The following is a 56,055-nucleotide window of genomic DNA, read 5'->3' on the forward strand; positions in this document are numbered from 1 at the left end:
TTGCAGACATGTTCCCAGGGCTTCTTTGAATTCTCTTCTTTTAATCCTTTAATAGTCAAAGTATTATTTTCTGATGCACTTATCATGGCATTACCACAAAGATTCTCCTCAAATGTCACTTGGTCTCACTCTCAGGCTGTGACATGGATATTATTCAATGGCCAGTTGGCCTGCACATGATTCTCCAATATTCTCATTACTTGAATTCCTGCAAGATTTAGAATTACTCTCCGGGATGTATTTGTCTTCTGTTTATATTGTACTGTCAGATGTTTAAAACATCCAATGAGCAAAAAGAACCTGGTCATCAGGAACAATGACAAGACTAATGGAAAGAGCAGAGAAGGAGGAAAATTGGCTCGTTGACTTTGGCTTCTCTTGCAACTTAATAGCAGAGACCTAAAATAATAAATACCAAGAGACTAAGGACTACCTCATTCCCCAAACAAAAACAAGTAAGGTGTGTGTGGGCAAGAGGGTGGCATCTCTCTGCAGAATCAGATTTTCTTTGCACACTGCTTTCTTGGCCACTTTACAAAGCCTATCCACAAATGTTTTTTCACACTGTGAGGTGGCTCCCATTTGCTCTTCCAAACTGCAAAGCTATCTCCTCAAGAAGCCACAGACAAAGGCCATTTGGTCAAGTGACACTTTTATTGGCTAGTGTTTTTGGAGACTATTAAGAGCCACATGTGAACAAAGCAGAAAGCAGAAGCCCAGTACTCAGGGCAGGATCTTGGGAGAAGCAACTGGCTGAGTAGGAGGTCAGCGATGGCTGAAGAATCCCTGAGGATGGTTATATTTAAATGGCTTCATCCTACTTGGACCCCTAGAGAAAAAGGAAAAGGGAGAGCAGTTAATATCATGTCCTCTGAACGGATAAAATAAATTACAGTTCATTCACACAAGGAATGCCATGCAGCTGTTGGAATAAAAAAAAAAAAGGCAAAGTTAGATGACACAGGACATTGTGAGGAAAGTAGACTAAGGTGTGACACTATCTTAGTAAAAATGTCACTCTGTGCTTGCAGATGTGTGAACACAAACCTGGAAGGGGCCTGACAGTGGATACTTTGGGGACAGGGTTCAGGCACCCTAGATTTTAGATTATTGCTGTTTATATGTTTAACAACAAACACACTTTATTTCTGTAATTTAAAAAAAAGTAAAGGAAGAACTGGGGATTTAGCTCAGTGGTGGCACTGCCTGCTCTGCAAGCGGAAGGTCCCGAGTTCGAGACCCAGTACGAGAAAAAAAAAAAAAGGAAAAGAAGAAATTTTAAAATCCCTCTTCCAGGCAGGAGTCTGAGACTGAAAAGAATCTGCACTGTCTACCAAGAGCGGTGGGTTTATACTTACTACCTGGTAGGTGCCATTTCTATCATTTTATAGATGCAGACACAGGCTCAGGGAAGTGCAATGTCTGCCCAACACCACAGGGCCAGGAAAGAGAAGAGCCAAAATCCAGAAACAGGTCTGATGCCAAAGCCTGTTTGCCACAGGAAGGCTGAGAGGCATAGCTGGAAAGGGTCCGATCTGTGTCTAGACTCTTGACACAGTGAAGCTTAGGTGCTGCAGCTGTAATTCTGGGTTCTCAAGCAAATTTCATAAAAGGCCTCTTCTGCACCACTCCATAGGAAAGGGATGCCACCCATGACTGTCTAATTGACATCCAATGGTAACCAGAAAGTGACTCCCTGGGTCTTGGTTTTAAGGGACAGTATGTGTATGTGTGCATGCATGTGTCTCTGTGCATGTGTGTGAGCGTGTGTGCATGTATGAGTATGTGCAAATGAGATAGGGACTGTGAAGTGGGGAGACAGGTTTTTATTCTACCATCTGTGACCAAGGGCTTACTCGGCCTACACTATGCTGCTTGGCACTTTACACACTCTGGCTCACTGAATGTCATCTTCTCAATGATGTGATATAGGTGTTGTTTTACAGATGAGGAAACTGAAGCTCAGAGGGGCTAGACTCTTGTCACATAGACAGGAGCTGGAACTGAAACCTCTTGGGTCCTCTTTCTGGCCCCAAAGGCCTTGCTCATATCCATGATGTCATATGCCACCTAACACTAGAAGGACACTGTCACCAAGGGCAACATCTAGGCATAGTACTGATGGAAAAGCCTCAGTCTGGGGTCCCCAGCCAGGGGTCTCTGGCTGCTCACATCAGCACTCTACATCCCGGCCCTTTGGCCCAATACCAATCCCAATTCCTGTGGTGGGCTGGACTCCAGGCCAAAAGCTTCACAACTCCAGTCCAGCAGTTATGGAGTTAACTGGATCTGAATCATCAAAGGAGCACCTTCTGATCAGAGGAGCTTAGCACCTCAGGAAACAGGGTTTTTGCGAAGCATTTGAGAAGAGGAAATAAGCACAGGCCATGGGGGAGCTCCCACCCTGGAAATGTGCTATAGTGGACTGGGAGGGCGGGAAGAGGTGAGGTCTCACACAGACGCAATAGGGAAAACAAGTCCTAGAAGGCGCCAGTGTCCAGCCACCAACTCTGTTTCCCTGCAGCCTCAGGGACTGGAGTTGTTTATTATCAGACAACACAATGAACCAGATAAGTGGAGGTGCCAAATTAGGTGGAAGAATGCTGGGACTGGCTGAGAACAAAGAGAGTGGAAAAGAAGGCACATTCAGATGATAGGGACAAGGGGAATGTCCCAACTTAGAAAGAGACTACGGTCAGACCAGGATTTAGCTCAGTGGTTCCGCCGCTTGCCTTGCAAGCGCAAGGACCCAAGTTCGAACCCCAGTACCAAAAAAAAAAAAAAAAAAGAAAGAGATCATGGTCCAAACACCACTCCTCCCCAACCCCTTCCTCCAAAAGGAAAGAGAGGTGTGAGTAGAGAACTCTACAGTTTTGAAAGACCAGAACATGAGTTAGGGGATAAAAGAGAAAGAAATGACCCAGTACCAAAGAGAAAGAAAAAGGAGCCAAAAGTGCCGTGAGACCAGACGCCCTAAACACCAAGTTGTCATGTCCTGGTGGCATACTCTTGTGTCCAAATCAACTGGAAACTTTATATGTATGTCTGATTCATCATGAACCAGGAGGTTCTTTTTCCACCACCTAGCCTAAGTGACTCTTCTGTGGTCACTGCACTCACTGTCTTCCTTGGGAGCTCTTCCTTCTGTATGTCTGACTGCCCATAGCCAAGGGTCTCACTGACTACAGTTGACTCCTGGGGACTGTGGGGAGGTACTAGTTTAAAACCCTTATTTGATAATTAAGACCAAACAAACTCTATTGTTGAAAGAGTACTGAGAAAGTACTAAGAGTTCAGCCAGATCTTCTCCGTTTATGGCCTGACACTGCTGACTTGGTTGGGCGGCCCTTTCCAGACAGTGTTTGTGAAGACCAGAACAAAACTGCAGAGGAAGCTTCAGAAGGAGGGACCAAGGTCCCCAGGAAATCCAGTAGCAGGATTTAAATTTCTGTTGTGAATAGAGACAAATGTACCTGCAAAAGCACATGCTCTCTTCACTTGGCCCTGCACACTGAGACCTAATATCCTGCAGGGCTCTGATCTCTGCCCCAGTCCCCGTAAGAAGTCACCAGAGCCCCAGCCTCCTCTTACCTGAAAAGCCGCAAACACATCTTCTCCTGGGGAAATTCCTTGGGCCCCTCCACACTGTCATCATGGCTCTCAGTCTCCAGGTAGACATCTAGGAGCACGCACAGCCGCTGCAGCTGGTTGGTCAAGAGCTGGTGGCTAGGCCGGGGGCCGCACAGCTCCTTGTAACACACATTGACCTCGCTCTCCATGGCCTGCACAGGTGGGAAAGCCAGTGCCTCAGCTCTCTTCTGACCATATCGGGCAGGCTTTTGTCCCCAGATGTGCCCGAGGGCACCATAAGAGGCGGACTGTCTTGATGGGGGGCTCCCATCCCTCAACACAATGGAGTCTTCCTGATTCTGACACGTAACTTTCCCTGCTTCAAACACCCACAACCAGAGATGGGTGTGTAGAGAAAGACTCTCAAGTCCCAAGCCAGAAGGTGCTAGGGTTAAAAATGCTCTATGCCAAGCTCAGTGGTGCATATCTGTAGTCCCAGCACTCAGGAGGCTGAGGCAGGAGGATTGCCATGAGTTCGAGGCCAGTCTGAACTGCATAGTGAAACTCTGTCTTCAAAACAAAACTCTACAGCCAGAAGGCTGCTACCAAACCACATCAACAGGCATGAACATAAGTAATAGATGCAGCTATCTCATTGTCATCTCATTCTAGTCTCTAGAATGCTTCTGAGTTTATTCATGTCTTCACAGAAGCCCAAGACTTTTCAAGGCAACTATTTTATAAATGGAGAAACCTGTGGGAGCCAAGGTAGGTGAGCAGGTGAGATGGGTCTAGACCAGTGGTGGCGAACCTATGGAATGCATGTCACAAAGCCCTCTCTGTCAGCATGCGAGCCAAGTCGTGCCCAGCATGGGCATGTTGTTTTTTTCTAAGCTAAAACCTCAGTATTCTGGTTGAATTGCACTGTTGGCACTTTGTGATAAATAAGTGGGTTTTTGGGTTGCAGTTTGGGCACCTGTCTCTACTATACCATGTAGGCCCCAGATTCTCTGAATCTGGCTAGCCCCTCTGTCCCAGGAATGCCCATGTCTTCAGCAGTAGCAGGTTCTGCCTCTACTCACCTTTCCAGGGGGCTATCCCTGTTCCTCCTGTCACCCCACTGTGGGCCTTACCCGAATGTTGTCATCGTTGCTGTTGGTCTTCTCTCCTTTCCAATTTAGGCAGAGCTGGAAAATGGGTGGTATGGAGGAGTAGCCAGGGTTCACCACCACAGCAGCCTGGAGTTTTGCTGGGAAGATAGGGGGAGGAAAAAAATCAGCCTGTCACCCAGCTTGCCAGCCTCCCCACTGGATCTGAGGCCAGCTCAGATATTTACTAATCCCTGTGCTGCAGAGTACACATGGTATGAATGATTCTACAATCTCCTAAATAGAACAGCCAGGTTGTAGAATGTGAGGTCTGGTAACTCTGGTCTCTCCAAGGACCTTCTATCTCTTGTGCCACAAAGGCATGCGCTTTTTGGTATCTGGTCCACCTTGGGCTGTACACAAGTTTAATTTGCTGGTTTAAGTTTGCCATTTCCTTATTTGCCAGGGTTTAAGAAATTTTCCATGTAAAAGCTTACTGTTTTTCTTTTGAAATATTGATGCTATAATTATCTGCAGTTACATCAAATACATATTCTCCAGTCCCTTTATATTTATACATTTTATTATGTGAAATTCTGGTTTTTTGGGGGAGAGTTATTTTTGTGGTGATGGGGATTGAATGTAAGGGTGCTCTTCCACTGAGCACCTTTCCCTCAGTCCTTTTTTATTTTTTATTTTTTATTTATTTATTTATTTTTGCCTCAGTCCTTTTTGAGACATGGTCTTGCTAAACTGCCCAGGAGGGCCTTGAACTTGCAATCCTCCGGCCTTAAGACTTCTTTTTGAGACAGGGTCTTGCTATGTAGTTCAAGATGGACTTAAACTCACTTTGTAACCCAGGCTGGCCTTGAACTTGTGCCAATCCTTCTGCCTCAGCCTTCTGTGTGCCAGGACTACTGGCATGTGCCACCATGCCTGGCCCTGCCTCAGCCTTTTGAGTAGCTGGTATGACAGGTGTGTGCCTCCCTGCCCAGCGTGAAATTCTTTTTTTTTTTTTTTTTTTTGGTTTTGGGGATCAAACTCAGGACCTTGCGTTTGCATGGCGGGGGCGCTGCCACTGAGCTAAATCCCCAGCCCTTGAAATTCTTAATAGCCAATATTTACTGATTCCTTACTATACTTCAGGTTCTATGCTAAATCCCCTAAGCACATTGTATCTCACCCTAACAATGATTCTATGAGATGGGTATAATTCTCCTTATATCCATTCACAGACGTGCAAACAGGTTCTGACAAAAACTTCCACATCATTAAACAGATGCAGGGCCGGGGATTTAGCGCAAGGTCCTGAGTTTGATCCCCGGTACCCACCCCCCCCAAAAAATCAAGCCTGGATCCTGAATCTCTCTGGCTTCCTGTCTCACCATGTGATCTCTTTCATACATGATCCTACGATTTTGATACCATTCACTATGAAGCCCTCATCAGACACCAAACAGATGGGGACACCTGATAATGGACTTTCAGCTTCTAACATGACTTTCACCCAAAGCTAAATAAATATCTTTTCTTTACTTTATATAGAGTACCCAGCCTTAGGAATGTTGTTATAGCATCTGAAAATGAAATAATACAGTACTACAGACAACCTCCTCTACTTGGCCATCTACAGCAATGAGCCTGGGGGTGATATCCTGGGGGCAGTGCCAGGCCTAATGAGCCTGGGGTGAGACAACAGCACAACAGCCCAAGCATAGCATCTGAGTAGCTCCAGTAGGAAGCCCTGGCAGAGTGAGATGCCAGAAGTATGAGGAATCACAGCTTTCAATGTCTCAATGTCTCTGAAGAGAGTACAGGGACTGCAGAAGAGGGAGAGAGGTCCTGTGACCCTGTCGTTTACAGCCCAAGAGTGACACCTCTGCCCTTCAGTGATGGTGGCAAGAAGGGAGATCTGATGCTACAGAGCAATAAGGCAAAAGGTGGAGAGCTCAGACTCACAGGTCAGCCTGGGTTTGTAACCTCAACCATAAAATAGGAATGATATTACTACCCCAGAGATTGTTGTGACAGTGAAATGAGAAAAAACAGGAATGTGTTTTTTGTGTAGCTCTCACAATCACTATTTGCTAAGTCCCTGTGGCAGGATTCCAAGATTTTTTGGTACTTTTGGGCAACTGCCAGGTATGTTTGATTCTCAGCAGCTCCCCTTGACTAGAACCACTGTCATCAGGAGAGCAATTACCTACCTGTGCCCCTTTCAATAAGTGCCATGTAGTAGAGATTGGTGTCCCCAGCCAGTCCTGCCTCCACAATGTCCTTGGTGAAATGCAGTTCCTAGAACAGGCACCACAGACACAGAGTAAGCTTCTCAAGTCAATCCTCTGTCCTTCTGGTGGGGGTGAAGGACTGAAAGGTGATATGATCACATAGTCCTCAGGACAGCAAGAGTGACCTGTCAGTCATTTCCACCTACCATATAATCTTCATGGGCAATTGTCACCCACTTCACTAGGCGAGAGACAACCTTGGCAGGGAAGAGGTATTGGCAGTCACTGGTAATTGGCACAATGCCGTGTTCTAAAATGAAGCGAGACAGGTGGTGTCACAGGTAGTAATCAGGTACCACAGCTGGGTAACTAGGATCTGCCTGAGGCTCTCTGGAGGGCAAAGGTGGCCCTGCCATCTGTCCAGGTACACCTGGCACTCAAGAGATACTGAGGTCAACACATGCCAGGAATATAGGCATGTCAACCTGACCTTCACCCAGAACTATGGGCTTATAACCAGAACCCAGCATCAGCATTCATGGTGCTTTATTTTTAATGTAAATGATGGCCAGCAAAACAAAAAGGCCTGCAGCCAGAATCAGTGTCAGTGCCTCTGCAACAGTGACTATGATCAGATCAAATAGCCAAGAGGGCTGTGCTTTCACAGGCAAGAAACTGAACTGGTTTTTGTTTTTGTTTTTTATCGAACTCAGGACCTTGCACTTGTGAGGCAGACAGCATAACCACTGAGCTAAATCCCCAGCCCAGGGTTGTGTTTTCATAGCTGACCTTGATAGAGGAAATGACCGATATGTTCTATGTCATTTCCTCAAAAGGAGAGAGCTGGAGAACTGCTCTAGGGTAAATTCTTGCTGGTGTTACACAAATATGCCAACAATAATGGCTGTCCCATTAGATGACAATTATCCAACCTTGAGACAACACAAACTCAGCAATGCTGATGCAAGGCCCAAGGACCAGCAATGCTGCCCTGGAGAGATCAACATCCATGTGGAAACTGAAAACTTGTTCGGGGATTGAGGGGTTGGGGAGCCTCCTGGAAACCTAATGCCTTTCCTCACAGTGACTCATTTAGAGTAGAAAGATCTGACCTCTCCCACTTCCACCCCAACCTACAAATGCCTTGTACATGGTAAACACTTGTCAAGTATCTGCTGAATGAATAAACTAAAAGAAGCCTCATGTAGCTACCATCAAGGTCAGCAACTGGTCAGAATGAGCTGGGAGCTTCGGAGAAAACATAGGGGGTTCAGCCCCACCGTGGGAGAATCAGCTCAGCAGGTCTGAGAGAGGGATGAGGGAGTGGTCTCCTGTACAGCTGTATTCAGATGAGCTGAATGCAGCGTTCTGAAGGCAGGTACTCCACTGTTCTTTCCCCTGTGCTATACTGGGAGCCTGGCATGAATTAGGCTCTCATTAAACACCTGTCTGTAATGCACAGATGCACACCAATGTTTACCAATATCTGTGACTTACACACCTAGAATGAGCCACCCTGGTCAGTCTGTGAACTTGTACCACTAAAGGCTTTGGGCCTCCTGTGAGAGGGCTAGGACAGCAATGGTGGCTCTTGGGGGAGCTCAGACATCTACCTGAATGGCCCTGCCTATGCCCCTACTCAGTAAAGGCAAGAATCCAGGTCTCCTTGGTTTGTCCTTGGAATTGAGAATTCTGAGTGAAAGGCTGTTGTTTTCGTCCCTGTTACTGAGTGGCTGTTAGGGCCAAACCCCCACATTAGCTTACCCAGGGACGCAAACTGTTTGTGGAGGGCTAGACGGGACTGCACCCTGGTCTTCAGCAGCTTCATGGTCGTCTCCATGTGGCTGGCACTCAGTGAGTGGTCAGCAATCACCGTATGCTGTGAATGACAGTGAGAGGCACACATCTGAGAACTCCCCCTCCTTTCCTCCAGGTGCCGCCTCTCTCCTGGGATGTGCCAGCCTGCCTGGCCCGGACCACCCACACAACATGGTGGGTGCCTTTAACAATGGCAGGGTCTACCCACTAAGACAGGCCAGACACTGAGTCCTGGCAGGAACACCACCAGTTGCTGGGCTCTCAAAAAGCTTTGGCTAGCTCCTGATGGCAGGCAGGCTTCTGCTAAGGTGCCTGGCCCCTTGGAATATACTCATGCCTCTTTTTTAGCATCCCTGTATATCTGATGATCAAGAGCAGCCAGTCTGCAACCATGCTACACCTAGAGCAAGGACCGAAGTTAGTCTAGAAGGCTGGTTCCTAGGGAGTTAGGGAGAAGACAAACGGCACTCAGTACTTATAACCCCAGACATTTTAGTGTCTTGAGTGGATGGAGGATAGATTATAATCCCAAAGGAAGGTATCAAGATCAAAGCCCCAAAAGGCTACCACAGGTCTTTCTGGAATCTATATAGGAGAGAAGGTAGAACCCCTCAGCCGAGGAGACAGGGTCAGGGTACCTACTTGGGGTTGCTCTTTAGGGAAGTGGAGGCCTCCCAGCTTCTGTACCCACAAATAGGGATGACCTAGGTCAATTACATAGTCTCTCAAAGTCAAAATGCTGCAGAAAAAGACAATAAAATAATTTTACAAATCATTTCTGCTGTGGTCCCCAGATACAGCCCTCCTATCCTCCAATACCTCGCAGACAGGCCAGACCCTCAGGCCTAACTGTGCTCACAGCCAAGCTGTCTGCAAAGGGCCCTTAATTTTATCAGCTCCCTTGAGCTGATACTTTCTTCTCTTTCCCTTTGCAGTCTTTAACTCAAAAAAATCTCAAATAAAAAGGCAGTAAACTGATCTCATTTGTCAATCAATTTATAAAATATTTTTTACAAATTTTAACCCTCAAGAGAATTAAAATGTTACACACTTTTATTATATTACTTTTTTTGCTTTTTTTTTTTCTTCTGATGCTGGGGATAAAACCCAGGACCTGATGCATGCCAAGGAAGTATTCACTAAGTTACACCTCTCAGACCTGATCACTTGTACTTATGTTCCCCAACCCTTCTTCAACCTTTTTCCACCTTTCTATGGGATCCCTTTACCTTGTAACCAAACAAATGTACCCCCCAGCCCTATGTCCTGCCTGTCCTCTGGTCCTAAGAGATCTCCAGCTTGGACTTGAGCCACAGACAAGAGACATTCAGAAGCAGAGAGGCTGGGAGAGGAGCAAATACTGCTGACTCACCCAACTTTATCAAACTGATACTGATTGGCTGGATTTGGAGTTTTTTTTCCATGATCGCCAGGATACAAACAGCTCAGCACCGAGTCAGGAGAGAGCAAGTCCCTGCAAAAGCGAAAAGAGACTGCAGTGAGAATCCTGGCCAATATCTTGCCTGAAGATAGGCCTGGGCATTTGATGGTGGTAGCGCCTCTGTTTACTGATGAGCAAGGCCATGGGCCAGAGATTTAGCTCAGTGGTTCCGGTGCCTGCCTCGCAAGCACAAGGTCCCAAGTTTGATCCCACGTACCAAAAAAAAAAAAGAGAGAAACCACCAACTGATGAGCAAGGCCATACTTTATTGAATGCTTCCTGTGGGGTGAGCACTTTATGGGTTTGAGGTCACTGGACTCACAAGCACACAAGATAGGGAGGATTATCATTCTCATTTTGTAGGAGACAAACTCAAGGCTTTGAAAGATGTAGCTTGTCCAAATTCATGCTACCAATAAGTGCTGCAGCCAGGGTTTTCACTGTCTGATCAAAAGAGAGTAGAACTGGGCCGGGGATTTAGCTCAGTGGTTCCGCCGCCTGCCTCACAAGTGCAAGGACCCGAGTTTGATCCCCAGTACCCCCAACCCCCCAAAAAAACCAAAAGAGAGAATTACTTTTAACCATAATTCTTGGGGGGTTAGGGTTAGCATTAGCTTGGCTTCAGTACTGGGGACTGAGCCCAGAGTCTTTGCACTGAGCCATACCCTTAGCCTTTTAAAATTTTCTGTTTTGAGACAGGGTTTTGCTAAGGTGCTAAATTGCCCAGGCTGGGCTTGAACTTGCAATCTTCTTGCCTCAGCCTCTCACAGTGTTAGATAGGCGTATGGCACCATGTCCAGCATTTTCTAGTTCTTTATAAAATATAATTAGCTGTCATCCTACTATGCTGTAGAATATTAGAACTTACTCCTTTGTATTTTGGTTCCTGTTATCCAATTTCTCTTTATCTTCTCTCCCTCGAACAAAAATTTATAGTAAAATGTAATGATTTCTATTATAATTTTAGAAATAATTATGATTTTCATAGAAGCAAGAACAAACTCCTTTCCATCCCAGAAAGAACAAGCACACAGCTTTGGTGCTCTACCTCTCTTTGATCAAATCTCATGATAATCACAGAAAAAGGCCTCCTCCCTTGTACGCCCAGAAAAAGGTACTATCACATGCACTGGAGAAAAGGTGACCCAGTGCTATAAGCAGAGAAAGTGATGCCATCACCACCCACCTGGGATGACTAGGGCACAGTCTGTAATTAAATGTGACAAACAGAAAAGAGATGGTGTGGAAGATAATATAGTAATTTTATCACGAAGGACAACATGGCCCTTTTCCTGAACCAACATGGGGTTCTCCTTCATCTTTCTAAGAATAGCATCAGAAGCAACTCAGGCAAGACACATTGGCCCTGCTGCTCCGAGTCACAGGGACACTTTACCCCAGCATGCCATCAGGAATGTAACACCTAACAGTGGCAGTTTCTAGCTCTTCCTGTTCTCTGTCTCAGTCTCCCTGTCCCTGATGGATTACTGCTGCCCCCTTTGCTATCTCACATGATGAGTGGCTAGAAAATAAAGTTTTTCAGTCTTTTAGCCAGTGTTTATTAACTATTAGTAATACACTGAATCAACTAAAATAAAACAGAACAGCAAAAACTGCACATGACAAAGGTTTTTAATCAACAGACTTGATGGAAGACTCAAACCTTCTTGATGAAAATTTAAATCTGAGGCTGAAGTATGGCTCATTGGTAAGCAAGGCCCTAAGTTCTGTCTCCAGCACTGAAAAAAAAAAAAAAACGAAGCTGGGTGTAGTGGAACATGCTTATAACCCCAGCAGCTCAAGAGGCTGAGGCAGGAGGATTGCAAGTATGACTTTGTGAAACCCTGTATCAAATTAAAATTTAAAAAGGTCTGGGGATGTAGCTAGCTGTAGAACACCTGCTTAACATGAGCAAGGCCCAGGGTTCAAACCCCAGTACTTAAAAAAAAAAAAAAAGGAAAAAAAGCACACAAAGCAGGCAACTATAGTCATAAAAATGTACACCAAAACAAAAAACAATTGGATTAGTCAAATATGTTATAAAATTTTGATGGCAAGAAAGAGATTAAACTTTAGAAAAACCTTAGAAAAGAAAAATAGAAAATGATTAAAAATAGAGTTGGAGTTGAGGATGTAGCTCAGTGGTAGAGCTTATGCCTAGCATATGTGAGGCCCTCCATTCAGTCCTCAGCAACAACAACAAGAGTAAATGACAATAAGCCAACTATCATTTACCAAGTGTCTCCTCTATGCTAAGCATATGATCTGCCTGGGAAGGATATTATAATCAATGACCACAAAGCAAGAAGACAGACTTTGAGGCTTACAGCAGCATACAGCTTAGTAAGAAGCTGGAGTACAGCATGTAATAAAGTTATCCTGCAGCCCTGTTATGAACATGTTGAGCATCTTAGATATGAGCAAGCAAATGCTCATGACAAGAAACTTCATCCTGCTGGGCATGGTGACACATACCTGTAATCTCAGCACTCAGGAGGCTGAGGCAGGAGGATCACCATGAGTTCCAGGCTAGCCTGGGCTACCTAGTGAGTTTAAGGCCAGCCTGAGAGAAATCTTGTCTCAAAAAAACAGCTTCATCCTGTTCCAGGGGGTCCCTAAGTACCTCAGTATCACTCTGCTCTGCTCAGAAGCAAGCCCTGGGCTCCCTCTGCTGGAAACTGGATCAGTTTCATCCAGAGTGACCTTTGGGAGTCCAACAACCCTCTCATGCAGAGCTGCTAAGGCCAAAGGTGGTGTGGACTTCAGGTATAGGATATAAAACTCAGGAGACACTCTCCCATCAGGCAGAATGGGAAGAGGGAAGAGCCCTGCTCCAGCAGGCACCAGACCTGAGCCTCAGTGGTCTTTCTCCAGGTGACAGTGTGACTAGTCCGGGCCAGACCGAAAGTGCTGAGCCCAGGAGGCAGTCTCAGAAGTGAAGGTTTCTCCACCTCCAGGCCCTCTTGGTACTCTCTTCTTCCCAACCCTGGCTGTAGCACAAGATTGCCAAGGTCAAGAGCTTCACAGGGATGCTGAGGCTATTGTGACTGCCTGTTCACCCTTCTCAAAACCTCCTCCACAGGACACCTCACAGTACTCCTCCCACTATGCAGATAAGGACAAACCTGAGGACTGAGCTGAGCTGGGGAGAAAGAAACCCCAGGGCCTAGGACAGAAAGCAAAAAGGCAAAGAGTAATCTAAATCTGTCAAGCTAGTCAGGTCTGCCAAACCTCATCTTTAAATTTACAAAATCCACTGGTTGCAAAAAGCTAGTGACTCTGCCCCACCTACTCAATTTGCAAATACACCGTCATCACTTTATCATCAGCAGTGTGATAAAAGGACTTTGCAATTGAAGTCAGAGAGTGCTTTCTAAATTCCAATGAGCTGGGGATTTAGCTCAGTGGTTCTGCCTCCTGCCTCGTGAGTACAAGGTCCTGAGTTTGATCTCTGGTACAAAAAAAAAAAAACGCACTGTGCAAATTCTAGTGATATGCCAGGACTCCTACGCCATGAGGACACAACAGAAGTCAATAAGGCAGTGGACCTCCTCAGGAGAGCAGCCCCCCAGGCTCTCATCACACCCCCATGCATATGCCATCCCCACAGCACCTCTCCCCTACCCTGCACTGATGGGGGTGATCAGCTCCATGGCGGTTGTTACTTTGGCTTTCACGGTTAGAATGTTGAGGTTCATGAGGTAGTAGAAAGTCAGGTGAAGCATGCTATCATCTAAAGGGGGAGGAAGAAAAAGAGGACGTGTTTATGAGTCAAATATGTAGTGCAGAGTCGGCAGTACTATAGAAAGGAAATTCAGAGAGCCCTTTGCAATCTTTTAATATAAAAACAAACACGTAGAGGCAATATAATATTGGGCGGGGAGGATTCTACAAATTCTTTAGTCCTCTTTCTCTCTGACAAGGTGGAGTGTCATTTCCATGCCCTTGCACAGCCTAGACATGTTGACTGTGCTTCTAACAAGTACAATTTAGAAAAGGAATCAAGGTTAACACTACCAAAAACAAGGAGATACCATATGCTCCTGATACAATGTGATAGTATGTGCTACTCTTCCCCCAAATCCCCAAACTTTGTCTAATCAAGGTTATGAATGCAAAGGCAGGATTGGGGAACTGTCACTCCCTGGAAAATGATATGGAGCATGATAACTGAATGCAATGTGAGATCCTGCATTGCATCCTGAAACAGAAAAATGACATTAAAAAAAATGAGGAAACTCTGAATAATCTTGTAGATTAGTTAATAGTATTGTTCCAATAAAATTAATATGGCTTTTGGGCCAGAGATTTAGCTCAGTGGTGCCAGTGCCTCCCTTGCAAGTGCAAGGTCCTGAGTTTGATCCCCAGTACCAAAAAAAACCCAAAAATTAATATGGCTTTTGATCATTGTACTGTGGTTAAGGTATTAACACCAGGAGGAGTAGGGTAAGCACTACCTGGAAAGGCCAGAGTGTGGCTCGGCGGTTGAGTGATGCCTAGCATACATAACTGAGTTCAGTCTTCAGCATCACATAAACACACACACGAAATGAAGACCAGTGTGTATAGCACGTTTCCCTTTGTGTAAAAAACCAAGGGGAAGGAGATAAATATAATAAATATAAACTGTGTAAAAGCTTCTGTAAGCACAAAATATTCTGTAACAAAGGCTGTCCTTGGAGATAAGACCAAAGATTATCATCTGAGAGCTTGGGTGAGAAGAAAACTTAAATTTTGGGCCAGGGATTTAGCTTAGTGGTTCCAACGCCTGCCTCGAAAGCGCAAGGTCCCAAGTTCAATCCCTGGTACCCCCCCCCCCAAAAAAAGAAAACTTAAATTGCAAATACTAACTCTGATATTGCCAGGGCACTTTATTATGTGCTACTTTTTCTACAAAAAAACAGTTTCAAAACATTCTCTGCTAGTCCCAGTGCCTGGGAGGAGGCTCCTCTGCCACCATTCTACACTCCTAGGGGCAGAGAAGGTGAGCTGCAGAGAAGGTGAGCTGCACGGGGGCCAGAAGCACCCCCCCACCCCCCCACCCTGGAAATAAGAAGACACATAAACAAGCCTCAAAAACAAGACTTCCAGATCACCTACAGCAACCCCAAAGGGAAACGAGATGGAATAATCTGATACTCAACCACCCGGACTCCCTCAACTGGCAACAAAAGAGGATCTGGGAAAAATGAAATCAGAAATAATTTCTCAGATAACAGCAAAGATTGTGCTCATAGTGCAAGACATGATTAAAAATCTAGAGAGGACACAGATTAAAAAAAATAGAGGATCTGAGGAACATGATGGAATCCCAACATAGGAAACAAATGGAATCCATAAAACAGATGCAAACAGATTTCCAGGAGATTAAAAACTCCATCGAAAGTCTACACAGCAGAATGAACCAATGTGAGGACAGAATTTCAGATATAGAAGATAAGATTGCAATTAGTGAGGAGGAAAAGAAAAATTGCTTTAAAATTATAAGGGAACATGAGAAATCAATCCAGCAGCTGCTAGACGATGCAAAGAAGAATAACATAAGACTGACTGGAGTCAATGAAGAAAGAGGAAAGAGTGCAGATGACATAAAAACACTTCACAGAAGTGATGGCATAAAACTTCCCAAGCAGGGGAAAAGAACTTGACATACAGATAAGTGAGGCATATAGGACTCCAAATAGCCTTGATCAAAAAAAATCCACACACAGGCATATAATAGTTAGGATTCCAGAAACCCAACAGAAGAAGAAAATTCTACAAGCAGTGAGAGAAAAGAAACAAATCATATACAAAGGAAAGCCCATCAGAATCACAGCAGACTTCTCAATGCAAACCCTCAATGCAAGAGCTTGGAGTGACATATTTCAAGCCCTAAAGGAAAACAGCCTCCAACCCAGATTGATGTACCCTGCAAAACTCTCTTTCAAAATTGATGGAGAAATAAGATACTTTCATGATAAAGAGCACCTTAGGAACTTCATGAATACCAAACCGGCACTCCAAAAAATTTTAGACAATATCCTAGGAAAAGACAATGAGGATCACAACCCCGGGAAGCCCAGCAGAACGAATAAATTGGGTGTGAGAAATTAAATGCAAAGGGGGAGAATCCAACAAAAAGACAAAGTCATGACAAGGCTTTTAAAACTTTTAACTTCATCTCCCTAATGAGTGTATAATTCAATCTTGTTATTGTATTGATTAGTATTTTTCTGATTCTAGAGTTGCACACCTTTCCTTGTGCTGTACTGGCTATTTATCTTCTTGTGTCTACTTTTTAACTGGGTTGTCTATTAATGGGCTGTAAGAGTTCTTTATATATTCTGGTCATAGGTTATATGCACTATAAGTATGGTCTGTTTAAGGACTACTTTTCATTTGCTTAACGATGTCATTTAAAGTTCCAAATTTTGATGGAATCTCATTTATCAAATTTTTTCTTTTATACATCATGTTTTTTGTATCCTAGGTAGTTCTTGCCTACCCTAAATTCATAAACATTTTCCCTTATAATTTCTTCTTAAAGTTTTATACTTTCAGGCTTTCATATTTAGGTTCATAGGTCCTTTCAAGTTATTTTTATGTATGGAAATAAAGGGTTGAGGTTAATTTTTTATATACGGATACCACGTGTTCTAGTGCTGTTTGCTGAAAACACTTTCTTTTCCTTGGCTCTTGAGTTTATATTCTATAAAATGTTAATGTTAAATAATCTTTCAAAACTCGGTGGAGCATATATGTGTGGTTCCATTTCTAGATTCTGTTTTATTCCAATGATCTAGATGTCTTTCCTTACACCAACACTGCCTTGATTACTGTAGTTTTAGAAGAAGTCTTACAATTAGGTACTAAACGTCTTCCAACATTGTTTTTTTCTTTTTCTTTTTTCTTTTCTAGGTCCTTTGTACTCCTACATAACTTTTAAATTTCAATATCCAATTCTTCATTTATAGCAAGTATACACAGACCTGAATTTTTATATATACCTTGTGTTTTCTAATCCTGCTAAATTCAAATACAAGTTCTAGGGACTCCTAGAGATTTCTTAGTATTTTTTCTGTAGATGATCATTTCATCTACATATAAAGATTTTGCTTCTACCTTGCCAATCCTATTCTAATTGTGTCATTTTATTGCCAGACTATTTTGGTGGGGAATAGGTTTCAAAGTTTAACGGACAGATGAAGAGTAAGCATATCTGCCCTTGTTCCCCACCTTAAGGAGAAAGCATTGTATCTTCTCCATTCATATAAGGAGTTCTCGCTGGAAGTATGGAGTACATGTCTTTAATCTGTTGAGAAGGTTATGTTCTACTTCTAGTCTCCTGATAGCTTTTACCATGAACAGCTGGGGAATTCAGTCCAATACTTTTTCTCCAACTAGTGACAGGATCATATGGCTTTTTCCTTTCCTCTGTTAAAATGATGACTTTTGGGGTGGATCTCCCAATGCTGAACACTGCCATCCCTATAATAAAACCACTTTTCTACTGCCACCCCCCCCCAAAAAAAAACATTCTCTGCTAAGCTATATCTTCAGCCCTTTTTAAAATTTTTTATTTTAAAGTTTGTAAGTTGCCCAGATAATGCTCAAACATGAGGTCATCCTGCCTCAGTATCCCACAGTGTTGGGATTACAGGCATGCACCACCATGCCTGTCTAGTTCCTACTTGTATTTATTAAACATGTTCGTTGTATTACTCAAAACCTACATATACTCTTGCAACTTGTTCTGTGTATTCAATGTAGCAAACTCAAAAAAGGTGTAGTTTTATTAAGCTTTCCTTATGTGTCTGGAGTTTTATTGATATGTTGCTAAGGTTACAGCTTTAAAAAAAAAATCAAATACCCCATGCAAAAAAGAGAAAATCAGAAATAGAAAATAAAACAATTTTAGGGGTAAAGAGGTCTCTGACTTCCAGGAACCTTCTGGACCTACAGCTGGCCAAATTAGGTACTACTGGATTCCCCAGAATGAGCCAAGTGCAACCAGACCTTTGCATTTCAGGTCAACCATGACGGACAGAGGGTGTCTCTTCAGCATCTCCTTGCGCTTGTCATCCAACTGAACTCCCAGTGTGGGTCGCCGCCGTTTCTGGACAAAGCAAAGAGTGAAGCCAATAAGCACTGGTTATGAGTAACCCCCTTCCCTCTTCCTCTCAGCCAGGGCCTCAAAGTTGTTAGGTCCTGTTGTCTGAGCTACTCAGGCTACCAGGCTCCCCTCCCACCAGCCCTTTCTTCAGCAGCCCTCCCAGCAGTCCTCTTTCTGCTTCTAGGAAGGGTGGCACCTGCAAATGAGCCACCCTCCCATGCAGCAGTATGATGGCTTCCCTCCCGTGCCAGGGGAAACAATACTCACCGTGGTCTGCTCCTCCTCAGCATCTGAGTCACTCTCGTCATCTGCAGCCGCACAGAAAAGGCAACAAGAGGTGAGAGGGCTCTTGATGCTCCCTGAAGTACCTCACACACAGGAACTGAGGGGCCCAGGCTGTCCTTTATACATGAGTTTCTTTAGAATAAATAAGTTAATTTGCTGCTTATTTATGAAAACATGGTAATGAAAAAAAGGATGAACTATAATCCCCACCACCCTTATTTTCTAAAGGGGTTTTTAATGTCATTTTTATAAAGCACTCATCACTATGTTGGCAGCAAGGTGGTAATAAAATGTGATTTATTATCATCTAATTTAATTCTGAAGAGCTTCCCCAGGGTCAGTGAGCTAGTGAGTGACAGTACTGAAATCCAAAGGCAGCAGCCTGTGATTGCAGGAACTGAGTGCTTCTCTGTCCCAAAAATTGACATTAGGGTTCTGCTACACAGAACCAGTCTAGTAAAATCCCAAGAACTGCCTTTAGGTAGTGTTTTCGTATTTCTGGTGATCCCAATCTCCACTTTACCTTGGGAGTCATCGGGAGGCTTGAACAGAGCCTTGGCTTCATCTACACTGCCTTCGATGGCCACAGACAGGGTCTTATCTGGGGGCAAGAGAAAGTTCCATGGGAAAGCTGCTGGGAAAGAGTGCTAAGAGATGCAGGCAAGCCAGCATGGACTGCATTTCTCTTGCTTCTGCCCAGGTCCCTACCGACACAAGGTGGGGAGACAAAAGCCCTTTCTCCACATGGAGGGGGACAAGGTAGGAAACTTATTTTTCCAGCATTTATTGAGTACAAAGAGCCCATAGTACAGATTCCACACAAGGTACCCCCAGATTACGGGTGGATCCCTCTATTTAGGTGCATACCAAAGCACAGAAATTTAACCTCAGTGCATAGTCAGGTCCATAAAACCCTTTTGCCAACTGTCCTAAAAGTTCTCACCAAAAAGCCCACACTGTCCACATCCCAGGAACAGCCCTCACCTAAGTGCTTATTCTTTTTTCTGCAGGACACCAAGCACCTGGATAGCATCATCTATTCAACTAGGAGGCAGGAGTGGGCAGGAACTTGCAGTCCAATCCCAAACCTGAGTCCCTGCCCTTCTGATTCCTGATCACATGATGTGGGTAGGTATCACTGCTCTGAGCCTCAGTTTTCACATCTACGAAATTTGGACTGAAATAGTAGCTGCCTTGTTGAGTGGTGAGGACTGAATGCTGTTTATCATTTTTATTGAAATATTTTTTAAAAATTAGGGCCGGGGATTTAGCTCAGTGGTTTCGCCGCCTGCTGCACAAGTGCAAGGACCCCAGTTAGATCCCCAGTACCAAAAATAAATAAATAAATAAATAAATAAATAAATAAAAATTAGCTTTGGGGATAGAGACATAGCTCAGTGGTCCAGTAATTGCCTAGCATGTCTGAGGCCCCTGGTTCAATCCTCAACACTAAAAAAAAAAATATTAGTTTTTATCTTCACAACAACCCTATAGGAATATATAGGAAACTATTATTACGCCATTTAGACATGAGAAACTTAAGGCTCAGAGAAGTTAGAAACCATAGCTAAGAAGCAGACAGGCACAGATTGAAGATCAGGTCAGTTCCTCCTGAGCTTGGCCTCTCAAGCACTGAGAAAATAGCCTATACAACATACCCGGCTTGATGTCTCCTTGAGCCACTCTTTGTGGTACTCTGCAGACCTAGTATTCTGAGATCAGGTTCCCTTCTTCCTCCTTTTTTGTGGTGCTATATCCCAACCCCTCTTCCTCCATTCTGTACAGAGTCACAGAAAACTGCAACAGTTTAGCCAGCTATACTAAGAAGGAATGGCAGATTTCCCCAAGTAGCCAACGACCTTATCTCTGGCAACCATACACAAACCATCACATCCTACCCCAAACAAGCTAGTTACCCCTTTCAAATATTGGCAAATGCCAGGCTATTCTTTTGTACGATGGTGCCAGTGATTGATCCCACGACCTCATGCATGCTCAGCAAGATCTACAACTGGGCCACATCCCAGCCCCAGATTATTTTTTAAAGTTATTTAATCTTGGCTTCTGTAAGAAAATGGGAGTGGAAACCATCTGAATTTTATTTAATTTTTATTTTTTTACCATCTGAATTTTAAACACAAAAGAAAAGAAAATTACTCACCCTGTCTAGGGGGCTGGGAGGAGGATTTCATATGAGCTGATGATGAACACAGGAGGGAGAACAATGGGGAGGGAGAAGACAAAAAGGACGAGGAAGACATAAGAAGAGAGGCAGTAATGTGTTGGTGTCTGTGGCTGGGAGAGGAGGTATGCACTGGTGCAATACATGTCTATCTGAGGCAATGGGGTGGGATGCCGTGAGGGAAAAAGGTTAGGTGCTGGGTGAAAGCTGCATGAGAGCAAAAGCAAAAACTTCTCAACTTTAGCAGAGTCAAAGGCTGCCCTTAGGTATATTGAGGACAAAGCCTCTCACCTGGTAATTTAGTATAATGACATGCAGCCTGTTTCAAGGTGCAGAGAAAGCCCGGAAGAGCTGGCTGGGCCCTGTGCTCAATAAGTGCCCCTCTACCCCCACGCAAAGCAGAACAACAGGCTCCAAACCACCTATGAAGTGTGCCTTGATGGCATGAGCACCTGGAACCTCAGATGAGCTACCTGGGCACTGCACACAAGGGCCATCCAGCCAGACTCATGAAAGCATTTAAGCCATCCATTCTGAAATGCCCATCAGTTAGTCTAGCCTCAGGCCAGCTAGTCAAAGCAGCCATGCTGGGCAAAGCAGAGAGGAGGCAGTGTCTATCACCTGAGAACTTCTGGATGGGCCAGGGTGGGCGGGGCTTCCATATGACTCTGCAGGACACTGCTGGTGCTCCCACAGCCCTCCTTCTCCCCTGGCCCCAATACTCACCACAGGCCTGCCCATAGGCGGTGGCCTGTACAAAGAGCACGTAGAGGGGAGGCGGCAGGTGTCTGGCTGTCTCATATTGCTTGTGAGCTTGGTCAAATGGCATGAACAGGTACTCCTGCACTGGGAGGGAAGCCTATACGCAACAAAAAAGAGGGTTTTCATTTTTCTTTTGGTGCCAGAGATTGAACCTAGGACCTCAGGAATGCTAAGCACTCACTCTACCACTGAGCTTCACCAAAGCCTTGCTTTTCCCTTTAGCCCATCTACAAAGGTACATGTGGCTACTTTGTGACTATAGTTTTTTATTTGCAAAAGAGTTACATGTATCAGTGGTTCCACTGTCTGCCTCACAAGCACAAGGACCAGAGTTTGATCCCCAGTACAAAAAAATCAAACCACAAAACAAAAAAAGTGGTACATGTAAATGAATAGAATGTATAGATGGATAAAAGGTCAACACACACGAAAATTGTAGATTTTTTTTCCCCCATATTGGAGATTGAATCTAAAGGAGTGCTGCATTATATTCTCTCTTTTTTTTTTTTTTGGTACTGGGGATGGAACTTGGGTCCTTGCCCTTGTGGAGTAGGTGGCAGAACCACTGAGCTAAATCCCCAGCCCTGCTGCGTTATATTCTTATCCTTCCCCCTCTTTTTAAAAATTTCATTTTGAGCCAGGAGATTTAGCTCAATGGCACCACACCTGCCTTGAAAGCACAAAGTCCTGAGTTCGATCCCCGGTACTGCCCCCCTGCAAAAAAAAGACTCATAGAAAGTTGTATACAGTTTATATATAGCAAAACCTTCCAGTTTGAAGCCCCCAAAGGTTTGGTGTGAATACAAACTTTTTTAAGAAAGCACAAAACTCACGCATATATCTACACAGATACTTTGTAAACCAAGACATACAAAAAGAAATCTGCATTTTGCACTTTTAAATACTGTACTATAATAAATCTCTCTGTCCAGTTATTCTATCAGTGGTATGTTAGTCCACACTTCCTTCATAGTTGTAAGGCTGTGTTACATAAACATGTATTTAACCTGTATTCTATTTAAGGACAGTCGTAGTTTCCATTTAACAGGATAAAATTTAGGGATGCAGAGGATATGCAGTGTTGAATATAACCAAAACTTTTAGTTTCCATTTTATCTTCTGTTATGAAGTTCTATGCTTCATAATAGAATATTTTTTATAATAATTCTAATTCTATGATTAGAGTCCTAGAAAAGTGCCAAGTTCTAGAAAAGTGAATTTATAATTTCTCTAGGGTCCTTTTACAAAGTTCCTCCAAATTAGTCATTGATCCTGCTTCATAAAATTGTAAGCATTTAGAACAAATCTGGCCTCACAAAGCAAACAAAAATCAGGTCACCTATATAGAAAGACATTCTATTTTATAAATAAACTGGAAACTTTCTCTCCTAAGGTACTTACTGGCTTTCATATATGACTGAAGCTCATTTTAGGAGCCAATCTGCCAAGCAGTCTGGCCCTGAGATATCTTCAAGGGACCCTAACATTCATAAGATTTGGGCTGGGGATGTAATCTAGTGGTAGAGCACTTGTCCATCATGCATTAGACCCTCAGTTTGATCCCCAGCACTGCAAAAGAAAAAAAAAAAAAAGTGCCTGGAAACTGCAGGCCTGGTGGCAGGGACCATGCAGAGGGTACAATGAATGTACAGTCTGAGAAAGTATGTTACCCAGATGAAGCTCTGGATAAAAGGAAAATGTTCAGGTACATCTGTGTATGTTTCTGAGCCCATCTGGTCAATACTTTACCCCAGGACATAAGCTTTCTTATTAGTTGGGTAGGATGCCATCAAAACCATCCTCATAATGTACCCTGATTAAAGTACAGGACCTGGCAAAGCCCAAAGGCAGTGGCTTCTAGCTACTTCTAGTCAGTGGTGAAGGCGAGGCAAAACCCTGGTAGGCCTCACCTGCATGATGCTATTAAGCCGAGGCTGAAGGCTGCTCAGGTATTCCTTCTTCACCTCGATCTCTTTAAGGATCTTCTCCTTGTTGGACAGGCACTCTCGGTACTTCTCTGCCAGTCTGAGGGAGAGGACAGAGCACTATCATGCCGAACTTACAAAGATACCTCAACATACCTGTGGACTGTCAGACTCCACCTATAATGGCAGCTGATTAAATGCTAATGTCTGCCAGCATTTACCTAGAGTAAGGCCCTTAGCGACAGGTTACAGACATTATCATTTAAATCCTTATAAAAACATTAGATCTTATCCCCAAAGCCTGCCCTTCCTCTTGTTCCTCCCTCCCTTCCCTCTTCCCTCCTTCATTCCTTCCTTACTTTGAAGATTGAGCCCACAGTTTTACATATGCTAAGCAACATAATGAAATATAAAGGAAAAGTTACTCCAACTTTGTTAATAGCACTAAGCAATTACAACCCCACCCAGGATGAGACTGGAAAATTTAAACTATTCATTGTGAATTAATCATAAGGTAGGATTTGTCTTAGAGACTGTTCTGCTGGTTCCATAGTGCTTTGCTGTCTGATCCCATGTCATCACACAGCACCATTACTCTGTGGTTAACAAGTTCAGGAAGGAAGAAGCACTACCTTTTCCGCTGCTCCAGCTCCCAGTCCAGACGTGCCAGGGTCTGCTGGTGAGGGTCTCCCATGGTGACTTCAGCCTTGCTGATATCTGGTGGAGCCTCTTTGTAAAACTCCTCTAAACTGACCAGATCGATTTCTTCATGCTTTGACCTACAGGCAAAAACTAGATGTCAAGCTGCTGTTGCTGTTCGCAGGACTCCAAAATGTGGTTTAGGTGGGTACAAAGTTCCCCCATCTATGCTCACTCAGCCCTGGTCTACAACTACTCAAGATCCTGGAATCCAATCTCCCCAGATGCTCACTAGCAAATGTTTCAGCGTAATGAGAGGTTGCTGACAACATGCCAATGGATCCTCATCCATTCTGTCTAATCTTTTTATCCATGAATTTAAAAAGACCTAAATAAAAACCAAGATAGATTATGTAAAGGTACAAATTTCCAGTGATGAATGTCACTATATTGTATATCTAAAATGTACCAATAAAATTAATTTTTAAAAAAGACCTAAAAAGAATGCTTATCAATATACAAATGTTTCCCAGCTAAGAAGGAGAACTAATAACTAAGAGACTCAAATAAAACCATAATGGCCCAGGCCCACATCCAGAACATGTCATTTAATAAGAATAAACATTAAGTTCAAAACACTAATTGCATAAACATAAGAATGAGGGAAGAGATCCAGCTTGGTAGAATTAGACATGAAAAAATAAAATCTAGAGGGGCCGGGGATTTAGCTCAGTGGTTCCGTCGCCTGCCTTGCAAGCGAAAGGTCCTCAGTTCAATCCCTGGTACCAAAAAAAAAAAATCTAGAGGCTTTTCATTGTTGCATGTATAATGGAGACACATATAGAAGAAATGTAATACACTTTATGTTAACATAGCTGAATGTTTAGGTCATAGTGAAAGGTAATTTCTAGGCAGATATATATATTTCTAACAAAAGTAACTAAATTGGACAACTATGAGTTAACTGTGATATTAAGCAACAATGGGTTAACTAGGTAACTATGCTCTTTGTAGAATGCACCTGAGTAGCCACAATAACTTCTGTAATGTGTCACCAAAGGACAGTAATGGACTTATAAAGTTCTGCCAGAACTCCCGGCTCTGCCTTCCCTTCCGCTGCTCTGCTTTGTGTAAACTCTGCTTGCTATATTCCCAGGGAAACCGCAATGGAATTAAGCCTTATAGATGTGAAAAGTGACAAATAACTAATCAACCAAAGACTGTCAAATACTCTGCTTCTGCTTCTGTACCTCTTGCTTGCAACCCTATAAAACTGCCAGCCCGCCAATATTCTGGACCTGACCTCTTTGGGGAGAGATCCCAGTCAGGTCCACCGGTGTAAATAAAGCTGTCTACTGCCCCCAAATCTCTGGGTCCCATCTGTTTCCTGGTTCTGGTATTCTTCAATAACAGTCAGGAGCTTCTGTGTACTAATAAGCATCTATTGTATGGTGCCTTACTTCATTAATTCTTACAAACAACTCTAGGACCGGGGATTTAGCTCAGTGGTTCCAGTGCCTGCCTTGAAAGCGCCAAGGTACCGAGTTCGATCCCCAGTACCAAAAAAAAAAAACAAACTCTAGGAGGTGGGGATTTTTTACTTCCATTTTTCAAATAAGAAGGTAGTTTCCACTGGAAAGCAACTTGCCAAAGTTACATGGCTTGAGTGGCAGAACTGGGACGGGAACTTAAGTTGTGTGACTACAATCCCCATGCTTTTTCCACCCACAACCCGACAGGTCCCAAGTTCTACAGTATTCTGGGTCTGTCAGTTTCCTCCTGAGCAATGATTACAGACTGGGGCATGGTGTTCTTTATGCCTTTTTAATTTCAATACCACCAAATCTCATTAGAAGTTTCAAAAATAGTACTAAGTAGTGGAGAGGGAAGGACTGATTAATGAGTATATTATTGTTTGACAGGAGGAATACATTCTGGCATTCCATGGCACAGTAGAGTGAACATAGTTAACAATAATGGGGGCTGGGGATTTAGTTCAGTGGTTCGGGCGCCTGCCTCGAAAGCCCAAGGACCTGAGTTCGATCCCTGGTACCAAAAAAAAAACCCAAAAAACCCAAAAAAACCCAATAATGTTCTATGTATCTCAAAAAAATTAGAAGGGAGAAATTTTTTTTTTTCGTACTGGGGATTGAACTCAGGACCGACCTTGTGCTTGTGAGGCAGGCGACGACACCAATGAGCTAAATCCCTGGCCCAAAAAGAGGAATTTTAATGGACTCACGATAAAGAAATGATAAAAGTTTAAGGTGATGGATATACTAATTAGCCCAAGTTGATTACTACCCAATGTATACACAAATCAAAACATCACATTGTCACACTGTATCTCATAAACATGTACAAATATTATACAACAAAAGATTGATAAGCCAGGGATTTAGCTCAGTGGCACTGTGCCTGCCTCACAAGCACAAGGTCCCGAGTTTGATTCCCAGCACCAAAACAAACAAAAAAAAGATTAATAATAAATTTTTAAAAATAGTACCGAGTGTTTATTTCCTCCATGTACTTTTTACCCGGGTTCCCCAATGATAACATCTAAACATACTATGTTGTTAAAACCAAGAAACTGACGATACAGTATTTTAATATTATTAATTCAGGTATAAACATGATGCAAATTTCACCTTTACTAGTATTTATATATTTATAGATGACATCACTTCTTGGCCTTTGGCTAAGATCAAGAGTAAAAATTTATACGTGACAGAGGCGGGCGTGGTGGTGCACATCTATAATCCCAGCACTTGAAAGGCTGAGGCAGGAGGACTGCCGTGAGTTTGGGGCCAGCCTGGATTACACAGCGAGACCCCATCTCAAAAAACAAAAAAATAGGGCTGGGGATTTAGCTCAGTGGTTCTGCCACCTGCCCCACAAGCGGAAGGACCCGAGTTCGATCCCCAGTACCAAAAAAATCCCCCCAAAATAATTAATAATATGTGACAAATTTGTGGAGCAGATAAAGATGCCTCTCAAAAATCAGCAACATAATTACTAAAAATATCTTGGACCTGATGTCTAACATAACTCTGTTCGGTCAAGTTTGTTACAATCAAAGCCTCTCTTCTTTCAGTTTTCACAAACAGGTCTGACCAGGCAAGAATTCCTGCTCTTCTCTTCTAGTTTACTCTTCCATCTCTCATCTCTAAAGTTGGTGTTTTCAAGAAGCCTCACCTTTTAAGAATACTAATGAACTATAGACTGTTCATCCAAAGGAAGCTAAGGAACAAGAAGTTCCAGTTCCAATGAATAAGATCCATTTACAAAAATGAACTACTAGGATTTTACAGAGAAAAACTAAACCAAAAGATAGAAAGGATGTGATTGGAAGTGAGCTCCTGTTGTACAATATGCCTAGGAATCAAATTATAATGTAAAGGTCCCTGCTGGGGACAGAAAATTGCTTCTTAACCAAATGCAGAGCTCAAAACTCAAAAGGGTCAGAGAAGCTTCTGGCTCTTTGTGCAGCCAAAAATTACTGTTTGTGACTTTCCCACTCAAAGTGATCTATTCACCCTTCTCCCAGATTCTGCAGTCCTCCAAGCTCACTAATTTTTTAGAGACTGACTCTCACTGAAACATGTAGGAAAAAGCAGTTGCCACAGACCAGTGTACCAAAGCCCTGTCCTCCCAAACTCACTTAAACTCCAGACATTTGGTAATCTCCTTCTGCAGGTGCATCACCTCATACAGCAAGTTCTGTAGCTGCAGGTGATAGGCATCAACTTTTTGCTTAGCCTGAAAGAAAGACAAGGTCAAGTAAGCAAGGGACAAGTCAGAAAGGGGCAGAGCATCAGCAAAATCAGGGAATGGGCAAAGAGGACACAGGGGTTAGTTAAACCCCTCTTCTCATACCTCATGGGTCTGATCTCTTCCTTTCTTCAACCTGATGTGGGCTAATCGGTTAAGCTTCTTTAGAGTCATGAAATGCACACAACTCTGGATCCTCCTTTCTTCAATTTCAATTGCCTGCAGGCAAAGAACATGGAAAAGTTGACTCACAACAGGTGCTGGTTCAGCTTCCTTCAGTCCCTTGCTGCTGACCCACCCTCAAAGAAGCTCTGAGCTGTGGGAAAAGTCATGAGACAAATAGGATGGATGGATGATAAAGGAAGTGCTTAAGCTTCCCAGGCAAAAAAAACAAATCTACTTAGGCTGCAGTGATAGAAAATGGAGCAAGTGCAGACGACACACAGTATCTGTCCCTACAGATCCTGCATAGAGACCCTCATAACAGCAACATCAAGCCATAAAATTTGCTCTTTATAATTACAAACTGGGCCTGGTGGTGCCTCAGGACTCAAGAGGCTGAAGCAGGAAGATCACTGTGAGTTCGAGGCTAGCCTGGGTACACAGTGAGTTCAAGGCCAGCCTGAACTACATAGCGAGACCCTGTCTCAAACAAACACACACAAAAAAACCCAAACAAATACATAGCATTAAAAAATAATTTAAATGACAAAAAAATTACAAAGTTTGGCTACAATAAAAGATACACTGTAGGCCAGGGATATAGCTCAGTGGTTCCACTGCCTGACTTGCAATCACAAGGTCCTAAGTTTGATCCCCAGTACCAAAAAAAAAAGATACACTGTAATAATCTTAATGATATTGGCTAGCATAAGCACAAAAAAGATTACTGGAGAAAAATACAACATTTTTTTTAAATGCTCTAATTTTTAGATAGAGTACACTGCTTAGTTTTTCTGTCCCTAAAGCCTGCCTTATCCCTTTAATATTAATGATAATTTCGCCTTTGGTCTCCATGACTTACTTCCATGTAACACACATTTCTACCACCAAGGGAATTTATGTTATGCCTCAAAACCTAGAGAAATCCCTGGCACTTATTTATTAACTCAAAGAATGATCAAATTACAGTTACAGAAAAAGTTAATAACCCGTATTTTCAGAATTACTGTAATCGGTGATTGGTTGGTGATAACAAGTTCCAATAGGACTTCTAGTAGGACTCCGGAGCCTCCAGGCTCCAACCACATGATCATGGCTAGGACAAGATCAGGAAGGGCCCTGGCAGGTATAAAAGAAGCCCTGTCTGTGCAGACCCACCAGGTTCATAATTGCCCGGCCTCACTCCTTACCACATCCTTGCCACCTCTGCTCTTCAGGTCCTGGATCTCAGCCATTAGCCTCTGTAGCTCCTGGCATGTATACTTGTACAGCTCATAGTCTCTACCAGGATCCCGCAGGTCCACCTCAGCCTCCTCACTGTAGTATTTACCCTCCTGTGGAGGCAAGGCAAGAGGTCCTGGATAAGGGGTGAAGTCTCCCTTTTGGGGCCAGTGACTTCTGGCTGAGACTTCTCATTATATTAGAACAAATCAAACGCCTAAAGGAACTGGTCCTCAAATCAACTGTTTCGCTTATTTCCAAAATAGAAACCTCTTGTTTTCTATCTGATTACAAAATAATGCATCCTTGATATCAAAGATTCAGAACAGGGCTGGGGATTTATCTCAGTGGAGCCACAACTGCCCTGCAAGCACAAGGTCCTGAGTTCAATCCCCAGTACTGAAAAAAAAAAAAAATTCAGAACACAAAAATAGCAAAAAGTAAATTAAAAATTGCCTATAATTCCACAACTCTATTGTGGCTATTGTGGATGAATATGCATTTTACTTTTAAGCAACGTGGGATTATATTATCTATACTGTTCAGTACAACTTTTCATTCAAATAAATATAGATCTCTATTAAAATGACTGTAATGACAGCCCTCGGTAGAGATAAGACAGAACTTACTTAACCAAATTCCTACTCATGGATGTTTAGATGGTTATCTCTAACTTTAGTAGAAATTAAAATAACTTAATTGGTCTCCCAGCTTTTGCAGTAAATAAAACACAGGATTTAAGAGTGCCATAATCAATGCTCAAAAAAGGTAAGGCTCTTCATTAATCTTAATTTCCTAAATGTAAGGAAATTGTTTTTTTTTTCTCTTTTCCTTTTTTTCTTCTTTACATAATATTTCTTATGTGTATCAAAACTGATGAGGGCTGGGGATTTAGCTCAGTGGTTATGCCTCGAAAGAGCAAGGACCCGAGTTCAATCCCCGGTATCAAAAAAAAAACCCAAAAAACTGATGGGCTGGGGATTTAGCTCAGTTGTACCCGCGCCTAACTCACAAGCACAAGGTCCTGAGTTTGATTCCCAGTACCAAAAAAAAAAAACTGATAATGAACAATGATTGATACATTCTAGGTATACAATACAATAACATTCATCATTGGAAATTTGTACCTTTACATAATATATCTTGGTTCTTATTTTTTCCCCATTCCCCTGATCTCCCTTGCAAGGGAAGTTTTTACATATTTTGCATTTGTTTATAAGTCTTTCTTTGTCCACAAGTTAAAAATACAAGTGCTGGGGCCTGGGATTTAGCTCAGTGGCACCCTCCTACCTCACAAGCGCAAGGTCCTGAGTTCGATCCCTGTACCCCCAAAAAAGTGCTAAGAGTCTTGTTTTGTTTTGTTTTATTTTTGAAGCTGGGCATTGAAGCCAGGCCCTCTTACATGCTAAACCTGCACTCTACTACTACCAGTGTACCTAGCCTATTGTTCTTTAATTCAAATTAAAGTTGGTATGTTTCCCTATTCTACTTTTTTTGGTTCTGGGGATTGAACCCCTATTCTACTTTTAAGAAACCGAACAAGCAGGGCATGATGATGCATACCAATAATCCCAGCTACTTAGGAAGCTGAGGCAGGAGGATCACAAGTTGGAGGCCAGACTGGGCAACTCAGACCCTGTTTCAAAATAAAAAATAAAGGGCTAGGGATGTGGTTCAGCAGTAGAGTGCTTGCCTAGCATGCACAATGCCCTGGATTGAATCCCTAGGACTGCAGAAATAAGTATAAATAAGCTGGGCATAGTGGCACACACCTGTAATCCCAGCACTTGGGAGGCTGAGGTAGGAGGATCACCATGAGTTTAAGGCCAGGCTAGGCTACATAGCAATACCCTGTCTCAAAAAACCAAAAAAAAAAAAATAATAAAACAGTACAAATAGGTAAATAAGTAGGTAGGGCTGGGGATGCAGCACCCCTGGGTTCAATCCCCAGAACCAGAAAACAAGAAAACCCAAAAGAACAATAATAAAAATACAACTAGCCAATCAATCAAAACAGCTAAGTCATGAGTTAGCTTGACATACTCAAGGTCTGAGAAATAGACAAGAGAAGAACTTGCTGACCATGAGAGCTCTCTGACCAAAGCAGAAGTCATATGGGCACATGGTTAGGTACCCTCTTAGCTGCAGGCCCCAGGATGCAAAATCTCTGAAGCTTCAGTGCTGTGCTGCAGACACAACCTCTGCCTTGTGTGTATCAGGAAAAATGGAGACACAGCACAACAAACACATTCTCTATGCAGGTCCTAATCATGTATAATGCAGGGTTGTTGGTTCTTGGGATACTGTAGTTAAACCTGATATAGACACTTAGGTTGTATGGAATCATAGAAATTCTAGTTTGTGGGTCAAATGGAGGCCATTGGGAGATTCTCTGTTAGATGCAACTCTGAGCTGCTGCAAACCCACTGGCAGGTATCTGTGAGCTGCAATCTCTCAGCAGCATGGGAGTTGTGGCTGACTCACCTGTTCCATGTCAGATCGATTCCGCTTTCCTTCAGCTGGAGCCCCATCACTTCGGATCACTTTGGGCTTCCGTTTTTTGCTTGATTCTGATGACATGGTCGTTCCTTGAGGTAGGGAAGAAACAACAGAAAGAGGAGAAAGCTGTTAAGAGGAGAAAGCTTTGAGATTTTCTAGGGTCAGAAGTAAGGATTTCTTTTTTTTCTTTTTTTTTAATCTTAGTAACTCAAGAAAGTTACTTAACCCTACAAAGCCCTAGTTTAAGCCTCTGTAAAATCGAGAATCATCTTTTATTCTGTCCAAAATGAATTTGTCCTGCGCCACCTCTTTTTTTCTCTCCAATGCTAAGGAATGAACCCTGGGCCTTGTAAAGGCTAGGCAAGTGCTCTACCCCTAAGCTTCATCACCAGCCCTTTACCTCTTTTTTATTATTTATTTATTTATTTTTGTACTAGGGATCAAACTCGTGTCCTTGCGCTTGCACAGCAGGCGGTGAAACCACTGAGCTAAATCCCCGGCCCTACCTCCTCTTTTTTATTTTTTATTTTTTTATTTTTGGTACTGGGGATCGAACTCAGGTCCTTGCGCTTGTGAGGCAGGTGAAGGAACCCCTGGGCTAAATCCCTGGCCCGTACCTCCTCTTTTTTAAAACAGGCTTCACCAACTACCCACTGAACTTAGAATCATTTTTTTTTTTCCAGTACTGAGGATCAAACTCAGGACCTTGGGCTTGTGAGGCAGGCATGGCGCCAGAGCTAAATCCCCAGCCCTAACTCAGTCATCTTTAACCTCTCCTTTCCCATCCCAACTCACATTCTGCACACACTCTCCACAAAAGCATCCTGCATTCTGGTATTCACCTAGCAACCACAGGTGCCATGTTCTCCCAACTCAAGACTGTAGGCCCGGCCTCCACATTCCTCTCCTAGACTACAAATAACAGTCCTACAGAGCAATGCTGTCTAAATTCTCTTTTGTAAAAGGAGATCCAACTAATTAATCCCTTTTCTGTTTTAAAATCTTTACTGGCTCTTTACAATGCATTGAAAAGTCCAAATTCCCTGGTCAACTCCCTTGCCACCTCTCATGGTCATCACAACACCCTGAAGTGGGCAGCACTGTGTCCCTTACCTAATTAACCTGTCACCAACACTGAGAGAGCCAACAGTGGATTGTGGTGGAGTCAGAGAGCCTGGAGTTGGAATCTTCACTCTGCTGTTTTATGGCTCTGAGTTCTGGGACAAGTCACTTCCCTTTTCTCTGGGTCTGCTTCCTCACAAATCAAGTGAGTCCCTATTTCAGGGGTTGTCAGAGGCATTAATACAGGTGACACTTCACTGGGGAAGGTGATGAACATGAACTGGGATGGGGCTTTAGATGGTACATGGGTGATCTTACATAATGCTGGACACCTAAGGAAAAAGTCACTCTCTTTTCGATTCTTTTTTGAAGCTTCCAATCACTTCAATAACATCTCAGTTCCCTGGCTTGCCTTTAACATCTAAGCATGGCAAGATTCTTTTTTAATAAAAGGACTTTGCTTCAGAGATTTAGAGACAATGAAACCTGGACTAAATTTGTTAACAATGATTTTTCATTACATTAAGTATATTGAAGTTTTCTCAAAGAAAATTTGTTTATTAAATAAATTGACTGGGCCGGGAGTGTAGCTCAGTGGTAGAGCATGAGTCCTGGGTTCAATCTCCAGCACCCTCCTCCAAAAAATAGGGACTGGAACCAAGAAAGGTTATGTAAAGGTGCAAATTTCCAATGATGAATGTCATTATATTGTATACCTAAAATGTACCAATAAAATTAATTTTTAAAAATAGCGACTGGATTAAAAACCCTTAGTAGGGTTACTGAGAAGTACTGGGAAGTTAATAGTAAACTGATTAAGCAAAATCCACAAAGGCAGGACTCGAAAGCCTTAAGTGTTGGAACTCCCAACTTTGACAACATAGTGTGCCTGGCACGCAAAAATGTACAATAAACGTAAACTGTGCTGGTTGTGGTGGCACACGCCAGTAATTCCTGCTACTAGGGAGGCTGATTCAGGAGGATGGCAAGTTCCAAGATAGCCTAGGCAATTTAGCAAAACCCTGTCTCAAAATAAAAACCAAAAAGGGCTGCGGATATAGCTCCGTGATAAAGTGCTCCTAGGTTCGATCCTCAGTACCACCAAAAAAAAAAAAAAAAAAAAAAAAAAAAAAAGATCTGTTACCACACTATCATCATCATATCATCAGAAGATTACAAGGTGGAACCATAAGATACTGTAACGAATGCTTTCCAGATGAGAAAACACCGCTAGGCCCCCGAACAGGTACCCTGGAAATTGCAAATAGAACCTTTCCTTCCGGCTGTCCAAGACTTCCCAGCCCAGTCCACCTCACCTCCCCGCCCCACCACCCTAATTCCCTCCTCACCTCACCTCACCGCTCCTCGAACTAATCCGACCCAGCGAACTACTTCCGGCAGCGGGGCGACCGCGAAGCACGTACCACAGAGAAACAGAAGGAAAGAGCGGCCGGCCGGAAGTGAGGCTCGGCTGTCTGTAGTGAGGCGGAGAGCGCTTTATCCCGCGAGAACCGCAGGGTAATGTGGGAAACAGGGAAGCAGCGGGTTCGGACTGGGAAGCGCCTTTATTGGTGCCCTAAATATCGGCAAACGAGGTTTGAGGCCAAGGACTCACTTTTCCTAGTGTGTAAAGCTGAGCTCAGAAGTTAGTGGGCACTTTGCTGATTTGCTGAATAAATGAGTTTGTGGTGTGTTTTAAGATTGTAGCTATTGTATTGTAGATTGAACCTAGGGCTTTCACACTTGAGCTACATCCTCAGGCCTTTTTTTGGGGGGGGGGAGGTCGTACCGGGGATCGAACTCGGGTCCTTGCGCTTGCAAAGCAGGTTCTAAATTGCCAAGTTGCCCAGGCCGGCCTGGAACTTGCAGCCCTTCTGCCTCAGCCTTCCAGAATGCTGGGACTGCAGACAAACGCGACCATGACCAGCTTTGAATGCAGTATTGTATTTGAAAGCTTCAGCGTTTCGTATCCCTGGCATGAACTGTAAGACAGGGCCAAGGATTTTTGGTGTAAAATCCCACTTGCCTGGAGCTATAAATACTCCCATCCTGAACCCTTTGTTATGAAAATAGGTCTTTCTGCTCTGGTGTGACAATGGAAATTCTCTCCCTGAGAATAGCGCAGGAACACAGTACCCTCTGGGGGGGCAGAACAGCTAGGCAGAACTGGGTAGCTGGTCAGCTCTGCTTTTCCCTCCCTTGGGTACCTGCTGAAGTTCCTTGCAGATAAGAAATGACGCCGCAACTTATAGTAAATATTTAATTGGTTCCATAAGCAACTCCACGTTTTCCTGGTAGGGAGGCAAAATCAAGCTACCCAGGGGTTCATGAGGTATTGGGACCAGGGTTCACTGAGGAGGTCCCCAGATCTCATGGCTCTGGAAAATGAGGGTTAGGATAACAGAATGTCAGGTGGAGAAGAAGAAATGCAGGTGATGGAAATACTGGCCTTGGCCTGTAGTGTTGCCTGCAGGAAGAAGGGACCTGGCAGGAGAAAGGCCAGAACTACATATTCTAGTTTCAAACTCATTATGTAAGGGGAAATCAGCCTCTCTTCATTTGTCTAGTATCTAGACCACCCAAGGGGTCTTCTGTCACTTCTGTTCTATTCCCCAATTCTGTATTCCAAATTCTGCAGTTCAAACTCAAGTTCTGAATTCTGTGTGCTAGCTTCTGGGTTTCTGTTCCATGTGTTTCCTGCTCCCAAATTCTCCCTATTCCAATCCTTTTCTTTAGCTTCACTGGGTAGAATTCTGGATCTCTTTGACAGCTGAGGGTTCATGGGAGTTCCAAGCTTTTTCTCAGCAAGAGGAACCTGGCTCAGACTTACTTGTCCAGCGAGTGGGTGACCCAGTGGAGACCAGGGAATTCTTGAGGGCCATGCCTGGTCTGACTTCCTCCTTTCCCACCCCACCTCTAACCACACTTATCCTACCTTCTGTGCAACTGAGCTAAACCAAGGATTTCCATGGTGATATCTGGGGACAGGAGGCCTTGAGATGAGTAATCTTATGGGCGAAATGTGACAAGACCTAAAAGGTTTCTATTCTTCATTCAGAGAACTTAGAAACTACTTCCAGCAGAGGGAAGGAGGTGGACAGGGAAGGTAGGAAGTTCTGGACAGAACTGTAACTCCTCAAAATCTTGTCATCTTTGAGCTGAACTCTCTCTACCTGTTGGAGTCCTCTCAGAGCCCAGAGAAAACCAATACAGCAGGACCAGAAGTTCATCTGCCCCAGGCTGCCCTGAGAGAGAAGGGGAAAGAGGTGGAGGTAACAGCAGCATCACTGAAGAGGCGAAATCTTCAAGGGGATCATGATCCGAGACTCCATGTGTCGCACCAAGGGGACTGTGGAGAGAGGGACAGATGTCACACAAGGGGCGGAGGCAAGGAGTATGTGTGTACACAAGTGCGCGCGTGCGTGCACACACACACAGGCTTCTAAAAAGAGGCATCAGATACTAAGACAAGAAAGCTTTATGCCCTCCTAGAAGGGCCCATGGATAGTAGTAGGTTGCCCAAATTACTAAGACAGGACTTTGGTGGTGATGACATGAACATTCTTTAAAAAAATATTGCATCTTTTCCTGTGTATGTGGAAAAAATAACTGGTACAGGGCTGGGGATGTAGCTCAGTGCAAAAGTGCTTGCCTAGCATGTGAGGCCCTGGGTTCCATCCCCAGCACTACAAAAAAACAAAACAGGGCCAGGGATTTAGCTCAGTGGTTTCGCCACCTGCTGCGCAAGCAGGACCGGAGTTCAATCCCCGGTACCAAAAAAAACCCCAAACAAAACAAAACAAAATAATGGCATAGTAAAAATATTCTTTCTCAGATACCACTATGGACAAAGTATGGTGATATAAAGAAAATAACTGTAAGGCTGAGGATATGGCTCAGTAGCAGTAGAGTATGTGATCATTAGCACGGGCAAGGTCCTGAGTGTTCAATCCTCAGCACTGGAGGGAGGGTGGAGAAAGAGAATGAGAAAAAGAAAGGAGAGACAGAGCATGTGCAGGAGGGAAAGAAGAGAAGAAAGAGAAGGAAGGAAGAACTGTAATCATAGTACCTAGTATCCTAGCATTGAGGGAAAAGTTGTATGGGGGTCCTCAAGTGATTGAGGTTTGAAAAACAATGAATTAGTCCAAATGCCTCACTTTACAATGGGGAGGTTGCAGCCCAGAGAGGGTCAGCTCAGTCACCCAGAAAGTTAAGCTTCTCCTACTGCTCACAGCTTTTCACACTTTAATGTGCATACAGATAACCCACAGTTCCTGCTAAAGTGCAGATTCTGGTTTAGTAGCTTGCTGGGGGAGCTGATGGGCATTTCTAACGAGTGCCCTGGGGATGTGGCTACTGTCCGTTGGGAGCACACTGAACAGCAAGGCTTGTACACCTCCTTCAGTAGACATGATCTCCCTCACACCCACTGGAAGTGTCACAGCTGGAGGGAAAGGTCCTCAAGGGCAAGGACAGGCTTTTATTTATAGATGTGCCCCCCCCAACACAGTGAGGACTCCATTAACACCTACTGACTCCAGCTTCTAGCAAAGTGGCAAAAAACCTGCTCAAAAACAAAAAAATTGCAGCATGCTTCTGTGCCACAGTGAGGCCAAAGCACTTGTCATAAATTAGTTCATAAGTTCTCCTGGCCACCTTGTGAGGGAGTCAGTATCAAGACCATCAGTTTATTGAGGAAGAAGTAGCCTCAGCACAGTGCAAAGCTGTCCCCAAAGTGGTGGGAGGCATTCAGCTACTCTGCGGCTCCCAGGCAGGGGTCACCTGACTGTATTATGGTCCCCTAGAGCACTCAGTTAGGACTGTCTGTACCATGTGGAGTATGCCATCAGAACAGAAAACCAGTACTTCACTATCTTAAAGTGAGTTCCCTGCTGGGCCCCAAGGCACACACCTGTAATCCCAGCACTCTAGGAGGACTGCAAGTTCAAGCCCAACCTGGGCAACTTAGCAAGACCGTGTCTCAAAATTTTTTAATTTTCTTTTTTGAGACAGGCTTTTGTTATGTTGTTCAGGCTAGTTTTGAACTGTCTGTGTAGCCCAGGCTGGCCTCAAACTTGTGGCTATCCTCTTGCTCCAGTCTCCTGAGTACTGGGATTATAGGCATGCATCACCACACCTGGCTATAATTTTTAAAATTTTTTAAAGGAGCTAAGGATATAACCCAGTGCAAAGGCTGTGAGTTCAATCTCCAGTACCCCCCCCAAAATAGTGAGCTTCCCATTACTGCAGGTAATCAAGTAAGGCTAGATCTCCTTGAGGAGATTCCCACCTCCTCAGACAGGGCTCCCAGCAGATGACCTCCAAAGGCCGCACTGACCAAGAGAGGAGGTGCTCACCTGTATAGTAGACATTTTCATCCCAGCCCCTCTTCCTCCAGGCAGCATTTCGAGTCTCCTCCCGAGACTGCAGGTCTCTGTAGGCTGTGGGAAAGGCAGAGACTCATTCCTCAGACATAGAGGATCTGACCCCTTCCCCAACACAGGGCCCCCACTGCCCCAAGCCCTGACCTACTATCTCTTCCTACTTCAGGCTATCAGCAAACATTGCTTTGTCAATCTCATCCAATCAGTGAAAAGATTAACTTCAGATAATTACAAATAATACTTATAGAGAAGAAACAGAGAGGCATGATAGAGAAACATGGTGACAAAGAAACCAAAGCCTCTCTGAAATATAAACTCAGATGAGGAGAATGACCCAGCTATGAATTGTTGGAGGAAAACAATCCAAGTGGAGGGAACAGCACAAAGCTCTCATGGTGGGGAATGGCCTTCAGAGTACACATGTTCACAACTCCTCACTTTGTATTTCCAGCCCCAAACTCTCCTGCTGACTCTTAAGTATATGTGTAGTGCCCATGTGACATCTCTATTTGAATGTGCCAGCATCTTAAATCTAACATTTCAAAGAGCCAAAATTAAACTCCTGACCCCTCTGTCATGCTCCTCCCCTAGATCTCTCAGTCTTGGTAAAAAACACTCTGCTGGTCAGAGAGGAGCCTGGGAGCAGTTCTGGAATCTTCTCTTTTGTCCCCCCACCCCCCGCTGCCCCCTACAATTCATCCTCAAGTCCCACTGGTCAGCCTCAACATTGTAACTCTGTGGGCGCCTCTGCATCCCACTGCCACTTCCTGAGGCCTGGCCCCATCCTTCCCTGTATGAATAAGTGTTAAGCATCTCCAGATCCTTGCTCCTCTACCAGGCACTCTCAGTAAAGCACACAGCAGCCAGAGGAGTCATATAAGAACATTGTAGCAGCCTCCCATTGCATTTATGATAAATCCCAACTCATCCCCATAGCCTGTCAGGCTCAGTTTATATAGTGTCTGGCCCTTTCTCCTATCCCATCTCCTCCCACTCTCCTTGACTTATTCCACACTGGCTTTCTTTCCACCCCTCAAAACCTCAAAGGCGGGCCAGGGATTTAGCTCAGTGGTTCCAGAGCCTGCCTCATAAGCGTAAGGTCCTGAGTTCAATCCCCAGTACCAAAAAAAAAAAAAAACCACCTCAAAGGCAGCTGGGTATGGGCGTGCATGTCTGTAGTCCCAGCAAGCACTCTGGAAGCTGAGACAGGAGGATCACCACAAGTTCCAGGCCACCTTTGGTTACATAGTAGTTCAAGGCCAGCCTGAACTTCACAGTGAGACCCTATCTCAGAAAACAAAAAGAATAGCCTTGGGGCGGGGATTTAGCTCAGTGGCACCCAGCCTGCCTCACAAGTGCAAGGTCTTGAGTTCAATCCTGGTACCAAAAGAAACAAAGACAAACAAACAAATGAAAAAACAGCCTTTCTCACTTCCAGTGCCTTTGCCTAGCACTTCACAGCTGGCTCCTCCTTTTAGCTCTAAACTTACACATTACCTCTTAGGCCTTTTTTGTCTGCCCAAGCCAAGATAAGCCCTCCTATGTTTTCTCTATCACCTCTACCTGCCTTTTCTTCCACAGATATTTTTTTTGGTACTGGGGATCAAACTTGGAACCTTGTGCTTACAAGGCAGGCGGCAGAATCACTGAGCTAAATCCCCGTCCCCTCTTCCACAGATATTGTTATTGTTACTGTTATTATTATTTTATTTGGGTACTGGGAATTGAACTCAGGACCTTGCACTTGCCAGGCAGGTGCAGCGCCGCTGAACTACATCCCTGGCCCTAGATATTATTATTTATAAACATCTGAATTAATTTTTTTATTAGTTTATGTCTGAGGTAAGATCTCCCTCTACTAGAGTGTAATTTCCATGCAGGCACTAATGTATTCCCATTGTTTACAAGTGGCAATGGGGAAAGGGAACAAACAGAAGGCTCCTGGAAAGTATCTATTTTGTTTTTGTTTTGTTTTGGTACCGGGGATCGAACTCGGGACCTTGTGCTTGCAAGGCAGGCACCAGAACCACTGAGCTAAATCCCCGGCCCTCCTGGAAAGTCTCTGACTTACCCCAGAGATGATGTACAACGTAGAGCTCTCCTATCTGTGAGAAGAAGCCGCCCACAGCTTCCCGGTTCTCCTGCCGGTACTTGATGGCCCGAGCCCTGGAGATGGCAGAGTGTGGGGAAGAGGCCATTGCAAAGGGACTCCCAAGGTAGCCCTAGGCTGATTCCTTGGCCACATCTCACAAGAAGGACCTGAAGTAGGGCCCGTGGCTCTCAGAGATGCTTGGGCAATGACGGAGGTGAAGCCGCTGGCTGATTTTCTACCAAAAGCAGCCTCACTTCTTCTAGGAGACCTACGTGTCAGGATTGGATCCTTTTCTGGATACATGAGTGGCAGAGCAGGTTTCTTGTGACACAGCTCTGGACAAGTGGCCCACTGGGGGTTTCCCATACCCCCAGCCCCAGTGCCACAACTCACCAGTTGTTGCCCCACTCGATCATGGTTCCTGGCTGAAACAGAACCAGAAGGAGGAGGGGAATGAGCCCCACCTTGGAGTCCTAGCATCACAAGAGGGCAGAAATGGAAACTATGCTGTCTGTCCAGCTCCAGGAGCCTCATCCACAGGATCTGATTCACACTGCTACCCAGGTACACACAGGAACATAGACTTCTCTGAGCCCATGGTGCCAGGGTGGCCAGGGGCCCAGTCCAGGCACTGGGACACACAGGGCCCACCGCCCTCAGGCACCTCCAAAGCAGCACCAAAGCAGGGATGGGGATGGTGGGAGGTGGAAGGGGTGTGGAGGGAGGGAGGCACCTTGAGTTTGTATGTCCTCAGCTCATAGATGTTGGGGCCTGCTCTAGGCTGTGGCTCATTCCAGAAGCTGAATTCCAGGAGCAACTGGTTTCTCCTGGACAGCAGCATACAGCTCCGTTCCTTTCGGAATTCCAGGTACTCCTGTGGGCATTGTGGTATGGGCACAGCAGCCAGGAAGAGCCTTCCACCCCAGCCATGTACCACGTGGGCAGCCCGGCTGGGCTGAAACCAACAGCCAGAAAGGGTCCCAAGAGGTTGCTGACATACCTTGTTGTTTTTGAGCTTGTTCATGCAGTCCATGAGGGCTGGGTAGCCGCCTGAGAAGCGCCACAGATGCACTGTTGGAGGGGTGGGGTGCAGGTCAGGGGGCTGTTGGGCCTTGCCTGGCTTATCCCAAGGCTAAGTGTGTGTGGGAATGGTGGTGGTGGGGTCCCCTTCCCTCGATCCTTGTAGCATCAGGACTGTCTGAGTTCCCTTGGCTTTGGTGCAAGGTGGCGGTGGGGTGGGTCGAATGACCTCACACAGTCCAGGAGACCTGGGTTTGAGCTCCAGCTCTGCCAGGTGGCCTCCAACCCCTCTAGGACTCAAGTCGTCATCCTGAAGAAGATAGGAATAATGCTCCTGCCCAACCTTTCTTAAATAGCAGCAAGAGCATTAGAAGTGGCTGGGCTGTAGCTCAGTGGTAGAGCATGTGCTTATCATGTGCAAGACCCTGGGTTCCATCCCTATACTAAAAAAAAAAAAAGAAAAAAAGGATCAGATGTGCCCTGTATCCTAGGAACAGCAACACTCATAAGGATGACCACCAGGCCTATGAAGGTTAGGATAGACAAAAGGAGGTCTGATGGGTTGATATAAAACATTCCAGGGAGTAAATTAAATAGTAACCAGTTGGATGGAGTGGTGCACACCTGTAAACCCTGCTACTGGGGAGGCTGGGACAAGAGAATAGCAAGTCTGAGCACAGCCTGGGAAACTTAGTACCTTAAAATTCTATCTCAAAATAAACAATAAAGGGTCACAGATTTACCTTAGTGGCGCCGTGCCTGCCTCAAAAGCACAAGGTCCTGAGTTTGATCCCCGGTACAAAAAATAATAATAAAATAAACAAAAAAAAGGGACAGCGGTGTAGCTTAGTGTGAGCACTCTTGGTTCAATCCCCAGTACTGGAAAAAAAAAAAAAAAGCCAAAAAAGACATGTATGGTGACATACATCTGTAACCCTTGTACTCAGGAGGCTGAGGCAGGAAGATTGCCCTGAGTTCGAGGGCACCCTGGGCTGCATAGTGAGTTGAAGGCCAGCCTGGAATACATACCAAGACCTTGTCTCCAGAAGAAGAAGAAAGAACAAGAAGAACAAGAAGAATGAGGAGGAGAAGGAAAAGGAGAAGGGGGAAGAGGAGAAGGAGGAGGGAGAGGAAGGAGGAGAAGAAGGAAGAAGAGGGCAAGGAGGAGGAGGAAGAGAAAGAGGAGGAAGAAGAGGAGGAGAGGAAGAAGAGGAAGAGGAGGAGGAAGAGGGGGAGGAGGAGGAAGACAACCTCGAAGAGAAATTGTAGCTGTATATGGCAGTGCACACCATGGTAGTCTCAGTTTCTCAAAAGGCTGAAGCAGGAGGATCACTTGAGCCCAACAGTTTAAGAGCAGCATGGGCAACATAGAAAGATTCTGTTTTAAGAAAAGAAAAGGAGGGCCGGGGATTTAGCTCAGTGGTTTCGTGGCTTGCTGCACAAGCGCGAGGACCTGAGTTTGATCCCCAGTACCAAAAAAAAAAAAGAAAAGGAAAACCAAGGAACAGAACATAGAATAGCAAGTAGAGAATGCTATGAAGTGGGGTAGGGGGAATCTAGAGATGCTGATCTATGTATCTATCCACTCTTGATGGAGGCCCAAAAGACTGGGACAGTAGATATTGCTGGGGCAGAGAACTAAGGCCTGGGGGCCTCAGGAGAGAGAGAAGCTTACTTTACACTGAAAACTCTTTGTACCATTAGAATTATTTTCTCCTATTCTCTGTACGGGGTTGAATAATATCCCTCAAAATACATGCCTACCCAGAACCTCAGAATGTGAGCTTATTTGGAAACAGGGTCTTTGTAGAGATCATTGAATTGAAATCATAACTGGGTGGATCCTAAAACTAATGTCTGGTATCTTTATCAAAGGAGGAAGCTTTGGACACAGGCGAACACTATGTGAGTCAGAAGGCAGAGACCAGAGTGACGTGTCTACACACCAAGGAATGCCCAGGATTTCTGGCAACTACTGGAAACTGGAGGAAGCAAGAAGGGTCCTCCCCTAGAAGCTCTGGAGGATGTGGACCCTCCAACACCTTGATTTCAGACCTCTGGCCTTCAGAACTGTGAGAGAATAAATTTCTGTTGTTTTCAGCTACCCTGTTTATGGCATTTTATTATGGTAGCCCTAGGAAATTAACCTGCTTCCAATAATGAAACCATGGGCTGGGGATGCAGCTCAGTGGTAGAGCATGAGGAGGCCTTGGGTTCAATTCCCAGCACAAAAAAAAAAAAAAAAAAAGAAAAAAGGAAGGAAGAAAAGAAAAAGACAAGAATGGTACATAGTTACCTGTGGAGAAGAAAGGAAATGGTGTTGCCATCCCAGGAGCAGGGCTGGCCCACCAAGGGAGAATGGTCCCCAAAGGGTCAATTAGGCAGGCTAGAGTTGAAGGCAGGTGGCTGACCGGTGGTTTGAAAGCTCAGACTCTGGGGGGAGGGAGAGGAGGGGAAGAGGATGTAAAAAGTATTAAGATGTGCTATGTACATATGCCAACTCCCTACAATGAATATAATTATTATGTACTGTGAACATGTACTAATAAAAATTACAGGACTGGGGATTTAGCTCAGTGGTTCCGGCGCCTGCCTCGGAAGCGCAAGGTCCCGAGTTCGATCCCCGGTACCCCCCCCAAAAAAAGAAAAATTACAAAAATAAAAGAATGAGATGCCATCACATAAAAAAAAAAGGAAGGAAGGGGAGGGCATGGTGGCACATGCCTGTAATCCCAGCAGTTGGGAAGCTGAGGCAGGAGGATCTTCATGAGTTTAAGGCCAGCCTCGGTTACATAGTGAGTTCAAGGGCAGCCTGGAATACATAGTAAGTCCCTGTCTCAAAAAAACTCAGAATCTGTTTTCCCATCCCCAAACTAACCCCCCACCTGTACTTTGATTTTCCTATCTAGAAAAATGGCCTGATACTGTTTTTTGGTGTTTTAAGACAGGGTCTCCCTAAGTAGTCCAGGCTACTTTAACTCACCATGTAGCCCAAGCTGGGCTTAAATTTACAACTTCCCTGCCTCAGCCTCCAGAGTGTTGGGATCATAAGCATTTAGCTCTTGACAATGATTTAAGGGTCTTGTTCTCAAGGGAAATAGCAAAAGTAACATGTGGATGAAAATCTACCAAAATCAGGATGATGACCTGGGGAAAAGGGATTAACCTAATACAAGGGGAACAACAGAGAAAAGTTACAAGGGTGGCATCACAGGCCAAGAAAGAAATTGCTGACAATTACAACGGTCCCCAAGGAAGATGGAACAATGGTTCTTTTTTTTTTTGTACTAGGGATCGAACTCAGGACCTTGTACTTGCGAGGCAGGTGGTGGAACCACTGAGCTAAATCCCTACCCCCTGATCAATGCTTCTTATAAGTTTATTAAAGATTATCGGTCCCTACTCCTAGGGTATGATACAAGGGTCTGTTTGCCTGCTGACTCTATATGGGGAGGTTTACACTTCAAAATACACGAAATGTAGGACATGCTTTAAAAGGCCAAGGTCCCAGGGTGGAGATGCAGGTCAGTGATAAAGCACTTGCCTAGCATGCAGGAGGCCCTGGGTTAGAGCTCCAGCACAGGATAAAAAAAAAAAAGAAGAAGAAGAAGAAGAAAGAAGGGAGGAGGGAGGAGGGAGGAGGGAGGGAGGGAGGAGGAGGAGGAGGAGGAAGAAGAAGAGGAGGAAGAAGAAGAAGAAAAAGAAGAAGAAGAAGAGGAAGAAGAAGGAGAAGAAGAAAAGAAAGAAAGACCAAGATTCCATCCTTCCAAGCACATTTCACTTAAGAGAACCAAAGGTGTACAGCTGGGGCCAGGCATGGTGGTGCATGCCTGTAATCCCAGCCCTTGGGAGACTAAGGCAGGATAATCGCCTTGAGTTCGAGGCCAGCCTGAACTACATATTGAGACCCCGTCTCACCAAAAAAAAAAAAAAAAATGAGCAAAGGGTACAGCTGGAACTGATCGAGTCATGCCAAAAATGGAAAAACTGTAGTGGCGGAAACAGAAAGCCATTTGCCTTTCTCTTATTCCCTTACCAGTATGTCAGTGTCTGTTACTGAAACAGAATAAATGATTAAAGAAATCTATCTCTTTGTAGGTCACAGATTTTTACATTTTTATTTATTGTAGTACTATAGATTGAACTCAGGGTCTTTGCACTGAGCTACATCCCCTTTTTTAACTTTTTTTTTTTCTGGTATCGGGGATCAAACTCAGGACCTCGCACTTGCAAAGCAGGCACATCACCACTGAGCTAAATCCATGGCCTTTTAACTTTTTATTTTGAGATGGGTCTCCCTAAGTCACTAAGTTGTCCAGGCTGGACTGAACTTGTAATCCTCCTGCCTCAGCGTCCCAAAGTGCTGGGACTACAGGTATGTATCACAACACCTGATTAGGTCAAGGATTTTTTTTTGTACTGGGGATCGAACTCTGGTCCTTGTGCTTGCGGGGCAAGGGGCAGAACCACTTAGCTAAATCCCCGGCCTTTTTTTTTTTGTACCAAGGATCGAACTCGGGACCTTGCGCTTGCGAGGCAGGCAATGGAACACTGAGCTAAATCCCCAGCCCTAGATCAAGGATTTTTTACATACACAATTATCAAAGCTGTGAAAGGATGAGATAGATCGGCTTGTGAGGTGGTAAGCTCCCCACTGCTGGGAGTATTCAAGGAAAGTTTAGAGCTCTGTCTGTCAAGGTTGTGCAATACACACAGTCTAAACTAGCAATATCTGAAAGGTCTTTCTCCTACACTGGAAATGTTCTATAGTTGTCCAAGATGGCCACTGCCTTGGAACGCACAGAACTAAATGCCAAGGCACATCTGAGTGGCTGAGATGCCAAGAGTCAACTGAATTTGTGTGCAGGTCCTAGGGGCTAACATCAGCTTTAGTGGGTGTGCTGGGATGGGATGGAACCAGTTTCCCAAATATGTGCTGCATACTGGAGATTCAATAGTAAAGACAACCATGAGCCATGTAGAGCCAGGGAGGGTGCCTGACCCAGCTAGTGGGGAGAAGATCCAGGGAGTCCTACACCAAAAGCCCAAATTAAAGACAAGTGAACCAGATAAAGCAGGCAAGAAAGAAAGGATGTTCAGGTAGAGGATAGAGCATGAACTGACAGAAGTCCTGGGTGAGACAGAACAGAGGGCATGGAGAATATGGCAAGATGAGAAGGGAGGCTGAGCAGGGAAGGGCTCACAGGCCTCATGGACCACCCAAGGGTACTGTGGAGTTATAACAGGTGTTTGAGCAGGGATGTGAGGCAACAAGGTGTGCACTTAGAAAGAAACCTCCACTCAAGGAGCTGCTGTGTAGTAAATAGAGGGGAGCCAGCTGTGAGAGGTGCTAGAGGCACTGGCTGGGCAGTGGGAGTGGTGCTGGGAAGGTGGTGCCTCACCTGCCTGGTCCTGCTCCCCGTACCACGTGTTCCAGTTGCCCACAAGCGAGCAGGGATAATCCTCATCCAGGTGGAGCTTTGGCAGCACAGCCTCCCTGTGGGAGAGGCACAGAGAGGGGGTAGGGCTCACACTGGCCACCAGGGCCTCCGAGATAAGGGTTCCCACTCAGGCCTCCAGGGCTGGGTCTCAGTCTCCCCATCTTTAAGATGCACAGGCTGGACAATATGTCCTCAGGACTTTGGCTCAGAAATCTACATGCTCCAGATCTTGGTAAGGAGAATGAGGCAGGGGACATTCTGAAGATTTTCTAGGATGGAACCCCCATGCCCCAAGCAGAGACTGGGACAAGCAGATACAGGATGCTCACGTCAGACTGTTGTAGGCATCCAGACACTCGGGCTTCACATTGTGAACTGTAACAGAGGACAGAGAGCAGGAGGTGAAGCAGGTTATATGTATAGGTGTGTGGTGTGTGTGTGTGTGTGTACAGCTGGGGGTACAGGAGCACATTAGGGCCACCACTCCCAGGATAGCACAAGATGACCCCAACTCTCTCATCTCCATGCTGGAGCCTCAAAGCCCCCAGAGGCCATGAGAGGATAGGACTGGCCAGCCCAGCAGTCACTCACACTGGATCTTATAGAGGCTGCTGGTCTCCTTCTTGGACAGCAGGGTAGAGTGGGCATCCTTCCGGGGGTCTACTTTGTGGACAAACAGGGAGCGAAACCAGCTGCCTTCACTGTCCTTGGAATAGGAACTGCAAGACAGAAGAGTTCAGGGGGATATGTAGGCGTAAGGGGAGCCCCAGCAATTCTATAGCTCAGATGTCTGCTCCCCGAGGCTAGGGACCTACATTTCTGGAAACAAGGCCATAGAATCCCAGGAGGCTCCAGAGTGTGTAATGCCATCAGCTGGGCAGACTTACTCCCTTCTACAGAGATTTCAGCTGCCTAATCTGCACCTGCAGGGCCTCACGAGTCCAGGGGGCAATCTCATCTTCCACCTCTCTTTCTAGTCTCCCTCCTCCACTCACCCCCCTCCAAGGGGACCTCCACTTGGGCCACACAACTACAGCCTCTTACCAAGAGAAGCAATCCCCAAACCCACCCTGCCTGATGTCCAAAGCCCCTGATGACTGAACCTATCATCAACCTCCTCTCTGGTCTCCTCAACCTATGTAACCCACTCTCCAGATGTGCTCTTTGCTGAACACCCCACAATCTCTTACTCTGTGCTAAGTTCTACCCTCTCTGATAAGAAGGCTGCACTCACTATCCTTTCCAGTGGTCATAGTGCGCTTGGCCTCTCTCCTAGACACGACAAAGATAGCCAGACAAATGAGCCTTGTCCTTGAAGAGGTCACAGTCCACTGGAAGAAATGGACCTCAGAACAAAGTTACAGCCAGGGTCTCTGGTAGAACCCAGGTGAACAAGCTTCAGCTGACTCTGGCAGTGTGGCAGTGAGGAGGTGAACAGCTCAGTCTGCATCTGCAGGGCTGATGTGGCAGAGAAAAGGGGCAGATGGGGGTAAAGGCATTGCAAGGAAGATACATTCTTTCATTCATGCAGTCGACACTTGCCCTCCCGCCTAGGTCAGATGCTGCAAGAATGAGTGAGTCAGTGAACATGACCATGTGTTTTGCCTGTGAGAGTAGTTCAAAGCAGGGGGACCTGATACCAGGTCCTGCCACACCAGAATTGTACCCTGCCTCCTGCACACATACATACAAAGCCCCGGCAGGGCCACAGCTTATTTTGAGGCTGTCAATCTTATTCCACAGCCTCGGTACAGGTTGAAGCCTGGCCTGAAAAGCAGGCCTCCTGCTGGAGAGATGGTTTCTAGCAGTGTAGGCATACCCCCTCCCTTCACAAGCCTTTTCTATGGCTAGAAAAATGGCTTGCAAATAAAAACATTATTTTTTTTTCCAAAATGCGAAGCAACCACTGGGACTGATGAAATTTTAAATAGCACTTTATATGTTACGTACATATACAAATTCCCCACGATAAATGTAATCATTATGTACTGCAAATACGTACTAATAAAAATAAAATTTAAAACAATCATTTTATAGGGTTTAGGGGTGTAGCTTAGTGGCGGGACACTAAAGGGTTGACTTTTGATCTGAATGTAGAGGGGCTGCCTCCCCTAGAGGGACAGTGGCAGAGAGGAGAGTGGCTTCACCATTTGTTGACCAAGACCTTTGTTCCAGAGCAAGCCTCCCAGTAATTTATTAACATCAGTAGTGATTAAGATAAATAGCCAGTGGCCAGTCCTGCAGAAAGAGCTAGGGGCTGGAATGCTGAGGAGGGTAAAGGGGAGACATCTGATGACCTTTGATGGGCTCTGGGCTCTTTCCACTACTTTTTTTTTGGTACCAGGGATGGAACTCAGGACCTTGTGCTTTCGAGGCAGGCACCAGAACCACTGAGCTAAATCCCCGGCTCTTTCCACTACTTTCTAATCCTCCCCACTTATGGCCCTCAGTTTCCCCAACTGTCAAGTGAGCAGGGTAGAGCAGCCCATCTCAAAGGATCTTTTCTACAGGTAAAAATCCAACAAGGGACTTGTCCAAAGATTCCAGGGTGGATCTCAATTTCAGGCACATTTTCAAGAGTTCAATTTTCATTTTCTTGGTGAATTTGCAATGTTCTCCTACCCTTGACTTCTCCAATCCCTCTCACCTGCTTCCTTATTTTGATGTACAGTGACTTCTAAAATACCATACCAGGGCTTGAATTGTAGCTCAGTGGTAGAGTACTTGCCTAGCATGGACAGAGCCCTGGGTTCAATCAGCACTCAGAACAAAACAAACCACTATCCTAGAAACAATACTTTTTTTTCTTGTTAAGTGTTTTGTTTATTATCTGTCTCCCTATCGGAATTAACCCCATAAGCACAGGGACCTGCTCTATTCTTCTGTGTCCCCAGTGTCTGGAATAGGGGCACATGGTACATGATCAATCTGTGTTTGGGAAATAAAGGTGGGGGGCAGTTAGAGGAAAATGATGAAAGTTGGAAGGTAAGAAACAGAAGATGGAAGCCAGGTGTGGTGGTGCACACCTGTAATCCCAGCACTTAGGAGGTTGAGGCAGGAGGATCGCCATGAGTTCGAGGCCAGCCTGGACTACATAGAGAGTTTAAGCCCAGCCTGAACTACATAGTGAGGCCCTGTCTCAAAAAACTAAAATAAATAAGTGAATAAATAATAAACGGAAGATGGGTCTTGGCCTAGAATGTGGACTCAGGGAACTTTCCCATTCCCAACAGCAATATTAATGTTTAAGAGCCCAGGCTCTGGACAAACCCAAGCTCTAATCCCAGCTCAGCTTAATCTTTCTGGGCCTCATTTCCTCATCTGTAAAACTGGGGCCACAGGATGGGCCTTTTAGAAAAAAGGCCTAACGTGGCAATGCAGCTACCATCACTATTTCTACCTATCTTCCTAACACATCTCCTGGCTCTCACCTTTTCCTTCTTTATCTGTCAAGCACCTTTTTTCTTTGCAGTGCTAGACAACAAACATATGGCAGGCAAGCATTTTACTGAACTATATCTCCAGCACTTTTTATTTTATTTTGAGGCAGGATCTCACTAAGCTGCCCAGGTTGGGCTTGATCTTGCAATCCACCATCAAGACCATCTTAAATGCACCATTTTATGATGCCATTGCTCTGCTCAAAGCCTACAAAACAACAGCTAAATGTCTCCACTTGGGATTCCAGCTCTAACCTACTTTGCTGAGCTTTCCAGAGTCAACTTCCTTTTAATTTTGGTGACTACAGAGGCCCGGAGTTGCCACTCCCATAGTTCTCTGACTAACAGCTTCATAGTAACCTGGGAACTTGTTAGAAACTTTCAGGCCCCATCTCAGACCTAGTCAACAGAAACGCTGAAAATTGGGCCTGACCATTTGAGTTTTCATAAGACCACCAGGGATTCTAATGCTTGCTCAAGTTTGAGGATCACTGCTCTAGTGCAGTCCCAATTGCATCTTTTCATGTAATTTTAGTAAATCATTCCAGAAATGCCAAAAATTGTGGTATCTAAGCTGCGTCTCAGGCCTAGAAAACCATGACCTAGCTTTGTCCAAGAGCGGTATGTCTCAGCGAGGTGAGGTGGTACACAACTGCAATCCCAGCTACTTGAGAGGCTGAGGCAGAAGGATCACAAGTTCGAGTCCAGCCTGGGCTAATTAGCAAGACTATTTCTAAATAAAAAGGGCCAGGGATATAGTTCATCACTCCCTGTGTTCAATTCCCAGTATCACAAAGAGTGAAAGAGACTCCCCCAGATAGACTAGTCCAGTCCTTTCCCACAAAAATCTCATATTTTCCCCTCAATTCTTTTATTAATTTCATATAGATATGTTTTACTCCCCAGCCACACAAGGAGCCACTAGCTAATCCCCTTCCATTCCCCCCAGGATGCCTAACATAGTACTTTTTGGGGAGGGTACCGGGGATCGAACTTGAGACCTTGCATTTACAAGGCAGGTGGCGGAACCTCTGAGCTAAATCCCTGGCCCCTAATAGTACTTCTGACATGATAGTTGCTCAATAAATACTTGAAACACATGAGAACTTTTCTCTCTCTAAGAAAAGTTACTCTAGATGACATACATGCACTGCCAATAACAATCAACAATCTGATGCAGCCAGGAGTGGTGTTGCATGCCTGAAATCCCACCACTCGCTGAGGCAGGTGAATCCCTGTGAGTTCAAGGTCAACCTGGGCTACATAGCGGGATCCTGTCTCAAACAAACACCAAAAAAAGCCTCCCCACATGAAACTCCAGAACATTCTAGATTTATATGCTGGAAACCTCGGCTCTATGCACATTCTGAAATATCTTGTCATTTGAATCAGTTAAATTTAGAAACGGGCTGCATTTCTGCTTATCGTTCCAGAGAGATGTCTTCAGCTAAAAAAAGATTACTGATGTACCAGTAACAAAAATCACTGTTTACTGAGCATTTATTATGTGCTAAGAGCTAACCCATGCAGTACTTTTTTTGAGAGGGAGTCTCACTATGTTTCCTGGGGGCGGCCTTGAACTTGTGATCCTTTTGCCTCAGTCTCCTGAATAGATAGCATTTGGGGACAGCCTGAGGGTCAGAAAGAGATGTTCTCAGGTACGCAATGTGGGACCAGGGCTTAAAATTTGCAAAGTAATTTTTTTTGTTTGTTTGTTTTGTTTTTTGAGACAGGGTCTTGCTATGTAGCCCAGGGTGGCCTTGCTCATGGCAATCCTCCTGTCTCAGCCTCCAAAGTGCTGGGACTTCAGGCATGCACCACTACCCCCGGCTCCAAAGCAGTCTTTGAGGGACTTGATAAATATTTATCTAAGTGCCTTTACAGCAATTCTGTGAAAAGTACCAAGCATAGATCACCATGTCCACTTTACAGAGATGGAAACTGAGGCTCAAAGGTTTAGTTCCTCACTGGGGTTACCAAATAAGTAACTGCTGCCTCTTAAATCCTCCCCTGCCCCTCACTTCCTTGTGTTTTTTTTTTTTTGGTACCAGAGATTGAACTCAGGACCTTGCACTTGTGAGGCAGGCGTGGTACAACTGAGCTAAATCCCTGGCCCCAGTACAACCTATCTTGTCACCCTCATTTTACAAATGAGGAAACTGAGTCTTGAAGAGATCAAATGACATGACCAAGGTCACCCCTCCAAAACAGGCTGAGTTACATTTGCTAGTGCCAGGCAAACATCGGGTTCATTTCATGATGTCAGCCTTCTCCCTCATATCAGGCAGTCCAGGTGAGGGGCACAAGCCCATCTCCTCTCCCCAAGCTGTCCAAAAGCCCCACTGAATGATGCTTAACATCTCAAGGCAATGCCTAACAGAACTCTGCAGCTTCACTCCCAGGCTGCTGGGCAGGAAGGACCCCTGGTTTCTTTCCACAGGTGGGAGGACAGGCGCTCTCACTTCTTTGGCACACCTTCTTTGAGCATACATTGCCCTGAGCGCTGTGGGGGTGGGAAGCTGGGGAAACAGAAAAATTAGATAATCATCTGGTGGGACAAGCAGGTAAGCACTAGGTCCCAAGTGCGGGGTGATAAAGGCAGAGATAGGGGAAGTACAGTGCACTGGATAGAGGGAGGAGCCACCCAGGGCCAGTCGGGGTGGCTAAACCTGCCCCAGCCCAGAGTAGAGGCAAACAACAGCCAGCACTGAGCACATGGCCCAGCCAACCTCCCTCTCCTAGGAGGCAGCCAGATGTGGTGCAAAGTGCATGGTGCGTCAGAAGACCTGAGTCCCAGATCCAGGGCTACCACCACACAGCCTGGAGAGCGACCTTGGACAACCCCCATCTCCTCTTGGGCCTCTGCTGGCCCACCTGTACAGTTGAGGGTGGAGAAGCAAGAGGTCTATACAGCCATGCCCTTGGGGGTCCCCAGTGAACTTCCCCCAACTTCCTGAGAGAAGAGCTGCCCGACCAGGAATCCCCAGTGAGTGCTAAAGCACAATCACAGACAAAGGCCTGAGGAATGGGCCACTACCTCTGCCCTCTCCCACTCTCCAGGACTCAGGACCTGTGCCTCCCACTAAAGCCACCTTTCATTCTCTGCCCAGACGCAGGTCCCCACCAACACAAAGACCCTGCCCGTACTTTTCTCACCTCCTCTGTTCTACCCAAGAACCTCCCCAGGCCTAGATCCCCGCCCCTGGGATCCAAGTCGAGGCATCTCCACCCTTCCCTCAACCCCCACCCCTGGCTCTCACCGGGCAGCAGCCGCAGCCGGCGCGGCAGCGACCCCCGCTCTGGGTCCTGGGCTACCCAGTAGCCGCCGTGTCGCCACAGAGATGCTGCAAAGCCGCGGAGCCATGTTGGAGAGGCGCAGGTTGGAAGAAGTCCCCGCCCCCGTTGCCAGTTCGGGGCGGGGCCCGTATGATCCCCGCCCCTGCGGCTCGCCCTCCTCCCTCTGTGTGCAGCCGGGTGGGCGTAGCACCCCGCTTCCTATAACTCCTAGATGCCTGGCAGAAGTCGGATGCAGGTATCTGAGCCCCAGCAGCTCTACAGCTGATTCGCTCCGTTACATTAAGCAAGAATTTTTTCATTCTGAGCCTCAGTGGTCTCCTCGGTAAAATGGGAGCATCGAATAATAATACTCAGGATTTCGAGGATGAGCCCAGGAGGATCAGTAAACCCTCTGAAATTGTGTACAGGTATATCTGGCAGCCGGGCAAGGTGGCATATTCCTGTAATCCCAGCACTCTGGGAAGCCGAGGCAGCAGGATCACAAGTGTGAACCAGCCTAAGCAACTTAGCCACTTAGTGAAACCCTATCTCAAAAAATTTAAAACGGCTAAGGATGTAGTTTAATGAAAAGCCACTGCTTTCAATCTCCAGTACCATCAAAAAGCGGTAGGGGTGCATACACTTGTGCGCTTTTGTTTGCTTTCTGGTGGTGGGGATTGACCTTAGGCCCTCCCACAAGAACACTTTACCACTGAGGTGCACCCACATACCCCACCCCATGAGTTTTGTGGAGGCAGGATGTCCGCCGGCAGTGGTTATCACACTAAGAAACAGCCTCTCTAACAATTTAAGACAGAGAGGCAAAGCTCTAGGCAACCAGAACGCTTTCTCTCCACCAAGGCTTGCTTTTCCATCCCTCTCAACCTTCTCTACGGGAGCCTCCGGGAATGGGAATTCACATCCTCCTTTCTCCCATGCCCAGCTCTTTGCTCTTCAAACTAATGCCTTCTTAGCCCACAATCCCGCAGATCACAGATGGAGATGGAGAGCCTGCAGACCTCACGGAGGGGGCGGACTCAGACATACTGTATCCCAAAGGAATGTCACCCACTGACTGGCAGTTCTTTCCTCCTATGCCTGGGGTGAGAAAGTGGAGGGCAGGCTTTAATTTCCTGACTCCTTTAAATATTGAATCTACTTGCTAAGTACTGCACTGAGTTCTGAGACACCAAAGGAACCACGGTCCTTTTGGGAGTTGGGGCTTGGTGGGGCAGACAAATATCAAGTCACCACTGATACTTGTCAGCCCCTCCAGGACAAAGGCTTTAGCTGCCCACCACTCTTCCCTTGTCTCTCATGTCTGACACATTAAGTATTTACTGAATAAGTGAAAAATATGCATAGAAATGTTTGCCAATTGTAATAGAGACTACAGGGAAGTATGGAGAGGATTTCTAATGGGAGTGGGGAAGAGAAGGAAAGAGCTAAACAGACTGCAAATACCTGTAAAGAAGTTAAGTTTGAACTAGGATTTTTCTTCTTCAGCTTTCTAATGTTGCTACAGTGAACATGTATTATTTGTGTGATTTATTTTAAAAGAAACTGTATATCAACATGATTTTGTTTTATTTCTTTTTTTGGGTTTTTTTTTTTTTTGGTACTGGGGATTGAACTCGGGACCTTGCACTTGGCAGGCAAGTGGCAGAACCACTGAGCTAAATCCCCAACCCCTGGTTTTGGTTTTTTGATACAGGATTTCACTATGTAGTCCAGGCTGGCTTCCAATTTATGGTGATCCTCCTTCCTCAGCCTCCTGAGTGCTGAGATTACAGGTTTGTGCCACCTGGCCTAGCTAATTGGAAACCAGAATCAATTGTTATAAGCCGACAGAATCATCAAAATAAATTGAAATGAAAATAGTAGTGTTGATGCCCTACTGTAGCTAAAACAGAAAGCTACAAACCTGCAGCTTGAACCCTGTATTAAAACAAAGTAGCTAGGCATGATGTGCACGCCTGTAAGGCAGGTTGCAGCAGGAGGACCACTGTGAGCTCCAGACCAGCCTGAGCTACATAATGTGTGACCCTGTATCGAAAAACAAAACAAGAATGGGGCTGGGAATTTAGCTCAGTGGTGCTGCTCCTGCCTTGCAAGCTCAAGGTCCTGAATTCAATCCTGGGTACCAAGAAGGGGGGGGGGGGAGCGGGGAAACAAGAACAAAAAACAAAGTAAAGCACATAGAGGGAGTCAGAGACACAACTAGACTCATTGCTTCTTGGAATTATCAGAGAGACAAAAACAGTGTGAACTTCTCATTCCAGAAGTCAGTCTGATCTCCGTAGGGTCTCCAGTCATAGCCAATCAGGAAAAACCCAAATAGGTAAATGAAAAAATAGCAAATAGATAAGTGACTGAGGTCAGGCCTTGGGAGCTGCTCTTCCTTTAGGGGATTGAACTCAGGACCTTGTGCTTGGCAGGCAAGCACTGGTACCACTGAACTAAATCCCTGGCCCTGCTCTTCCTTTAGGAACCAAGTGGTAGACTGAGTGTGAGAGGTGGAAGCAACCACTTCTGCCATAGGAGGGCTGACTTTGGGCCTTGATTTCGAAAGATGAATAGGAGTTTGCCAGGAGCAGAAGGAAGAGCAAGGAGAACCTCAGAAGAAGCAATGTGTACACAGTACAGTTATCCTC

The 56,055-nt window shown here is 45.1% G+C and overlaps 2 protein-coding genes across 5 annotated transcripts; both read right to left on the reverse strand.

The window, feature by feature from the left end:
• Positions 1–635: 635 nt before the first annotated feature.
• On the reverse strand, positions 636–34,230 carry Thoc5 (THO complex subunit 5). Of its 4 annotated transcripts, none has more exons than XM_021257174.2 (21): positions 34,103–34,230; positions 31,672–31,775; positions 29,157–29,300; positions 27,910–28,023; positions 27,695–27,792; positions 24,027–24,173; positions 23,380–23,494; positions 21,434–21,566; positions 20,687–20,722; positions 19,049–19,126; positions 18,508–18,548; positions 18,144–18,243; positions 13,770–13,878; positions 10,077–10,178; positions 9,347–9,443; positions 8,651–8,765; positions 7,093–7,196; positions 6,866–6,953; positions 4,704–4,819; positions 3,592–3,782; positions 636–829 (listed from the first exon to the last, which is right to left on the reverse strand). In XM_021257174.2, the coding sequence occupies exons 2-21, from the start codon at positions 31,765–31,767 to the stop codon at positions 766–768; spliced, it is 2,088 nt and encodes a 695-aa protein (XP_021112833.1). In that variant the 5' UTR covers positions 31,768–31,775; positions 34,103–34,230; the 3' UTR covers positions 636–765. The 4 variants fall into 4 exon arrangements, with proteins under 4 accessions (XP_021112833.1, XP_004843462.1, XP_021112834.1 ...); XM_004843405.4 differs by having other exon boundaries at positions 34,098–34,229; XM_021257175.2 differs by lacking the exon at positions 20,687–20,722 and having other exon boundaries at positions 34,098–34,229.
• Positions 34,231–34,994: 764 nt separating this feature from the next.
• On the reverse strand, positions 34,995–53,547 carry Nipsnap1 (nipsnap homolog 1). The gene is made up of 10 exons (XM_004843407.3): positions 53,386–53,547; positions 47,277–47,404; positions 47,015–47,060; positions 46,647–46,741; positions 41,225–41,295; positions 40,958–41,098; positions 40,618–40,649; positions 40,204–40,298; positions 38,106–38,189; positions 34,995–36,097 (listed from the first exon to the last, which is right to left on the reverse strand). The coding sequence occupies exons 1-10, from the start codon at positions 53,487–53,489 to the stop codon at positions 36,033–36,035; spliced, it is 861 nt and encodes a 286-aa protein (XP_004843464.1). The 5' UTR covers positions 53,490–53,547; the 3' UTR covers positions 34,995–36,032.
• Positions 53,548–56,055: the final 2,508 nt, after the last annotated feature.

This window comes from Heterocephalus glaber, unplaced genomic scaffold, assembly GCF_053883595.1.
Source record: "Heterocephalus glaber isolate CG9 unplaced genomic scaffold, H.glaber_assembly_v1.0 deba00001687, whole genome shotgun sequence".
Classification (NCBI taxonomy): Eukaryota; Metazoa; Chordata; class Mammalia; order Rodentia; family Bathyergidae; genus Heterocephalus; species Heterocephalus glaber.

Bases quoted from the DNA above. Each gene is read 5' to 3' on its own strand.
- Nipsnap1 (XM_004843407.3), bottom strand. From the start codon at position 53,489: ATGGCTCCGCGGCTTTGCAGCATCTCTGTGGCGACACGGCGGCTACTG. The intron at 47,405-53,385 runs GTGAGAGCCAGG...TCTGTCTTGCAG, and splicing joins CCGGCTGCGGCTGCTGCCCG to TTCCTATTCCAAGGACAGTG. The intron at 40,650-40,957 runs GTGCCTCCCTCC...GTTCTGTTTCAG, and splicing joins TGAGGACATACAAACTCAAG to CCAGGAACCATGATCGAGTG.
- Thoc5 (XM_021257174.2), bottom strand. From the start codon at position 31,767: ATGTCATCAGAATCAAGCAAAAAACGGAAGCCCAAAGTGATCCGAAGT. The intron at 18,549-19,048 runs GTAAAGTGGAGA...GTGCGGCTGCAG, and splicing joins GCCTCCCGATGACTCCCAAG to ATGACGAGAGTGACTCAGAT. The intron at 18,244-18,507 runs GTGAGTATTGTT...TGCTTTGTCCAG, and splicing joins CTGAGGAGGAGCAGACCACG to AAACGGCGGCGACCCACACT.